The following is a 72089-nucleotide window of genomic DNA, read 5'->3' as shown; positions in this document are numbered from 1 at the left end:
GCCACAAGCAGGAGGACACAACTCCCCAGACGCTGATTCTACTTCTGGGCCACAAGCAGGAGGACACGGCTCCCCAGACTGCTGATTCTACTTCTGGGACACAAGCAGGAGGACACAACTCCCCAGACTGCTGATTCTACTTCTGGGACACAAGCAGGAGGACACAACTCCCCAGACGCTGATTCTACTTCTGGGCCACAAGCAGGAGGACACAACTCCCCAAACGCTGATTCTACTTCTGGGCCACAAGCAGGAGGACACAACTCCCCAAACGCTGATTCTACTTCTGGGCCACAAGCAGGAGGACGCAACTCCCCAGACGCTGATTCTACTTCTGGCCCACAAGCAGGAGGACAGGGCACCCCAGACTGCTGATTCTACTTCTGGGCCACAAGCAGGAGGACAGGGCACCCCAGACTGCTGATTCTACTTCTGGGCCACAAGCAGGAGGACACAACTCCCCAGACGCTGATTCTACTTCTGGGCCACAAGCAGGAGGACGCAAGTCCCCAGACGCTGATTCTACTTCTGGGCCACAAGCAGGAGGACGCAACTCCCCAGACGCTGATTCTACTTCTGGCCCACAAGCAGGAGGACGCGGCTCCCCAGACTGCTGATTCTACTTCTGGGACACAAGCAGGAGGACGGGGCTCCCCAGACCGCTGATTCTACTTCTGGCCCAGAAGCAGGAGGACAGGGCACCCCAGACTGCTGATTCTACTTCTGGGACACAAGCAGGAGGACGCAACTCCCCAGACGCTGATTCTACTTCTGGGCCACAAGCAGGAGGACGGGGCTCCCCAGACCGCTGATTCTACTTCTGGGACACAAGCAGGAGGACGGGGCTCCCCAGACCGCTGATTCTACTTCTGGCCCACAAGCAGGAGGACGGGGCTCCCCAAACTGCTGATTCTACTTCTGGCCCACAAGCAGGAGGACGGGGCTCCCCAGACCGCTGATTCTACTTCTGGGACACAAGCAGGAGGACACAACTCCCCAGACTGCTGATTCTACTTCTGGGCCACAAGCAGGAGGACGCGGCACCCCAGACTGCTGATTCTACTTCTGGGACACAAGCAGGAGGACACAACTCCCCAGACGCTGATTCTACTTCTGGGACACAAGCAGGAGGACGCAACTCCCCAGACTGCTGATTCTACTTCTGGGCCACAAGCAGGAGGACACAACTCCCCAGACGCTGATTCTACTTCTGGGCCACAAGCAGGAGGACGGGGCACCCCAGACTGCTGATTCTACTTCTGGGCCACAAGCAGGAGGACGCGGCACCCCAGACTGCTGATTCTACTTCTGGGCCACAAGCAGGAGGACACGGCTCTCCAGACTGCTGATTCTACTTCTGGCCCACAAGCAGGAGGACACAACTCCCCAGACGCTGATTCTACTTCTGGGCCACAAGCAGGAGGACGGGGCACCCCAGACTGCTGATTCTACTTCTGGGCCACAAGCAGGAGGACGGGGCACCCCAGACTGCTGATTCTACTTCTGGCCCACAAGCAGGAGGACGGGGCTCCCCAGACTGCTGATTCTACTTCTGGCCCACAAGCAGGAGGACGCGGCACCCCAGACTGCTGATTCTACTTCTGGGACACAAGCAGGAGGACAGGGCACCCCAGACTGCTGATTCTACTTCTGGGACAAAAGCAGGAGGACGCAACTCCCCAGATGCTGATTCTACTTCTGGGCCACAAGCAGGAGGACGGGGCTCCCCAGACTGCTGATTCTACTTCTGGGACACAAGCAGGAGGACGCGGCACCCCAGACTGCTGATTCTACTTCTGGGCCACAAGCAGGAGGACGAAACTCCCCAGACGCTGATTCTACTTCTGGGCCACAAGCAGGAGGACGCAACTCCCCAGACGCTGATTCTACTTCTGGGCCACAAGCAGGAGGACGCAACTCCCCAGACGCTGATTCTACTTCTGGGACACAAGCAGGAGGATGCGGCACCCCAGACTGCTGATTCTACTTCTGGGACACAAGCAGGAGGACGCGGCACCCCAGACTGCTGATTCTACTTCTGGGCCACAAGCAGGAGGACACAACTCCCCAGACGCTAATTCTACTTCTGGGACACAAGCAGGAGGACACAACTCCCCAGACGCTGATTCTACTTCTGGCCCACAAGCAGGAGGACGCAACTCCCCAGACGCTGATTCTACTTCTGGGACACAAGCAGGAGGACACAACTCCCCAGACGCTGATTCTACTTCTGGGACACAAGCAGGAGGACACAACTCCCCAGACGCTGATTCTACTTCTGGGCCACAAGCAGGAGGACGCAACTCCCCAGACGCTGATTCTACTTCTGGGCCACAAGCAGGAGGACGCGGCACCCCAGACTGCTGATTCTACTTCTGGGCCACAAGCAGGAGGACGCGGCACCCCAGACTGCTGATTCTACTTCTGGGCCACAAGCAGGAGGACACGGCTCTCCAGACTGCTGATTCTACTTCTGGCCCACAAGCAGGAGGACACAACTCCCCAGACGCTGATTCTACTTCTGGGCCACAAGCAGGAGGACGCAACTCCCCAGACGCTGATTCTACTTCTGGGCCACAAGCAGGAGGACGCAACTCCCCAGACGCTGATTCTACTTCTGGGACACAAGCAGGAGGACGCAACTCCCCAGACTGCTGATTCTACTTCTGGGACACAAGCAGGAGGACGGGGCACCCCAGACCGCTGATTCTACTTCTGGGCCACAAGCAGGAGGACGCGGCACCCCAGACTGCTGATTCTACTTCTGGGACACAAGCAGGAGGACACAACTCCCCAGACGCTGATTCTACTTCTGGGACACAAGCAGGAGGACGCAACTCCCCAGACTGCTGATTCTACTTCTGGGACACAAGCAGGAGGACGGGGCACCCCAGACAGCTGATTCTACTTCTGGGCCACAAGCAGGAGGACAGGGCACCCCAGACTGCTGATTCTACTTCTGGGCCACAAGCAGGAGGACAGGGCACCCCAGACTGCTGATTCTACTTCTGGGCCACAAGCAGGAGGACACAACTCCCCAGACGTTGATTCTACTTCTCGGCCACAAGCAGGAGGACGGGGCTCCCCAGACTGCTGATTCTACTTCTGGCCCACAAGCAGGAGGACAGGGCACCCCAGACTGCTGATTCTACTTCTGGGCCACAAGCAGGAGGACAGGGCACCCCAGACTGCTGATTCTACTTCTGGGCCACAAGCAGGAGGACACAACTCCCCAGACGTTGATTCTACTTCTGGCCCACAAGCAGGAGGACGCAACTCCCCAGACGCTGATTCTACTTCTGGGCCACAAGCAGGAGGACGGGGCTCCCCAGACTGCTGATTCTACTTCTGGCCCACAAGCAGGAGGACACAACTCCCCAGACTGCTGATTCTACTTCTGGGCCACAAGCAGGAGGACGGGGCTCCCCAGACTGCTGATTCGACTTCTGGCCCACAAGCAGGAGGACGCAACTCCCCAGACGCTGATTCTACTTCTGGCCCACAAGCAGGAGGACGCAACTCCCCAGACCGCTGATTCTACTTCTGGGCCACAAGCAGGAGGACGGGGCTCCCCAAACTGCTGATTCTACTTCTGGCCCACAAGCAGGAGGACGGGGCTCCCCAGACCGCTGATTTTACTTCTGGGCCACAAGCAGGAGGACGCGGCACCCCAGACTGCTGATTCTACTTCTGGGACACAAGCAGGAGGACACAACTCCCCAGACGCTGATTCTACTTCTGGGACACAAGCAGGAGGACGCAACTCCCCAGACTGCTGATTCTACTTCTGGGACACAAGCAGGAGGACGGGGCACCCCAGACTGCTGATTCTACTTCTGGGCCACAAGCAGGAGGACGGGGCTCCCCAGACTGCTGATTCTACTTCTGGGACACAAGCAGGAGGACGGGGCACCCCAGACTGCTGATTCTACTTCTGGGCCACAAGCAGGAGGACACAACTCCCCAGACGCTGATTCTACTTCTGGCCCACAAGCAGGAGGACACAACTCCCCAGACGCTGATTCTACTTCTGGCCCACAAGCAGGAGGACGCAACTCCCCAGACGCTGATTCTACTTCTGGGCCATAAGCAGGAGGACACAACTCCCCAGACGCTGATTCTACTTCTGGCCCACAAGCAGGAGGACGCAACTCCCCAGACGCTGATTCTACTTCTGGGCCACAAGCAGGAGGACACAACTCCCCAGACGCTGATTCTACTTCTGGGACACAAGCAGGAGGACGCGGCACCCCAGACTGCTGATTCTACTTCTGGGCCACAAGCAGGAGGACGCGGCACCCCAGACGCTGATTCTACATCTGGGCCACAAGCAGGAGGACGGGGCTCCCCAGACCGCTGATTCTACTTCTGGGCCACAAGCAGGAGGACGCAAGTCCCCAGACGCTGATTCTACTTCTGGGCCACAAGCAGGAGGACACGGCTCTCCAGATCGCTGATTCTACTTCTGGGCCACAAGCAGGAGGACGGGGCACCCCAGACTGCTGATTCTACTTCTGGGACACAAGCAGGAGGACGCGGCACCCCAGACTGCTGATTCTACTTCTGGGCCACAAGCAGGCAGACACGGCTCTCCAGATCGCTGATTCTACTTCTGGGCCACAAGCAGGAGGACACGGCACCCCAGACTGCTGATTCTACTTCTGGGACACAAGCAGGAGGACGGGGCACCCCAGACTGCTGATTCTACTTCTGGGCCACAAGCAGGAGGACAGGGCACCCCAGACTGCTGATTCTACTTCTGGGCCACAAGCAGGAGGACAGGGCACCCCAGACTGCTGATTCTACTTCTGGGCCACAAGCAGGAGGACACAACTCCCCAGACGCTGATTCTACTTCTGGCCCACAAGCAGGAGGACGCGGCACCCCAGACTGCTGATTCTACTTCTGGCCCACAAGCAGGAGGACGCAACTGCCCAGACGCTGATTCTACTTCTGGGACACAAGCAGGAGGACACAACTCCCCAGACGCTGATTCTACATCTGGGCCACAAGCAGGAGGACGGGGCTCCCCAGACCGCTGATTCTACTTCTGGGACACAAGCAGGAGGACGGGGCACCCCAGACTGCTGATTCTACTTCTGGGCCACAAGCAGGCAGACGCGGCTCCCCAGACTGCTGATTCTACTTCTGGGCCACAAGCAGGAGGATGCAAGTCCCCAGACGCTGATTCTACTTCTGGGCCACAAGCAGGAGGACGCAACTCCCCAGACTGCTGATTCTACTTCTGGGCCACAAGCAGGCAGACGCGGCTCCCCAGACTGCTGATTCTACTTCTGGGCCACAAGCAGGAGGACGCAAGTCCCCAGACGCTGATTCTACTTCTGGGCCACAAGCAGGAGGACACGGCTCTCCAGACTGCTGATTCTACTTCTGGGACACAAGCAGGAGGACACAACTCCCCAGACCGCTGATTCTACTTCTGGGCCACAAGCAGGAGGACGCGGCACCCCAGACTGCTGATTCTACTTCTGGGCCACAAGCAGGCAGACACGGCTCTCCAGATCGCTGATTCTACTTCTGGGCCACAAGCAGGAGGACGCGGCACCCCAGACTGCTGATTCTACTTCTGGGACACAAGCAGGAGGACACAACTCCCCAGACCGCTGATTCTACTTCTGGGCCACAAGCAGGAGGACGCAACTCCCCAGACGCTGATTCTACTTCTGGCCCACAAGCAGGAGGACGCGGCACCCCAGACTGCTGATTCTACTTCTGGGCCACAAGCAGGAGGACAGGGCACCCCAGACTGCTGATTCTACTTCTGGCCCACAAGCAGGAGGACAGGGCACCCCAGACTGCTGATTCTACTTCTGGGACACAAGCAGGAGGACGGGGCACCCCAGACTGCTGATTCTACTTCTGGGCCACAAGCACGCAGACACGGCTCCCCAGACTGCTGATTCTACTTCTGGCTCACAAGCAGGAGGACGGGGCTCCCCAAACTGCTGATTCTACTTCTGGCCCACAAGCAGGAGGACGGGGCACCCCAGACTGCTGATTCTACTTCTGGGCCACAAGCAGGAGGACGCAACTCCCCAGACGCTGATTCTACTTCTGGCCCACAAATAGAAGGACGCGGCACCCCAGACTGCTGATTCTACTTCTGGGACACAAGCAGGAGGACGGGGCACCCCAGACTGCTGATTCTACTTCTGGGCCACAAGCAGGAGGACGCAACTCCCCAGACGCTGATTCTACTTCTGGCCCACAAATAGAAGGACGCGGCACCCCAGACTGCTGATTCTACTTCTGGGCCACAAGCAGGAGGACGCGGCACCCCAGACTGCTGATTCTACTTCTGGGACACAAGCAGGAGGAAACAACTCCCCAGACGCTGATTCTACTTCTGGGACACAAGCAGGAGAACGGGGCACCCCAGACTGCTGATTCTACTTCTGGCCCACAAGCAGGAGGACGGGGCTCCCCAGACCGCTGATTCTACTTCTGGGCCACAAGCAGGAGGACGCAACTCCCCAGACGCTGATTCTACTTCTGGCCCACAAGCAGGAGGACGGGGCACCCCTGACTGCTGATTCTACTTCTGGGCCACAAGCAGGAGGACACGGCACCCCAGACTGCTGATTCTACTTCTGGGCCACAAGCAGGAGGACGCGGCACCCCAGACCGCTGATTTTACTTCTGGGCCACAAGCAGGAGGACGCGGCACCCCAGACTGCTGATTCTACTTCTGGGACACAAGCAGGAGGACACAACTCCCCAGACGCTGATTCTACTTCTGGGACACAAGCAGGAGGACGGGGCACCCCAGACTGCTGATTCTACTTCTGGGCCACAAGCAGGAGGACGGGGCTCCCCAGACTGCTGATTCTACTTCTGGGACACAAGCAGGAGGACGGGGCACCCCAGACTGCTGATTCTACTTCTGGGCCACAAGCAGGAGGACACAACTCCCCAGACGCTGATTCTACTTCTGGCCCACAAGCAGGAGGACGCAACTCCACAGACGCTGATTCTACTTCTGGGCCACAAGCAGGAGGTCACAACTCCCCAGACGCTGATTCTACTTCTGGCCCACAAGCAGGAGGACGCAACTCCCCAGACGCTGATTCTACTTCTGGGCCACAAGCAGGAGGACACAACTCCCCAGACGCTGATTCTACTTCTGGGACACAAGCAGGAGGACGCGGCACCCCAGACTGCTGATTCTACTTCTGGGCCACAAGCAGGAGGACGCGGCACCCCAGACGCTGATTCTACATCTGGGCCACAAGCAGGAGGACGGGGCTCCCCAGACCGCTGATTCTACTTCTGGGCCACAAGCAGGAGGACGCAAGTCCCCAGACGCTGATTCTACTTCTGGGCCACAAGCAGGAGGACACGGCTCTCCAGATCGCTGATTCTACTTCTGGGCCACAAGCAGGAGGACGGGGCACCCCAGACTGCTGATTCTACTTCTGGGACACAAGCAGGAGGACGCGGCACCCCAGACTGCTGATTCTACTTCTGGGCCACAAGCAGGCAGACACGGCTCTCCAGATCGCTGATTCTACTTCTGGGCCACAAGCAGGAGGACACGGCACCCCAGACTGCTGATTCTACTTCTGGGACACAAGCAGGAGGACGGGGCACCCCAGACTGCTGATTCTACTTCTGGGCCACAAGCAGGAGGACAGGGCACCCCAGACTGCTGATTCTACTTCTGGGCCACAAGCAGGAGGACAGGGCACCCCAGACTGCTGATTCTACTTCTGGGCCACAAGCAGGAGGACACAACTCCCCAGACGCTGATTCTACTTCTGGCCCACAAGCAGGAGGACGCGGCACCCCAGACTGCTGATTCTACTTCTGGCCCACAAGCAGGAGGACGCAACTGCCCAGACGCTGATTCTACTTCTGGGACACAAGCAGGAGGACACAACTCCCCAGACGCTGATTCTACATCTGGGCCACAAGCAGGAGGACGGGGCTCCCCAGACCGCTGATTCTACTTCTGGGACACAAGCAGGAGGACGGGGCACCCCAGACTGCTGATTCTACTTCTGGGCCACAAGCAGGCAGACGCGGCTCCCCAGACTGCTGATTCTACTTCTGGGCCACAAGCAGGAGGATGCAAGTCCCCAGACGCTGATTCTACTTCTGGGCCACAAGCAGGAGGACGCAACTCCCCAGACTGCTGATTCTACTTCTGGGCCACAAGCAGGCAGACGCGGCTCCCCAGACTGCTGATTCTACTTCTGGGCCACAAGCAGGAGGACGCAAGTCCCCAGACGCTGATTCTACTTCTGGGCCACAAGCAGGAGGACACGGCTCTCCAGACTGCTGATTCTACTTCTGGGACACAAGCAGGAGGACACAACTCCCCAGACCGCTGATTCTACTTCTGGGCCACAAGCAGGAGGACGCGGCACCCCAGACTGCTGATTCTACTTCTGGGCCACAAGCAGGCAGACACGGCTCTCCAGATCGCTGATTCTACTTCTGGGCCACAAGCAGGAGGACGCGGCACCCCAGACTGCTGATTCTACTTCTGGGACACAAGCAGGAGGACACAACTCCCCAGACCGCTGATTCTACTTCTGGGCCACAAGCAGGAGGACGCAACTCCCCAGACGCTGATTCTACTTCTGGCCCACAAGCAGGAGGACGCGGCACCCCAGACTGCTGATTCTACTTCTGGGCCACAAGCAGGAGGACAGGGCACCCCAGACTGCTGATTCTACTTCTGGCCCACAAGCAGGAGGACACAACTCCCCAGACTGCTGATTCTACTTCTGGGACACAAGCAGGAGGACGGGGCACCCCAGACTGCTGATTCTACTTCTGGGCCACAAGCACGCAGACACGGCTCCCCAGACTGCTGATTCTACTTCTGGCTCACAAGCAGGAGGACGGGGCTCCCCAAACTGCTGATTCTACTTCTGGCCCACAAGCAGGAGGACGGGGCACCCCAGACTGCTGATTCTACTTCTGGGCCACAAGCAGGAGGACGCAACTCCCCAGACGCTGATTCTACTTCTGGCCCACAAGCAGAAGGACGCGGCACCCCAGACTGCTGATTCTACTTCTGGGACACAAGCAGGAGGAAACAACTCCCCAGACGCTGATTCTACTTCTGGGACACAAGCAGGAGAACGGGGCTCCCCAGACCGCTGATTCTACTTCTGGGCCACAAGCAGGAGGACGGGGCTCCCCAGACCGCTGATTCTACTTCTGGGCCACAAGCAGGAGGACGCAACTCCCCAGACGCTAATTCTACTTCTGGCCCACAAGCAGGAGGACGGGGCACCCCTGACTGCTGATTCTACTTCTGGGCCACAAGCAGGAGGACACGGCACCCCAGACTGCTGATTCTACTTCTGGGCCACAAGCAGGAGGACGCGGCACCCCAGACGCTGATTCTACTTCTGGGCCACAAGCAGGAGGACGCGGCTCCCCAGACTGCTGATTCTACTTCTGGGCCACAAGCAGGAGGACACGGCTCCCCAGACTACTGATTCTACTTCTGGGACACAAGCAGGAGGACACAACTCCCCAAACTGCTGATTCTACTTCTGGGCCACAAGCAGGAGGACACAACTCCCCAGACGCTGATTCTACTTCTGGGCCACAAGCAGGAGGACGCGGCACCCCAGACTGCTGATTCTACTTCTGGGCCACAAGCAGGAGGACGGGGCTCCCCAGACCGCTGATTCTACTTCTGGCCCACAAGCAGGAGGACGGGGCTCCCCAAACTGCTGATTCTACTTCTGGCCCACAAGCAGGAGGACGGGGCTCCCCAGACCGCTGATTCTACTTCTGGGACACAAGCAGGAGGACGGGGCTCCCCAGACCGCTGATTCTACTTCTGGCCCACAAGCAGGAGGACGGGGCTCCCCAGACCGCTGATTCTACTTCTGGGACACAAGCAGGAGGACACAACTCCCCAGACTGCTGATTCTACTTCTGGGCCACAAGCAGGAGGACGCGGCACCCCAGACTGCTGATTCTACTTCTGGGACACAAGCAGGAGGACGGGGCTCCCCAGACGCTGATTCTACTTCTGGGACACAAGCAGGAGGACACAACTCCCCAGACGCTGATTCTACTTCTAGGACACAAGCAGGAGGACACAACTCCCCAGACGCTGATTCTACTTCTGGGACACAAGCAGGAGGACGCAAATCCCCAGACTGCTGATTCTACTTCTGGGCCACAAGCAGGAGGACACAACTCCCCAGACGCTGATTCTACTTCTGGGCCAGAAGCAGGAGGACGGGGCACCCCAGACTGCTGATTCTACTTCTGGGCCACAAGCAGGAGGACGGGGCTCCCCAGACGTTGATTCTACTTCTGGCCCACAAGCAGGAGGACGCAACTCCCCAGACGCTGATTCTACTTCTGGGCCACAAGCAGGAGGACGGGGCTCCCCAGACTGCTGATTCTACTTCTGGCCCACAAGCAGGAGGACACAACTCCCCAGACTGCTGATTCTACTTCTGGGCCACAAGCAGGAGGACGGGGCTCCCCAGACTGCTGATTCTACTTCTGGCCCACAAGCAGGAGGACGCAACTCCCCAGACGCTGATTCTACTTCTGGCCCACAAGCAGGAGGACGCAACTCCCCAGACTGCTGATTCTACTTCTGGGACACAAGCAGGAGGACGGGGCTCCCCAAACTGCTGATTCTACTTCTGGCCCACAAGCAGGAGGACGGGGCTCCCCAGACCGCTGATTTTACTTCTGGGCCACAAGCAGGAGGACGCGGCACCCCAGACTGCTGATTCTACTTCTGGGACACAAGCAGGAGGACACAACTCCCCAGACGCTGATTCTACTTCTGGGACACAAGCAGGAGGACGCGGCACCCCAGACTGCTGATTCTACTTCTGGGACACAAGCAGGAGGACACAACTCCCCAGACTGCTGATTCTACTTCTGGGCCACAAGCAGGAGGACGCGGCACCCCAGACTGCTGATTCTACTTCTGGGACACAAGCAGGAGGACACAACTCCCCAGACTGCTGATTCTACTTCTGGGCCACAAGCAGGAGGACGCGGCACCCCAGACTGCTGATTCTACTTCTGGGACACAAGCAGGAGGACGGGGCTCCCCAGACGCTGATTCTACTTCTGGGACACAAGCAGGAGGACACAACTCCCCAGACGCTGATTCTACTTCTGGGCCACAAGCAGGAGGACACAACTCCCCAGACTGCTGATTCTACTTCTGGGACACAAGCAGGAGGACGCAACTCCCCAGACTGCTGATTCTACTTCTGGGCCACAAGCAGGAGGACACAACTCCCCAGACGCTGATTCTACTTCTGGGCCAGAAGCAGGAGGACGGGGCACCCCAGACTGCTGATTCTACTTCTGGGCCACAAGCAGGAGGACGGGGCTCCCCAGACGTTGATTCTACTTCTGGCCCACAAGCAGGAGGACGCAACTCCCCAGACGCTGATTCTACTTCTGGGCCACAAGCAGGAGGACGGGGCTCCCCAGACTGCTAATTCTACTTCTGGGACACAAGCAGGAGGACACAACTCCCCAGACTGCTGATTCTACTTCTGGGCCACAAGCAGGAGGACGCGGCACCCCAGACTGCTGATTCTACTTCTGGGACACAAGCAGGAGGACGGGGCTCCCCAGACGCTGATTCTACTTCTGGGACACAAGCAGGAGGACACAACTCCCCAGACGCTGATTCTACTTCTGGGACACAAGCAGGAGGACACAACTCCCCAGACGCTGATTCTACTTCTGGGACACAAGCAGGAGGACGCAACTCCCCAGACTGCTGATTCTACTTCTGGGCCACAAGCAGGAGGACACAACTCCCCAGACGCTGATTCTACTTCTGGGCCAGAAGCAGGAGGACGGGGCACCCCAGACTGCTGATTCTACTTCTGGGCCACAAGCAGGAGGACGGGGCTCCCCAGACATTGATTCTACTTCTGGCCCACAAGCAGGAGGACGCAACTCCCCAGACGCTGATTCTACTTCTGGGCCACAAGCAGGAGGACGGGGCTCCCCAGACTGCTGATTCTACTTCTGGCCCACAAGCAGGAGGACACAACTCCCCAGACTGCTGATTCTACTTCTGGGCCACAAGCAGGAGGACGGGGCTCCCCAGACTGCTGATTCTACTTCTGGCCCACAAGCAGGAGGACGCAACTCCCCAGACGCTGATTCTACTTCTGGGACACAAGCAGGAGGACGCAACTCCCCAGACGCTGATTCTACTTCTGGCCCACAAGCAGGAGGACGCAACTCCCCAGACCGCTGATTCTACTTCTGGGACACAAGCAGGAGGACGGGGCTCCCCAAACTGCTGATTCTACTTCTGGCCCACAAGCAGGAGGACGGGGCTCCCCAGACCGCTGATTTTACTTCTGGGCCACAAGCAGGAGGACGCGGCACCCCAGACTGCTGATTCTACTTCTGGGACACAAGCAGGAGGACACAACTTCCCAGACGCTGATTCTACTTCTGGGACACAAGCAGGAGGACGCAACTCCCCAGACTGCTGATTCTACTTCTGGGACACAAGCAGGAGGACGGGGCACCCCAGACTGCTGATTCTACTTCTGGGCCACAAGCAGGAGGACGGGGCTCCCCAGACTGCTGATTCTACTTCTGGGCCACAAGCAGGAGGACAGGGCACCCCAGACTGCTGATTCTACTTCTGGGACACAAGCAGGAGGACGGGGCACCCCAGACTGCTGATTCTACTTCTGGGCCACAAGCAGGAGGACACAACTCCCCAGACGCTGATTCTACTTCTGGCCCACAAGCAGGAGGACAGGGCACCCCAGACTGCTGATTCTACTTCTGGGCCACAAGCAGGAGGACAGGGCACCCCAGACTGCTGATTCTACTTCTGGGCCACAAGCAGGAGGACACAACTCCCCAGACGCTGATTCTACTTCTGGCCCACAAGCAGGAGGACGCAACTCCCCAGACGCTGATTCTACTTCTGGGCCACAAGCAGGAGGACACAACTCCCCAGACGCTGATTCTACTTCTGGGCCAGAAGCAGGAGGACGGGGCACCCCAGACTGCTGATTCTACTTCTGGGCCACAAGCAGGAGGACGGGGCTCCCCAGACGTTGATTCTACTTCTGGCCCACAAGCAGGAGGACGCAACTCCCCAGACGCTGATTCTACTTCTGGGCCACAAGCAGGAGGACGGGGCTCCCCAGACTGCTGATTCTACTTCTGGCCCACAAGCAGGAGGACACAACTCCCCAGACTGCTGATTCTACTTCTGGGCCACAAGCAGGAGGACGGGGCTCCCCAGACTGCTGATTCTACTTCTGGCCCACAAGCAGGAGGACGCAACTCCCCAGACGCTGATTCTACTTCTGGGACACAAGCAGGAGGACGCAACTCCCCAGACGCTGATTCTACTTCTGGCCCACAAGCAGGAGGACGCAACTCCCCAGACCGCTGATTCTACTTCTGGGACACAAGCAGGAGGACGGGGCTCCCCAAACTGCTGATTCTACTTCTGGCCCACAAGCAGGAGGACGGGGCTCCCCAGACCGCTGATTTTACTTCTGGGCCACAAGCAGGAGGACGCGGCACCCCAGACTGCTGATTCTACTTCTGGGACACAAGCAGGAGGACACAACTTCCCAGACGCTGATTCTACTTCTGGGACACAAGCAGGAGGACGCAACTCCCCAGACTGCTGATTCTACTTCTGGGACACAAGCAGGAGGACGGGGCACCCCAGACTGCTGATTCTACTTCTGGGCCACAAGCAGGAGGACGGGGCTCCCCAGACTGCTGATTCTACTTCTGGGCCACAAGCAGGAGGACAGGGCACCCCAGACTGCTGATTCTACTTCTGGGACACAAGCAGGAGGACGGGGCACCCCAGACTGCTGATTCTACTTCTGGGCCACAAGCAGGAGGACACAACTCCCCAGACGCTGATTCTACTTCTGGCCCACAAGCAGGAGGACAGGGCACCCCAGACTGCTGATTCTACTTCTGGGCCACAAGCAGGAGGACAGGGCACCCCAGACTGCTGATTCTACTTCTGGGCCACAAGCAGGAGGACACAACTCCCCAGACGCTGATTCTACTTCTGGCCCACAAGCAGGAGGACGCAACTCCCCAGACGCTGATTCTACTTCTGGGCCACAAGCAGGAGGACACAACTCCCCAGACGCTGATTCTACTTCTGGGACACAAGCAGGAGGACGGGGCTCCCCAGACTGCTGATTCTACTTCTGGGCCACAAGCAGGAGGACGGGGCACCCCAGACTGCTGATTCTACTTCTGGGCCACAAGCAGGAGGACACAACTCCCCAGACGCTGATTCTACATCTGGGCCACAAGCAGGAGGACGGGGCTCCCCAGACCGCTGATTCTACTTCTGGGCCACAAGCAGGAGGACGCAAGTCCCCAGACGCTGATTCTACTTCTGGGCCACAAGCAGGAGGACACGGCTCTCCAGATCGCTGATTCTACTTCTGGGCCACAAGCAGGAGGACGGGGCACCCCAGACTGCTGATTCTACTTCTGGGCCACAAGCAGGCAGACACGGCTCTCCAGATCGCTGATTCTACTTCTGGGCCACAAGCAGGAGGACACGGCACCCCAGACTGCTGATTCTACTTCTGGGACACAAGCAGGAGGACGGGGCACCCCAGACTGCTGATTCTACTTCTGGGCCACAAGCAGGAGGACAGGGCACCCCAGACTGCTGATTCTACTTCTGGGCCACAAGCAGGAGGACAGGGCACCCCAGACTGCTGATTCTACTTCTGGGCCACAAGCAGGAGGACACAACTCCCCAGACGCTGATTCTACTTCTGGCCCACAAGCAGGAGGACGCGGCACCCCAGACTGCTGATTCTACTTCTGGCCCACAAGCAGGAGGACGCAACTCCCCAGACGCTGATTCTACTTCTGGGACACAAGCAGGAGGACACAACTCCCCAGACGCTGATTCTACATCTGGGCCACAAGCAGGAGGACGGGGCTCCCCAGACCGCTGATTCTACTTCTGGGACACAAGCAGGAGGACGGGGCACCCCAGACTGCTGATTCTACTTCTGGGCCACAAGCAGGAGGATGCAAGTCCCCAGACGCTGATTCTACTTCTGGGCCACAAGCAGGAGGACGCAACTCCCCAGACTGCTGATTCTACTTCTGGGCCACAAGCAGGCAGACGCGGCTCCCCAGACTGCTGATTCTACTTCTGGGCCACAAGCAGGAGGACACAACTCCCCAGACGCTGATTCTACTTCTGGGCCACAAGCAGGAGGACGGGGCACCCCAGACTGCTGATTCTACTTCTGGGCCACAAGCAGGAGGACGCGGCACCCCAGACTGCTGATTCTACTTCTGGGCCACAAGCAGGAGGACACGGCTCTCCAGACTGCTGATTCTACTTCTGGCCCACAAGCAGGAGGACACAACTCCCCAGACGCTGATTCTACTTCTGGGCCACAAGCAGGAGGACGGGGCACCCCAGACTGCTGATTCTACTTCTGGGCCACAAGCAGGAGGACGGGGCACCCCAGACTGCTGATTCTACTTCTGGCCCACAAGCAGGAGGACGGGGCTCCCCAGACTGCTGATTCTACTTCTGGCCCACAAGCAGGAGGACGCGGCACCCCAGACTGCTGATTCTACTTCTGGGACAAAAGCAGGAGGACGCAACTCCCCAGATGCTGATTCTACTTCTGGGCCACAAGCAGGAGGACGGGGCTCCCCAGACTGCTGATTCTACTTCTGGGACACAAGCAGGAGGACGCGGCACCCCAGACTGCTGATTCTACTTCTGGGCCACAAGCAGGAGGACGAAACTCCCCAGACGCTGATTCTACTTCTGGGCCACAAGCAGGAGGACGCAACTCCCCAGACGCTGATTCTACTTCTGGGCCACAAGCAGGAGGACGCAACTCCCCAGACGCTGATTCTACTTCTGGGACACAAGCAGGAGGATGCGGCACCCCAGACTGCTGATTCTACTTCTGGGACACAAGCAGGAGGACGCGGCACCCCAGACTGCTGATTCTACTTCTGGGCCACAAGCAGGAGGACACAACTCCCCAGACGCTAATTCTACTTCTGGGACACAAGCAGGAGGACACAACTCCCCAGACGCTGATTCTACTTCTGGCCCACAAGCAGGAGGACGCAACTCCCCAGACGCTGATTCTACTTCTGGGACACAAGCAGGAGGACACAACTCCCCAGACGCTGATTCTACTTCTGGGACACAAGCAGGAGGACACAACTCCCCAGACGCTGATTCTACTTCTGGGCCACAAGCAGGAGGACGCAACTCCCCAGACGCTGATTCTACTTCTGGGCCACAAGCAGGAGGACGCGGCACCCCAGACTGCTGATTCTACTTCTGGGCCACAAGCAGGAGGACGCGGCACCCCAGACTGCTGATTCTACTTCTGGGCCACAAGCAGGAGGACACGGCTCTCCAGACTGCTGATTCTACTTCTGGCCCACAAGCAGGAGGACACAACTCCCCAGACGCTGATTCTACTTCTGGGCCACAAGCAGGAGGACGCAACTCCCCAGACGCTGATTCTACTTCTGGGCCACAAGCAGGAGGACGCAACTCCCCAGACGCTGATTCTACTTCTGGGACACAAGCAGGAGGATGCGGCACCCCAGACTGCTGATTCTACTTCTGGGACACAAGCAGGAGGACGCGGCACCCCAGACTGCTGATTCTACTTCTGGGCCACAAGCAGGAGGACACAACTCCCCAGACGCTGATTCTACTTCTGGCCCACAAGCAGGAGGACGCAACTCCCCAGACGCTGATTCTACTTCTGGGACACAAGCAGGAGGACACAACTCCCCAGACGCTGATTCTACTTCTGGGACACAAGCAGGAGGACGCAACTCCCCAGACGCTGATTCTACTTCTGGGCCACAAGCAGGAGGACGCGGCACCCCAGACTGCTGATTCTACTTCTGGGCCACAAGCAGGAGGACGCGGCACCCCAGACTGCTGATTCTACTTCTGGGCCACAAGCAGGAGGACACGGCTCTCCAGACTGCTGATTCTACTTCTGGCCCACAAGCAGGAGGACACAACTCCCCAGACGCTGATTCTACTTCTGGGCCACAAGCACGCAGACACGGCTCCCCAGACTGCTGATTCTACTTCTGGGACACAAGCAGGAGGACGGGGCTCCCCAGACTGCTGATTCTACTTCTGGCCCACAAGCAGGAGGACGGGGCTCCCCAAACTGCTGATTCTACTTCTGGCCCACAAGCAGGAGGACGGGGCACCCCAGACCGCTGATTCTACTTCTGGGCCACAAGCAGGAGGACGCGGCACCCCAGACTGCTGATTCTACTTCTGGCCCACAAGCAGGAGGACGCAACTGCCCAGACGCTGATTCTACTTCTGGGACACAAGCAGGAGGACACAACTCCCCAGACGCTGATTCTACATCTGGGCCACAAGCAGGAGGACGGGGCTCCCCAGACCGCTGATTCTACTTCTGGGACACAAGCAGGAGGACGGGGCACCCCAGACTGCTGATTCTACTTCTGGGCCACAAGCAGGCAGACGCGGCTCCCCAGACTGCTGATTCTACTTCTGGGCCACAAGCAGGAGGATGCAAGTCCCCAGACGCTGATTCTACTTCTGGGCCACAAGCAGGAGGACGCAACTCCCCAGACTGCTGATTCTACTTCTGGGCCACAAGCAGGCAGACGCGGCTCCCCAGACTGCTGATTCTACTTCTGGGCCACAAGCAGGAGGACGCAAGTCCCCAGACGCTGATTCTACTTCTGGGCCACAAGCAGGAGGACACGGCTCTCCAGACTGCTGATTCTACTTCTGGGACACAAGCAGGAGGACACAACTCCCCAGACCGCTGATTCTACTTCTGGGCCACAAGCAGGAGGACGCGGCACCCCAGACTGCTGATTCTACTTCTGGGCCACAAGCAGGCAGACACGGCTCTCCAGATCGCTGATTCTACTTCTGGGCCACAAGCAGGAGGACGCGGCACCCCAGACTGCTGATTCTACTTCTGGGACACAAGCAGGAGGACACAACTCCCCAGACCGCTGATTCTACTTCTGGGCCACAAGCAGGAGGACGCAACTCCCCAGACGCTGATTCTACTTCTGGCCCACAAGCAGGAGGACGCGGCACCCCAGACTGCTGATTCTACTTCTGGGCCACAAGCAGGAGGACAGGGCACCCCAGACTGCTGATTCTACTTCTGGCCCACAAGCAGGAGGACAGGGCACCCCAGACTGCTGATTCTACTTCTGGGACACAAGCAGGAGGACGGGGCACCCCAGACTGCTGATTCTACTTCTGGGCCACAAGCACGCAGACACGGCTCCCCAGACTGCTGATTCTACTTCTGGCTCACAAGCAGGAGGACGGGGCTCCCCAAACTGCTGATTCTACTTCTGGCCCACAAGCAGGAGGACGGGGCACCCCAGACTGCTGATTCTACTTCTGGGCCACAAGCAGGAGGACGCAACTCCCCAGACGCTGATTCTACTTCTGGCCCACAAATAGAAGGACGCGGCACCCCAGACTGCTGATTCTACTTCTGGGACACAAGCAGGAGGACGGGGCACCCCAGACTGCTGATTCTACTTCTGGGCCACAAGCAGGAGGACGCAACTCCCCAGACGCTGATTCTACTTCTGGCCCACAAATAGAAGGACGCGGCACCCCAGACTGCTGATTCTACTTCTGGGCCACAAGCAGGAGGACGCGGCACCCCAGACTGCTGATTCTACTTCTGGGACACAAGCAGGAGGAAACAACTCCCCAGACGCTGATTCTACTTCTGGGACACAAGCAGGAGAACGGGGCACCCCAGACTGCTGATTCTACTTCTGGCCCACAAGCAGGAGGACGGGGCTCCCCAGACCGCTGATTCTACTTCTGGGCCACAAGCAGGAGGACGCAACTCCCCAGACGCTGATTCTACTTCTGGCCCACAAGCAGGAGGACGGGGCACCCCTGACTGCTGATTCTACTTCTGGGCCACAAGCAGGAGGACACGGCACCCCAGACTGCTGATTCTACTTCTGGGCCACAAGCAGGAGGACGCGGCACCCCAGACCGCTGATTTTACTTCTGGGCCACAAGCAGGAGGACGCGGCACCCCAGACTGCTGATTCTACTTCTGGGACACAAGCAGGAGGACACAACTCCCCAGACGCTGATTCTACTTCTGGGACACAAGCAGGAGGACGGGGCACCCCAGACTGCTGATTCTACTTCTGGGCCACAAGCAGGAGGACGGGGCTCCCCAGACTGCTGATTCTACTTCTGGGACACAAGCAGGAGGACGGGGCACCCCAGACTGCTGATTCTACTTCTGGGCCACAAGCAGGAGGACACAACTCCCCAGACGCTGATTCTACTTCTGGCCCACAAGCAGGAGGACGCAACTCCACAGACGCTGATTCTACTTCTGGGCCACAAGCAGGAGGTCACAACTCCCCAGACGCTGATTCTACTTCTGGCCCACAAGCAGGAGGACGCAACTCCCCAGACGCTGATTCTACTTCTGGGCCACAAGCAGGAGGACACAACTCCCCAGACGCTGATTCTACTTCTGGGACACAAGCAGGAGGACGCGGCACCCCAGACTGCTGATTCTACTTCTGGGCCACAAGCAGGAGGACGCGGCACCCCAGACGCTGATTCTACATCTGGGCCACAAGCAGGAGGACGGGGCTCCCCAGACCGCTGATTCTACTTCTGGGCCACAAGCAGGAGGACGCAAGTCCCCAGACGCTGATTCTACTTCTGGGCCACAAGCAGGAGGACACGGCTCTCCAGATCGCTGATTCTACTTCTGGGCCACAAGCAGGAGGACGGGGCACCCCAGACTGCTGATTCTACTTCTGGGACACAAGCAGGAGGACGCGGCACCCCAGACTGCTGATTCTACTTCTGGGCCACAAGCAGGCAGACACGGCTCTCCAGATCGCTGATTCTACTTCTGGGCCACAAGCAGGAGGACACGGCACCCCAGACTGCTGATTCTACTTCTGGGACACAAGCAGGAGGACGGGGCACCCCAGACTGCTGATTCTACTTCTGGGCCACAAGCAGGAGGACAGGGCACCCCAGACTGCTGATTCTACTTCTGGGCCACAAGCAGGAGGACAGGGCACCCCAGACTGCTGATTCTACTTCTGGGCCACAAGCAGGAGGACACAACTCCCCAGACGCTGATTCTACTTCTGGCCCACAAGCAGGAGGACGCGGCACCCCAGACTGCTGATTCTACTTCTGGCCCACAAGCAGGAGGACGCAACTGCCCAGACGCTGATTCTACTTCTGGGACACAAGCAGGAGGACACAACTCCCCAGACGCTGATTCTACATCTGGGCCACAAGCAGGAGGACGGGGCTCCCCAGACCGCTGATTCTACTTCTGGGACACAAGCAGGAGGACGGGGCACCCCAGACTGCTGATTCTACTTCTGGGCCACAAGCAGGCAGACGCGGCTCCCCAGACTGCTGATTCTACTTCTGGGCCACAAGCAGGAGGATGCAAGTCCCCAGACGCTGATTCTACTTCTGGGCCACAAGCAGGAGGACGCAACTCCCCAGACTGCTGATTCTACTTCTGGGCCACAAGCAGGCAGACGCGGCTCCCCAGACTGCTGATTCTACTTCTGGGCCACAAGCAGGAGGACGCAAGTCCCCAGACGCTGATTCTACTTCTGGGCCACAAGCAGGAGGACACGGCTCTCCAGACTGCTGATTCTACTTCTGGGACACAAGCAGGAGGACACAACTCCCCAGACCGCTGATTCTACTTCTGGGCCACAAGCAGGAGGACGCGGCACCCCAGACTGCTGATTCTACTTCTGGGCCACAAGCAGGCAGACACGGCTCTCCAGATCGCTGATTCTACTTCTGGGCCACAAGCAGGAGGACGCGGCACCCCAGACTGCTGATTCTACTTCTGGGACACAAGCAGGAGGACACAACTCCCCAGACCGCTGATTCTACTTCTGGGCCACAAGCAGGAGGACGCAACTCCCCAGACGCTGATTCTACTTCTGGCCCACAAGCAGGAGGACGCGGCACCCCAGACTGCTGATTCTACTTCTGGGCCACAAGCAGGAGGACAGGGCACCCCAGACTGCTGATTCTACTTCTGGCCCACAAGCAGGAGGACACAACTCCCCAGACTGCTGATTCTACTTCTGGGACACAAGCAGGAGGACGGGGCACCCCAGACTGCTGATTCTACTTCTGGGCCACAAGCACGCAGACACGGCTCCCCAGACTGCTGATTCTACTTCTGGCTCACAAGCAGGAGGACGGGGCTCCCCAAACTGCTGATTCTACTTCTGGCCCACAAGCAGGAGGACGGGGCACCCCAGACTGCTGATTCTACTTCTGGGCCACAAGCAGGAGGACGCAACTCCCCAGACGCTGATTCTACTTCTGGCCCACAAGCAGAAGGACGCGGCACCCCAGACTGCTGATTCTACTTCTGGGACACAAGCAGGAGGAAACAACTCCCCAGACGCTGATTCTACTTCTGGGACACAAGCAGGAGAACGGGGCTCCCCAGACCGCTGATTCTACTTCTGGGCCACAAGCAGGAGGACGGGGCTCCCCAGACCGCTGATTCTACTTCTGGGCCACAAGCAGGAGGACGCAACTCCCCAGACGCTAATTCTACTTCTGGCCCACAAGCAGGAGGACGGGGCACCCCTGACTGCTGATTCTACTTCTGGGCCACAAGCAGGAGGACACGGCACCCCAGACTGCTGATTCTACTTCTGGGCCACAAGCAGGAGGACGCGGCACCCCAGACGCTGATTCTACTTCTGGGCCACAAGCAGGAGGACGCGGCTCCCCAGACTGCTGATTCTACTTCTGGGCCACAAGCAGGAGGACACGGCTCCCCAGACTACTGATTCTACTTCTGGGACACAAGCAGGAGGACACAACTCCCCAAACTGCTGATTCTACTTCTGGGCCACAAGCAGGAGGACACAACTCCCCAGACGCTGATTCTACTTCTGGGCCACAAGCAGGAGGACGCGGCACCCCAGACTGCTGATTCTACTTCTGGGCCACAAGCAGGAGGACGGGGCTCCCCAGACCGCTGATTCTACTTCTGGCCCACAAGCAGGAGGACGGGGCTCCCCAAACTGCTGATTCTACTTCTGGCCCACAAGCAGGAGGACGGGGCTCCCCAGACCGCTGATTCTACTTCTGGGACACAAGCAGGAGGACGGGGCTCCCCAGACCGCTGATTCTACTTCTGGCCCACAAGCAGGAGGACGGGGCTCCCCAGACCGCTGATTCTACTTCTGGGACACAAGCAGGAGGACACAACTCCCCAGACTGCTGATTCTACTTCTGGGCCACAAGCAGGAGGACGCGGCACCCCAGACTGCTGATTCTACTTCTGGGACACAAGCAGGAGGACGGGGCTCCCCAGACGCTGATTCTACTTCTGGGACACAAGCAGGAGGACACAACTCCCCAGACGCTGATTCTACTTCTAGGACACAAGCAGGAGGACACAACTCCCCAGACGCTGATTCTACTTCTGGGACACAAGCAGGAGGACGCAAATCCCCAGACTGCTGATTCTACTTCTGGGCCACAAGCAGGAGGACACAACTCCCCAGACGCTGATTCTACTTCTGGGCCAGAAGCAGGAGGACGGGGCACCCCAGACTGCTGATTCTACTTCTGGGCCACAAGCAGGAGGACGGGGCTCCCCAGACGTTGATTCTACTTCTGGCCCACAAGCAGGAGGACGCAACTCCCCAGACGCTGATTCTACTTCTGGGCCACAAGCAGGAGGACGGGGCTCCCCAGACTGCTGATTCTACTTCTGGCCCACAAGCAGGAGGACACAACTCCCCAGACTGCTGATTCTACTTCTGGGCCACAAGCAGGAGGACGGGGCTCCCCAGACTGCTGATTCTACTTCTGGCCCACAAGCAGGAGGACGCAACTCCCCAGACGCTGATTCTACTTCTGGCCCACAAGCAGGAGGACGCAACTCCCCAGACCGCTGATTCTACTTCTGGGACACAAGCAGGAGGACGGGGCTCCCCAAACTGCTGATTCTACTTCTGGCCCACAAGCAGGAGGACGGGGCTCCCCAGACCGCTGATTTTACTTCTGGGCCACAAGCAGGAGGACGCGGCACCCCAGACTGCTGATTCTACTTCTGGGACACAAGCAGGAGGACACAACTCCCCAGACGCTGATTCTACTTCTGGGACACAAGCAGGAGGACGCGGCACCCCAGACTGCTGATTCTACTTCTGGGACACAAGCAGGAGGACACAACTCCCCAGACTGCTGATTCTACTTCTGGGCCACAAGCAGGAGGACGCGGCACCCCAGACTGCTGATTCTACTTCTGGGACACAAGCAGGAGGACACAACTCCCCAGACTGCTGATTCTACTTCTGGGCCACAAGCAGGAGGACGCGGCACCCCAGACTGCTGATTCTACTTCTGGGACACAAGCAGGAGGACGGGGCTCCCCAGACGCTGATTCTACTTCTGGGACACAAGCAGGAGGACACAACTCCCCAGACGCTGATTCTACTTCTGGGCCACAAGCAGGAGGACACAACTCCCCAGACTGCTGATTCTACTTCTGGGACACAAGCAGGAGGACGCAACTCCCCAGACTGCTGATTCTACTTCTGGGCCACAAGCAGGAGGACACAACTCCCCAGACGCTGATTCTACTTCTGGGCCAGAAGCAGGAGGACGGGGCACCCCAGACTGCTGATTCTACTTCTGGGCCACAAGCAGGAGGACGGGGCTCCCCAGACGTTGATTCTACTTCTGGCCCACAAGCAGGAGGACGCAACTCCCCAGACGCTGATTCTACTTCTGGGCCACAAGCAGGAGGACGGGGCTCCCCAGACTGCTAATTCTACTTCTGGGACACAAGCAGGAGGACACAACTCCCCAGACTGCTGATTCTACTTCTGGGCCACAAGCAGGAGGACGCGGCACCCCAGACTGCTGATTCTACTTCTGGGACACAAGCAGGAGGACGGGGCTCCCCAGACGCTGATTCTACTTCTGGGACACAAGCAGGAGGACACAACTCCCCAGACGCTGATTCTACTTCTGGGACACAAGCAGGAGGACACAACTCCCCAGACGCTGATTCTACTTCTGGGACACAAGCAGGAGGACGCAACTCCCCAGACTGCTGATTCTACTTCTGGGCCACAAGCAGGAGGACACAACTCCCCAGACGCTGATTCTACTTCTGGGCCAGAAGCAGGAGGACGGGGCACCCCAGACTGCTGATTCTACTTCTGGGCCACAAGCAGGAGGACGGGGCTCCCCAGACGTTGATTCTACTTCTGGCCCACAAGCAGGAGGACGCAACTCCCCAGACGCTGATTCTACTTCTGGGCCACAAGCAGGAGGACGGGGCTCCCCAGACTGCTGATTCTACTTCTGGCCCACAAGCAGGAGGACACAACTCCCCAGACTGCTGATTCTACTTCTGGGCCACAAGCAGGAGGACGGGGCTCCCCAGACTGCTGATTCTACTTCTGGCCCACAAGCAGGAGGACGCAACTCCCCAGACGCTGATTCTACTTCTGGGACACAAGCAGGAGGACGCAACTCCCCAGACGCTGATTCTACTTCTGGCCCACAAGCAGGAGGACGCAACTCCCCAGACCGCTGATTCTACTTCTGGGACACAAGCAGGAGGACGGGGCTCCCCAAACTGCTGATTCTACTTCTGGCCCACAAGCAGGAGGACGGGGCTCCCCAGACCGCTGATTTTACTTCTGGGCCACAAGCAGGAGGACGCGGCACCCCAGACTGCTGATTCTACTTCTGGGACACAAGCAGGAGGACACAACTTCCCAGACGCTGATTCTACTTCTGGGACACAAGCAGGAGGACGCAACTCCCCAGACTGCTGATTCTACTTCTGGGACACAAGCAGGAGGACGCAACTCCCCAGACGCTGATTCTACTTCTGGGACACAAGCAGGAGGACGGGGCACCCCAGACTGCTGATTCTACTTCTGGGCCACAAGCAGGAGGACGGGGCTCCCCAGACTGCTGATTCTACTTCTGGGCCACAAGCAGGAGGACAGGGCACCCCAGACTGCTGATTCTACTTCTGGGACACAAGCAGGAGGACGGGGCACCCCAGACTGCTGATTCTACTTCTGGGCCACAAGCAGGAGGACACAACTCCCCAGACGCTGATTCTACTTCTGGCCCACAAGCAGGAGGACAGGGCACCCCAGACTGCTGATTCTACTTCTGGGCCACAAGCAGGAGGACAGGGCACCCCAGACTGCTGATTCTACTTCTGGGCCACAAGCAGGAGGACACAACTCCCCAGACGCTGATTCTACTTCTGGCCCACAAGCAGGAGGACGCAACTCCCCAGACGCTGATTCTACTTCTGGGCCACAAGCAGGAGGACACAACTCCCCAGACGCTGATTCTACTTCTGGGACACAAGCAGGAGGACGGGGCTCCCCAGACTGCTGATTCTACTTCTGGGCCACAAGCAGGAGGACGGGGCACCCCAGACTGCTGATTCTACTTCTGGGCCACAAGCAGGAGGACACAACTCCCCAGACGCTGATTCTACATCTGGGCCACAAGCAGGAGGACGGGGCTCCCCAGACCGCTGATTCTACTTCTGGGCCACAAGCAGGAGGACGCAAGTCCCCAGACGCTGATTCTACTTCTGGGCCACAAGCAGGAGGACACGGCTCTCCAGATCGCTGATTCTACTTCTGGGCCACAAGCAGGAGGACGGGGCACCCCAGACTGCTGATTCTACTTCTGGGCCACAAGCAGGCAGACACGGCTCTCCAGATCGCTGATTCTACTTCTGGGCCACAAGCAGGAGGACACGGCACCCCAGACTGCTGATTCTACTTCTGGGACACAAGCAGGAGGACGGGGCACCCCAGACTGCTGATTCTACTTCTGGGCCACAAGCAGGAGGACACAACTCCCCAGACGCTGATTCTACTTCTGGCCCACAAGCAGGAGGACGCGGCACCCCAGACTGCTGATTCTACTTCTGGCCCACAAGCAGGAGGACGCAACTCCCCAGACGCTGATTCTACTTCTGGGACACAAGCAGGAGGACACAACTCCCCAGACGCTGATTCTACATCTGGGCCACAAGCAGGAGGACGGGGCTCCCCAGACCGCTGATTCTACTTCTGGGACACAAGCAGGAGGACGGGGCACCCCAGACTGCTGATTCTACTTCTGGGCCACAAGCAGGAGGATGCAAGTCCCCAGACGCTGATTCTACTTCTGGGCCACAAGCAGGAGGACGCAACTCCCCAGACTGCTGATTCTACTTCTGGGCCACAAGCAGGCAGACGCGGCTCCCCAGACTGCTGATTCTACTTCTGGGCCACAAGCAGGAGGACACAACTCCCCAGACGCTGATTCTACTTCTGGGCCACAAGCAGGAGGACGGGGCACCCCAGACTGCTGATTCTACTTCTGGGCCACAAGCAGGAGGACGCGGCACCCCAGACTGCTGATTCTACTTCTGGGCCACAAGCAGGAGGACACGGCTCTCCAGACTGCTGATTCTACTTCTGGCCCACAAGCAGGAGGACACAACTCCCCAGACGCTGATTCTACTTCTGGGCCACAAGCAGGAGGACGGGGCACCCCAGACTGCTGATTCTACTTCTGGGCCACAAGCAGGAGGACGGGGCACCCCAGACTGCTGATTCTACTTCTGGCCCACAAGCAGGAGGACGGGGCTCCCCAGACTGCTGATTCTACTTCTGGCCCACAAGCAGGAGGACGCGGCACCCCAGACTGCTGATTCTACTTCTGGGACAAAAGCAGGAGGACGCAACTCCCCAGATGCTGATTCTACTTCTGGGCCACAAGCAGGAGGACGGGGCTCCCCAGACTGCTGATTCTACTTCTGGGACACAAGCAGGAGGACGCGGCACCCCAGACTGCTGATTCTACTTCTGGGCCACAAGCAGGAGGACGAAACTCCCCAGACGCTGATTCTACTTCTGGGCCACAAGCAGGAGGACGCAACTCCCCAGACGCTGATTCTACTTCTGGGCCACAAGCAGGAGGACGCAACTCCCCAGACGCTGATTCTACTTCTGGGACACAAGCAGGAGGATGCGGCACCCCAGACTGCTGATTCTACTTCTGGGACACAAGCAGGAGGACGCGGCACCCCAGACTGCTGATTCTACTTCTGGGCCACAAGCAGGAGGACACAACTCCCCAGACGCTAATTCTACTTCTGGGACACAAGCAGGAGGACACAACTCCCCAGACGCTGATTCTACTTCTGGCCCACAAGCAGGAGGACGCAACTCCCCAGACGCTGATTCTACTTCTGGGACACAAGCAGGAGGACACAACTCCCCAGACGCTGATTCTACTTCTGGGACACAAGCAGGAGGACACAACTCCCCAGACGCTGATTCTACTTCTGGGCCACAAGCAGGAGGACGCAACTCCCCAGACGCTGATTCTACTTCTGGGCCACAAGCAGGAGGACGCGGCACCCCAGACTGCTGATTCTACTTCTGGGCCACAAGCAGGAGGACGCGGCACCCCAGACTGCTGATTCTACTTCTGGGCCACAAGCAGGAGGACACGGCTCTCCAGACTGCTGATTCTACTTCTGGCCCACAAGCAGGAGGACACAACTCCCCAGACGCTGATTCTACTTCTGGGCCACAAGCAGGAGGACGCAACTCCCCAGACGCTGATTCTACTTCTGGGCCACAAGCAGGAGGACGCAACTCCCCAGACGCTGATTCTACTTCTGGGACACAAGCAGGAGGATGCGGCACCCCAGACTGCTGATTCTACTTCTGGGACACAAGCAGGAGGACGCGGCACCCCAGACTGCTGATTCTACTTCTGGGCCACAAGCAGGAGGACACAACTCCCCAGACGCTGATTCTACTTCTGGCCCACAAGCAGGAGGACGCAACTCCCCAGACGCTGATTCTACTTCTGGGACACAAGCAGGAGGACACAACTCCCCAGACGCTGATTCTACTTCTGGGACACAAGCAGGAGGACGCAACTCCCCAGACGCTGATTCTACTTCTGGGCCACAAGCAGGAGGACGCGGCACCCCAGACTGCTGATTCTACTTCTGGGCCACAAGCAGGAGGACGCGGCACCCCAGACTGCTGATTCTACTTCTGGGCCACAAGCAGGAGGACACGGCTCTCCAGACTGCTGATTCTACTTCTGGCCCACAAGCAGGAGGACACAACTCCCCAGACGCTGATTCTACTTCTGGGCCACAAGCACGCAGACACGGCTCCCCAGACTGCTGATTCTACTTCTGGGACACAAGCAGGAGGACGGGGCTCCCCAGACTGCTGATTCTACTTCTGGCCCACAAGCAGGAGGACGGGGCTCCCCAAACTGCTGATTCTACTTCTGGCCCACAAGCAGGAGGACGGGGCACCCCAGACCGCTGATTCTACTTCTGGGCCACAAGCAGGAGGACGCGGCACCCCAGACTGCTGATTCTACTTCTGGGACACAAGCAGGAGGACACAACTCCCCAGACGCTGATTCTACTTCTGGGACACAAGCAGGAGGACGCAACTCCCCAGACTGCTGATTCTACTTCTGGGACACAAGCAGGAGGACGGGGCACCCCAGACAGCTGATTCTACTTCTGGGCCACAAGCAGGAGGACAGGGCACCCCAGACTGCTGATTCTACTTCTGGGCCACAAGCAGGAGGACAGGGCACCCCAGACTGCTGATTCTACTTCTGGGCCACAAGCAGGAGGACACAACTCCCCAGACGTTGATTCTACTTCTCGGCCACAAGCAGGAGGACGGGGCTCCCCAGACTGCTGATTCTACTTCTGGCCCACAAGCAGGAGGACAGGGCACCCCAGACTGCTGATTCTACTTCTGGGCCACAAGCAGGAGGACAGGGCACCCCAGACTGCTGATTCTACTTCTGGGCCACAAGCAGGAGGACACAACTCCCCAGACGTTGATTCTACTTCTGGCCCACAAGCAGGAGGACGCAACTCCCCAGACGCTGATTCTACTTCTGGGCCACAAGCAGGAGGACGGGGCTCCCCAGACTGCTGATTCTACTTCTGGCCCACAAGCAGGAGGACACAACTCCCCAGACTGCTGATTCTACTTCTGGGCCACAAGCAGGAGGACGGGGCTCCCCAGACTGCTGATTCGACTTCTGGCCCACAAGCAGGAGGACGCAACTCCCCAGACGCTGATTCTACTTCTGGCCCACAAGCAGGAGGACGCAACTCCCCAGACCGCTGATTCTACTTCTGGGCCACAAGCAGGAGGACGGGGCTCCCCAAACTGCTGATTCTACTTCTGGCCCACAAGCAGGAGGACGGGGCTCCCCAGACCGCTGATTTTACTTCTGGGCCACAAGCAGGAGGACGCGGCACCCCAGACTGCTGATTCTACTTCTGGGACACAAGCAGGAGGACACAACTCCCCAGACGCTGATTCTACTTCTGGGACACAAGCAGGAGGACGCAACTCCCCAGACTGCTGATTCTACTTCTGGGACACAAGCAGGAGGACGGGGCACCCCAGACTGCTGATTCTACTTCTGGGCCACAAGCAGGAGGACGGGGCTCCCCAGACTGCTGATTCTACTTCTGGGACACAAGCAGGAGGACGGGGCACCCCAGACTGCTGATTCTACTTCTGGGCCACAAGCAGGAGGACACAACTCCCCAGACGCTGATTCTACTTCTGGCCCACAAGCAGGAGGACACAACTCCCCAGACGCTGATTCTACTTCTGGCCCACAAGCAGGAGGACGCAACTCCCCAGACGCTGATTCTACTTCTGGGCCACAAGCAGGAGGACACAACTCCCCAGACGCTGATTCTACTTCTGGCCCACAAGCAGGAGGACGCAACTCCCCAGACGCTGATTCTACTTCTGGGCCACAAGCAGGAGGACACAACTCCCCAGACGCTGATTCTACTTCTGGGACACAAGCAGGAGGACGCGGCACCCCAGACTGCTGATTCTACTTCTGGGCCACAAGCAGGAGGACGCGGCACCCCAGACGCTGATTCTACATCTGGGCCACAAGCAGGAGGACGGGGCTCCCCAGACCGCTGATTCTACTTCTGGGCCACAAGCAGGAGGACGCAAGTCCCCAGACGCTGATTCTACTTCTGGGCCACAAGCAGGAGGACACGGCTCTCCAGATCGCTGATTCTACTTCTGGGCCACAAGCAGGAGGACGGGGCACCCCAGACTGCTGATTCTACTTCTGGGACACAAGCAGGAGGACGCGGCACCCCAGACTGCTGATTCTACTTCTGGGCCACAAGCAGGCAGACACGGCTCTCCAGATCGCTGATTCTACTTCTGGGCCAAAAGCAGGAGGACACGGCACCCCAGACTGCTGATTCTACTTCTGGGACACAAGCAGGAGGACGGGGCACCCCAGACTGCTGATTCTACTTCTGGGCCACAAGCAGGAGGACAGGGCACCCCAGACTGCTGATTCTACTTCTGGGCCACAAGCAGGAGGACAGGGCACCCCAGACTGCTGATTCTACTTCTGGGCCACAAGCAGGAGGACACAACTCCCCAGACGCTGATTCTACTTCTGGCCCACAAGCAGGAGGACGCGGCACCCCAGACTGCTGATTCTACTTCTGGCCCACAAGCAGGAGGACGCAACTGCCCAGACGCTGATTCTACTTCTGGGACACAAGCAGGAGGACACAACTCCCCAGACGCTGATTCTACATCTGGGCCACAAGCAGGAGGACGGGGCTCCCCAGACCGCTGATTCTACTTCTGGGACACAAGCAGGAGGACGGGGCACCCCAGACAGCTGATTCTACTTCTGGGCCACAAGCAGGCAGACGCGGCTCCCCAGACTGCTGATTCTACTTCTGGGCCACAAGCAGGAGGATGCAAGTCCCCAGACGCTGATTCTACTTCTGGGCCACAAGCAGGAGGACGCAACTCCCCAGACTGCTGATTCTACTTCTGGGCCACAAGCAGGCAGACGCGGCTCCCCAGACTGCTGATTCTACTTCTGGGCCACAAGCAGGAGGACGCAAGTCCCCAGACGCTGATTCTACTTCTGGGCCACAAGCAGGAGGACACGGCTCTCCAGACTGCTGATTCTACTTCTGGGACACAAGCAGGAGGACACAACTCCCCAGACCGCTGATTCTACTTCTGGGCCACAAGCAGGAGGACGCGGCACCCCAGACTGCTGATTCTACTTCTGGGCCACAAGCAGGCAGACACGGCTCTCCAGATCGCTGATTCTACTTCTGGGCCACAAGCAGGAGGACGCGGCACCCCAGACTGCTGATTCTACTTCTGGGACACAAGCAGGAGGACACAACTCCCCAGACCGCTGATTCTACTTCTGGGCCACAAGCAGGAGGACGCAACTCCCCAGACGCTGATTCTACTTCTGGCCCACAAGCAGGAGGACGCGGCACCCCAGACTGCTGATTCTACTTCTGGGCCACAAGCAGGAGGACAGGGCACCCCAGACTGCTGATTCTACTTCTGGCCCACAAGCAGGAGGACAGGGCACCCCAGACTGCTGATTCTACTTCTGGGACACAAGCAGGAGGACGGGGCACCCCAGACTGCTGATTCTACTTCTGGGCCACAAGCACGCAGACACGGCTCCCCAGACTGCTGATTCTACTTCTGGCTCACAAGCAGGAGGACGGGGCTCCCCAAACTGCTGATTCTACTTCTGGCCCACAAGCAGGAGGACGGGGCACCCCAGACTGCTGATTCTACTTCTGGGCCACAAGCAGGAGGACGCAACTCCCCAGACGCTGATTCTACTTCTGGCCCACAAATAGAAGGACGCGGCACCCCAGACTGCTGATTCTACTTCTGGGACACAAGCAGGAGGAAACAACTCCCCAGACGCTGATTCTACTTCTGGGACACAAGCAGGAGAACGGGGCACCCCAGACTGCTGATTCTACTTCTGGCCCACAAGCAGGAGGACGGGGCTCCCCAGACCGCTGATTCTACTTCTGGGCCACAAGCAGGAGGACGCGGCACCCCAGACTGCTGATTCTACTTCTGGGCCACAAGCAGGAGGACGCGGCACCCCAGACCGCTGATTTTACTTCTGGGCCACAAGCAGGAGGACGCGGCACCCCAGACTGCTGATTCTACTTCTGGGACACAAGCAGGAGGACACAACTCCCCAGACGCTGATTCTACTTCTGGGACACAAGCAGGAGGACGGGGCACCCCAGACTGCTGATTCTACTTCTGGGCCACAAGCAGGAGGACGGGGCTCCCCAGACTGCTGATTCTACTTCTGGGACACAAGCAGGAGGACGGGGCACCCCAGACTGCTGATTCTACTTCTGGGCCACAAGCAGGAGGACACAACTCCCCAGACGCTGATTCTACTTCTGGCCCACAAGCAGGAGGACACAACTCCCCAGACGCTGATTCTACTTCTGGCCCACAAGCAGGAGGACGCAACTCCACAGACGCTGATTCTACTTCTGGGCCACAAGCAGGAGGACACAACTCCCCAGACGCTGATTCTACTTCTGGCCCACAAGCAGGAGGACGCAACTCCCCAGACGCTGATTCTACTTCTGGGCCACAAGCAGGAGGACACAACTCCCCAGACGCTGATTCTACTTCTGGCCCACAAGCAGGAGGACGCAACTCCCCAGACGCTGATTCTACTTCTGGCCCACAAGCAGGAGGACGCAACTCCCCAGACGCTGATTCTACTTCTGGGCCACAAGCAGGAGGACACAACTCCCCAGACGCTGATTCTACTTCTGGGACACAAGCAGGAGGACGCGGCACCCCAGACTGCTGATTCTACTTCTGGGCCACAAGCAGGAGGACGCGGCACCCCAGACGCTGATTCTACATCTGGGCCACAAGCAGGAGGACGGGGCTCCCCAGACCGCTGATTCTACTTCTGGGCCACAAGCAGGAGGACGCAAGTCCCCAGACGCTGATTCTACTTCTGGGCCACAAGCAGGAGGACACGGCTCTCCAGATCGCTGATTCTACTTCTGGGCCACAAGCAGGAGGACGGGGCACCCCAGACTGCTGATTCTACTTCTGGGACACAAGCAGGAGGACGCGGCACCCCAGACTGCTGATTCTACTTCTGGGCCACAAGCAGGCAGACACGGCTCTCCAGATCGCTGATTCTACTTCTGGGCCACAAGCAGGAGGACACGGCACCCCAGACTGCTGATTCTACTTCTGGGACACAAGCAGGAGGACGGGGCACCCCAGACTGCTGATTCTACTTCTGGGCCACAAGCAGGAGGACAGGGCACCCCAGACTGCTGATTCTACTTCTGGGCCACAAGCAGGAGGACAGGGCACCCCAGACTGCTGATTCTACTTCTGGGCCACAAGCAGGAGGACACAACTCCCCAGACGCTGATTCTACTTCTGGCCCACAAGCAGGAGGACGCGGCACCCCAGACTGCTGATTCTACTTCTGGCCCACAAGCAGGAGGACGCAACTGCCCAGACGCTGATTCTACTTCTGGGACACAAGCAGGAGGACACAACTCCCCAGACGCTGATTCTACATCTGGGCCACAAGCAGGAGGACGGGGCTCCCCAGACCGCTGATTCTACTTCTGGGACACAAGCAGGAGGACGGGGCACCCCAGACTGCTGATTCTACTTCTGGGCCACAAGCAGGCAGACGCGGCTCCCCAGACTGCTGATTCTACTTCTGGGCCACAAGCAGGAGGATGCAAGTCCCCAGACGCTGATTCTACTTCTGGGCCACAAGCAGGAGGACGCAACTCCCCAGACTGCTGATTCTACTTCTGGGCCACAAGCAGGCAGACGCGGCTCCCCAGACTGCTGATTCTACTTCTGGGCCACAAGCAGGAGGACGCAAGTCCCCAGACGCTGATTCTACTTCTGGGCCACAAGCAGGAGGACACGGCTCTCCAGACTGCTGATTCTACTTCTGGGACACAAGCAGGAGGACACAACTCCCCAGACCGCTGATTCTACTTCTGGGCCACAAGCAGGAGGACGCGGCACCCCAGACTGCTGATTCTACTTCTGGGCCACAAGCAGGCAGACACGGCTCTCCAGATCGCTGATTCTACTTCTGGGCCACAAGCAGGAGGACGCGGCACCCCAGACTGCTGATTCTACTTCTGGGACACAAGCAGGAGGACACAACTCCCCAGACCGCTGATTCTACTTCTGGGCCACAAGCAGGAGGACGCAACTCCCCAGACGCTGATTCTACTTCTGGCCCACAAGCAGGAGGACGCGGCACCCCAGACTGCTGATTCTACTTCTGGGCCACAAGCAGGAGGACAGGGCACCCCAGACTGCTGATTCTACTTCTGGCCCACAAGCAGGAGGACACAACTCCCCAGACTGCTGATTCTACTTCTGGGACACAAGCAGGAGGACGGGGCACCCCAGACTGCTGATTCTACTTCTGGGCCACAAGCACGCAGACACGGCTCCCCAGACTGCTGATTCTACTTCTGGCTCACAAGCAGGAGGACGGGGCTCCCCAAACTGCTGATTCTACTTCTGGCCCACAAGCAGGAGGACGGGGCACCCCAGACTGCTGATTCTACTTCTGGGCCACAAGCAGGAGGACGCAACTCCCCAGACGCTGATTCTACTTCTGGCCCACAAGCAGAAGGACGCGGCACCCCAGACTGCTGATTCTACTTCTGGGACACAAGCAGGAGGAAACAACTCCCCAGACGCTGATTCTACTTCTGGGACACAAGCAGGAGAACGGGGCACCCCAGACTGCTGATTCTACTTCTGGCCCACAAGCAGGAGGACGGGGCTCCCCAGACCGCTGATTCTACTTCTGGGCCACAAGCAGGAGGACGCAACTCCCAAGACGCTAATTCTACTTCTGGCCCACAAGCAGGAGGACGGGGCACCCCTGACTGCTGATTCTACTTCTGGGCCACAAGCAGGAGGACACGGCACCCCAGACTGCTGATTCTACTTCTGGGCCACAAGCAGGAGGACGCGGCACCCCAGACGCTGATTCTACTTCTGGGACACAAGCAGGAGGACGCGGCTCCCCAGACTGCTGATTCTACTTCTGGGCCACAAGCAGGAGGACACGGCTCCCCAGACTACTGATTCTACTTCTGGGACACAAGCAGGAGGACACAACTCCCCAAACTGCTGATTCTACTTCTGGGCCACAAGCAGGAGGACACAACTCCCCAGACTGCTGATTCTACTTCTGGGACACAAGCAGGAGGACACAACTCCCCAGACGCTGATTCTACTTCTGGGCCACAAGCAGGAGGACACGGCTCTCCAGACTGCTGATTCTACTTCTGGGACACAAGCAGGAGGACGCGGCTCCCCAGACCGCTGATTCTACTTCTGGGACACTAGCAGGAGGACGCGGCACCCCAGACTGCTGATTCTACTTCTGGGACACAAGCAGGAGGACGCGGCTCCCCAGACTGCTGATTCTACTTCTGGGACACAAGCAGGCAGACACGGCTCTCCAGATCGCTGATTCTACTTCTGGGCCACAAGCAGGAGGACACAACTCCCCAGACGCTGATTCTACATCTGGGCCACAAGCAGGAGGATGCAACTCCCCAGACCGCTGATTCTACTTCTGGGACACAAGCAGGAGGACAGGGCACCCCAGACTGCTGATTCTACTTCTGGGCCACAAGCACGCAGACACGGCTCTCCAGATCGCTGATTCTACTTCTGGGCCACAAGCAGGAGGACACAACTCCCCAGACGCTGATTTTACATCTGGGCCACAAGCAGGAGGACGGGGCTCCCCAGACCGCTGATTCTACTTCTGGGACACAAGCAGGAGGACGGGGCACCCCAGACCGCTGATTCTACTTCTGGGCCACAAGCAGGAGGACGGGGCTCCCCAGACCGCTGATTCTACTTCTGGGCCACAAGCAGGAGGACGCGGCACCCCAGACTGCTGATTCTACTTCTGGGACACAAGCAGGAGGACACAACTCCCCAGACGCTGATTCTACATCTGGGCCACAAGCAGGAGGATGGGGCTCCCCAGACTGCTGATTCTACTTCTGGGCCACAAGCAGGAGGACACAACTCCCCAGACTGCTGATTCTACTTCTGGGCCACAAGCAGGAGGACACAACTCCCCAGACTGCTGATTCTACTTCTGGGCCACAAGCAGGAGGACACAACTCCCCAGACGCTGATTCTACTTCTGGGACACAAGCAGGAGGACGGGTCTCCCCAGACCGCTGATTCTACTTCTGGCCCACAAGCAGGGGGACGCGGCACCCCAGACTGCTGATTCTACTTCTGGGCCACAAGCAGGAGGACGCAACTCCCCAGACGCTGATTCTACTTCTGGCCCACAAGCAGGAGGACGCGGCACCCCAGACTGCTGATTCTACTTCTGGGACACAAGCAGGAGGACACAACTCCCCAGACGCTGATTCTACTTCTGGGACACAAGCAGGAGGACGCGGCACCCCAGACTGCTGATTCTACTTCTGGGACACAAGCAGGAGGACACAACTCCCCAGACGCTGATTCTACTTCTGGGACACAAGCAGGAGGACACAACTCCCCAGACGCTGATTCTACATCTGGGCCACAAGCAGGAGGACGGGGCTCCCCAGACCGCTGATTCTACTTCTGGGACACAAGCAGGAGGACGGGGCACCCCAGACTGCTGATTCTACTTCTGGGCCACAAGCAGGAGGACACAACTCCCCAGACGCTGATTCTACTTCTGGCCCACAAGCAGGAGGACGCAACTCCTCAGACGCTGATTCTACTTCTGGGACACAAGCAGGAGGACACAACTCCCCAGACGCTGATTCTACATCTGGGCCACAAGCAGGAGGACGGGGCTCCCCAGACCGCTGATTCTACTTCTGGGACACAAGCAGGAGGACGGGGCACCCCAGATTGCTGATTCTACTTCTGGGCCACAAGCAGGAGGACAGGGCACCCCAGACTGCTGATTCTACTTCTGGGCCACAAGCAGGAGGACACAACTCCCCAGACCGCTGATTCTACTTCTGGGCCACAAGCAGGAGGACGCAACTCCCCAGACGCTGATTCTACTTCTGGGCCACAAGCAGGCGGACACGGCTCCCCAGACTGCTGATTCTACTTCTGGGACACAAGCAGGAGGACGCAACTCCCCAGACGCTGATTCTACTTCTGGCCCACAAGCAGGAGGACGCGGCACCCCAGACTGCTGATTCTACTTCTGGGACACAAGCAGGAGGACACAACTTCCCAGACGCTGATTCTACTTCTGGGACACAAGCAGGAGGACACAACTCCCCAGACGCTGATTCTACTTCTGGCCCACAAGCAGGAGGACGGGGCTCCCCAGACCGCTGATTCTACTTCTGGCCCACAAGCAGGAGGACGCAACTCCCCAGACCGCTGATTCTACTTCTGGGCCACAAGCAGGAGGACGGGGCTCCCCAGACCGCTGATTCTACTTCTGGCCCACAAGCAGGAGGACGCAACTCCCCAGACCGCTGATTCTACTTCTGGGCCACAAGCAGGAGGACGGGGCTCCCCAGACCGCTGATTCTACTTCTGGGCCACAAGCAGGAGGACGGGGCTCCCCAGACCGCTGATTCTACTTCTGGGACACAAGCAGGAGGACGGGGCACCCCAGACTGCTGATTCTACTTCTGGCCCACAAGCAGGAGGACTCAACTCCCCAGACCGCTGATTCTACTTCTGGGCCACAAGCAGGAGGACGGGGCTCCCCAGACCGCTGATTCTACTTCTGGCCCACAAGCAGGAGGACGCAACTCCCCAGACCGCTGATTCTACTTCTGGGCCACAAGCAGGAGGACGGGGCTCCCCAGACCGCTGATTCTACTTCTGGGCCACAAGCAGGAGGACGGGGCTCCCCAGACCGCTGATTCTACTTCTGGGACACAAGCAGGAGGACGGGGCACCCCAGACTGCTGATTCTACTTCTGGGCCACAAGCACGCAGACACGGCTCCCCAGACTGCTGATTCTACTTCTGGGCCACAAGCAGGAGGACGGGGCTCCCCAGACCGCTGATTCTACTTCTGGGCCACAAGCAGGAGGACGGGGCTCCCCAGACCGCTGATTCTACTTCTGGGCCACAAGCAGGAGGACGGGGCTCCCCAAACTGCTGATTCTACTTCTGGCCCACAAGCAGGAGGACGGGGCTCCCCAGACCGCTGATTCTACTTCTGGGCCACAAGCAGGAGGACGCAACTCCCCAGACGCTGATTCTACTTCTGGCCCACAAGCAGGAGGACGCGGCACCCCAGACTGCTGATTCTACTTCTGGGACACAAGCAGGAGGACGGGGCTCCCCAGACGCTGATTCTACTTCTGGGACACAAGCAGGAGGACGGGGCACCCCAGACTGCTGATTCTACTTCTGGGACACAAGCAGGAGGACGGGGCTCCCCAGACCGCTGATTCTACTTCTGGGCCACAAGCAGGAGGACACAACTCCCCAGACTGCTGATTCTACTTCTGGCCCACAAGCAGGAGGACACAACTCCCCAGACGCTGATTCTACTTCTGGCCCACAAGCAGGAGGACGGGGCTCCCCAGACCGCTGATTCTACTTCTGGGACACAAGCAGGAGGACGCAACTCCCCAGACGCTGATTCTACTTCTGGGACACAAGCAGGAGGACGGGGCTCCCCAGACCGCTGATTCTACTTCTGGCCCACAAGCAGGAGGACGGGGCACCCCAGACTGCTGATTCTACTTCTGGGACACAAGCAGGAGGACGGGGCTCCCCAGACCGCTGATTCTACTTCTGGGACACAAGCAGGAGGACGGGGCACCCCAGACTGCTGATTCTACTTCTGGGCCACAAGCACGCAGACACGGCTCCCCAGACTGCTGATTCTACTTCTGGCCCACAAGCAGGAGGACGGGGCTCCCCAGACCGCTGATTCTACTTCTGGGCCACAAGCAGGAGGACGCAACTCCCCAGACGCTGATTCTACTTCTGGCCCACAAGCAGGAGGACGGGGCACCCCAGACTGCTGATTCTACTTCTGGGCCACAAGCAGGAGGACACGGCTCTCCAGATCGCTGATTCTACTTCTGGGACACAAGCAGGAGGACACAACTCCCCAGACGCTGATTCTACATCTGGGCCACAAGCAGGAGGATGGGGCTCCCCAGACTGCTGATTCTACTTCTGGGCCACAAGCAGGAGGGCACAACTCCCCAGACTGCTGATTCTACTTCTGGGACACAAGCAGGAGGACAGGGCACCCCAGACTGCTGATTCTACTTCTGGGACACAAGCAGGAGGACGCGGCACCCCAGACTGCTGATTCTACTTCTGGCCCACAAGCAGGAGGACAGGGCACCCCAGACTGCTGATTCTACTTCTGGGACACTAGCAGGAGGACGGGGCACCCCAGACTGCTGATTCTACTTCTGGGCCACAAGCAGGCAGACACGGCTCTCCAGATCGCTGATTCTACTTCTGGGCCACAAGCAGGAGGACACAACTCCCCAGACGCTGATTCTACATCTGGGCCACAAGCAGGAGGACGCGGCACCCCAGACTGCTGATTCTACTTCTGGGACACAAGCAGGAGGACAGGGCACCCCAGACTGCTGATTTTACTTCTGGGCCACAAGCAGGAGGACGCAACTCCCCAGACCGCTGATTCTACTTCTGGGACACAAGCAGGAGGACGGGGCTCCCCAGACCGCTGATTCTACTTCTGGGACACAAGCAGGACGGGGCACCCCAGACTGCTGATTCTACTTCTGGGCCACAAGCACGCAGACACGGCTCTCCAGATCGCTGATTCTACTTCTGGGCCACAAGCAGGAGGACACAACTCCCCAGACGCTGATTCTACATCTGGGCCACAAGCAGGAGGACAGGGCTCCCCAGACCGCTGATTCTACTTCTGGGACACAAGCAGGAGGACGGGGCACCCCAGACTGCTGATTCTACTTCTGGGCCACAAGCAGGAGGACGGGGCTCCCCAGACCGCTGATTCTACTTCTGGGACACAAGCAGGAGGACGGGGCACCCCAGACGCTGATTCTACTTCTGGGACACAAGCAGGAGGACAGGGCACCCCAGACTGCTGATTCTACTTCTGGGCCACAAGCAGGAGGACGCAACTCCCCAGACCGCTGATTCTACTTCTGGGACACAAGCAGGAGGACGGGGCTCCCCAGACCGCTGATTCTACTTCTGGGACACAAGCAGGACGGGGCACCCCAGACTGCTGATTCTACTTCTGGGCCACAAGCACGCAGACACGGCTCTCCAGATCGCTGATTCTACTTCTGGGCCACAAGCAGGAGGACACAACTCCCCAGACGCTGATTCTACATCTGGGCCACAAGCAGGAGGACGGGGCTCCCCAGACCGCTGATTCTACTTCTGGGACACAAGCAGGAGGACGGGGCACCCCAGACTGCTGATTCTACTTCTGGGCCACAAGCAGGAGGACGGGGCTCCCCAGACCGCTGATTCTACTTCTGGGACACAAGCAGGAGGACGGGGCACCCCAGACTGCTGATTCTACTTCTGGGACACAAGCAGGAGGACGGGGCACCCCAGACTGCTGATTCTACTTCTGGCCCACAAGCAGGAGGACGCAACTCCCCAGACGCTGATTCTACTTCTGGGACACAAGCAGGAGGACACAACTCCCCAGACTGCTGATTCTACTTCTGGGCCACAAGCAGGAGGACGCGGCACCCCAGACTGCTGATTCTACTTCTGGGACACAAGCAGGAGGACACAACTCCCCAGACGCTGATTCTACATCTGGGCCACAAGCAGGAGGATGGGGCTCCCCAGACTGCTGATTCTACTTCTGGGCCACAAGCAGGAGGACGCGGCACCCCAGACTGCTGATTCTACTTCTGGGACACAAGCAGGAGGATGCAACTCCCCAGACCGCTGATTCTACTTCTGGGCCACAAGCAGGCAGACACGGCTCTCCACACCGCTGATTCTACTTCTGGGCCATAAGCAGGCGGACGCAGCTCCCCAGACTGCTGATTCTACTTCTGGGCCACAAGCAGGAGGACAGGGCACCCCAGACTGCTGATTCTACTTCTGGGCCACAAGCAGGAGGACACAACTCCCCAGACGCTGATTCTACTTCTGGGACACTAGCAGGAGGACGGGGCACCCCAGACTGCTGATTCTACTTCTGGGCCACAAGCAGGCAGACACGGCTCTCCAGATCGCTGATTCTACTTCTGGGCCACAAGCAGGAGGACACAACTCCCCAGACTCTGATTCTACATCTGGGCCACAAGCAGGAGGACGGGGCTCCCCAGACCGCTGATTCTACTTCTGGGCCACAAGCAGGAGGACGGGGCTCCCCAGACCGCTGATTCTACTTCTGGGCCACAAGCAGGAGGACGCGGCACCCCAGACTGCTGATTCTACTTCTGGGACACAAGCAGGAGGATGCAACTCCCCAGACCGCTGATTCTACTTCTGGGCCACAAGCAGGAGGACACAACTCCCCAGACGCTGATTCTACTTCTGGCCCACAAGCAGGAGGACGCGGCACCCCAGACTGCTGATTCTACTTCTGGCCCACAAGCAGGAGGACGCAACTCCCCAGACGCTGATTCTACTTCTGGGACACAAGCAGGAGGACACAACTCCCCAGACGCTGATTCTACATCTGGGCCACAAGCAGGAGGACGGGGCTCCCCAGACCGCTGATTCTACTTCTGGGACACAAGCAGGAGGACGGGGCACCCCAGACTGCTGATTCTACTTCTGGGCCACAAGGAGGCAGACGCGGCTCCCCAGACTGCTGATTCTACTTCTGGGCCACAAGCAGGAGGATGCAAGTCCCCAGACGCTGATTCTACTTCTGGGCCACAAGCAGGAGGACGCAACTCCCCAGACTGCTGATTCTACTTCTGGGCCACAAGCAGGCAGACGCGGCTCCCCAGACTGCTGATTCTACTTCTGGGCCACAAGCAGGAGGACGCAAGTCCCCAGACGCTGATTCTACTTCTGGGCCACAAGCAGGAGGACACGGCTCTCCAGACTGCTGATTCTACTTCTGGGACACAAGCAGGAGGACACAACTCCCCAGACCGCTGATTCTACTTCTGGGCCACAAGCAGGAGGACACGGCTCTCCAGACTGCTGATTCTACTTCTGGGACACAAGCAGGAGGACACAACTCCCCAGACGCTGATTCTACTTCTGGGACACAAGCAGGAGGACGCGGCACCCCAGACTGCTGATTCTACTTCTGGGCCACAAGCAGGAGGACGGGGCACCCCAGACTGCTGATTCTACTTCTGGGCCACAAGCAGGAGGACACAACTCCCCAGACGCTGATTCTACATCTGGGCCACAAGCAGGAGGACGGGGCTCCCCAGACCGCTGATTCTACTTCTGGGCCACAAGCTGGAGGACGCAAGTCCCCAGACGCTGATTCTACTTCTGGGCCACAAGCAGGAGGACACGGCTCTCCAGATCGCTGATTCTACTTCTGGGCCACAAGCAGGAGGACGGGGCACCCCAGACTGCTGATTCTACTTCTGGGACACAAGCAGGAGGACGCGGCACCCCAGACTGCTGATTCTACTTCTGGGCCACAAGCAGGCAGACACGGCTCTCCAGATCGCTGATTCTACTTCTGGGCCACAAGCAGGAGGACACGGCACCCCAGACTGCTGATTCTACTTCTGGGACACAAGCAGGAGGACGGGGCACCCCAGACTGCTGATTCTACTTCTGGGCCACAAGCAGGAGGACAGGGCACCCCAGACTGCTGATTCTACTTCTGGGCCACAAGCAGGAGGACAGGGCACCCCAGACTGCTGATTCTACTTCTGGGCCACAAGCAGGAGGACACAACTCCCCAGACGCTGATTTTACTTCTGGCCCACAAGCAGGAGGACGCAACTCCCCAGACGCTGATTCTACTTCTGGGACACAAGCAGGAGGACACAACTCCCCAGACGCTGATTCTACATCTGGGCCACAAGCAGGAGGATGGGGTTCCCCAGACCGCTGATTCTACTTCTGGGACACAAGCAGGAGGACGGGGCACCCCAGACTGCTGATTCTACTTCTGGGCCACAAGCAGGCAGACGCGGCTCCCCAGACTGCTGATTCTACTTCTGGGCCACAAGCAGGAGGATGCAAGTCCCCAGACGCTGATTCTACTTCTGGGCCACAAGCAGGAGGACACGGCTCTCCAGACTGCTGATTCTACTTCTGGGACACAAGCAGGAGGACACAACTCCCCAGACCGCTGATTCTACTTCTGGGCCACAAGCAGGAGGACGCGGCACCCCAGACTGCTGATTCTACTTCTGGGACACAAGCAGGAGGACACAACTCCCCAGACCGCTGATTCTACTTCTGGGCCACAAGCAGGAGGACGCAACTCCCCAGACGCTGATTCTACTTCTGGCCCACAAGCAGGAGGACGCGGCACCCCAGACTGCTGATTCTACTTCTGGGCCACAAGCAGGAGGACAGGGCACCCCAGACTGCTGATTCTACTTCTGGCCCACAAGCAGGAGGACACAACTCCCCAGACGCTGATTCTACTTCTGGGCCACAAGCAGGAGGACACGGCTCCCCAGACTACTGATTCTACTTCTGGGACACAAGCAGGAAGACACAACTCCCCAAACTGCTGATTCTACTTCTGGGCCACAAGCAGGAGGACACAACTCCCCAGACGCTGATTCTACTTCTGGGCCACAAGCAGGAGGACACGGCTCCCCAGACTGCTGATTCTACTTCTGGGACACAAGCAGGAGGACACAACTCCCCAGACTGCTGATTCTACTTCTGGGACACAAGCAGGAGGACACAACTCCCCAGACGCTGATTCTACTTCTGGGCCACAAGCAGGAGGACACAACTCCCCAAACGCTGATTCTACTTCTGGGCCACAAGCAGGAGGACACAACTCCCCAAACGCTGATTCTACTTCTGGGCCACAAGCAGGAGGACGCAACTCCCCAGACGCTGATTCTACTTCTGGCCCACAAGCAGGAGGACAGGGCACCCCAGACTGCTGATTCTACTTCTGGGACACAAGCAGGAGGACGGGGCTCCCCAGACTGCTGATTCTACTTCTGGGACACAAGCAGGAGGACACAACTCCCCAGACGCTGATTCTGCATCTGGGCCACAAGCAGGAGGACACAACTCCCCAGACGCTGATTCTACTTCTGGGCCACAAGCAGGAGGACGCAAGTCCCCAGACGCTGATTCTACTTCTGGGCCACAAGCAGGAGGACGCAACTCCCCAGACGCTGATTCTACTTCTGGCCCACAAGCAGGAGGACGCGGCTCCCCAGACTGCTGATTCTACTTCTGGGACACAAGCAGGAGGACGGGGCTCCCCAGACCGCTGATTCTACTTCTGGCCCACAAGCAGGAGGACAGGGCACCCCAGACTGCTGATTCTACTTCTGGGACACAAGCAGGAGGACGCAACTCCCCAGACCGCTGATTCTACTTCTGGGACCCAAGCAGGAGGACGGGGCTCCCCAGACTGCTGATTCTACTTCTGGGACACAAGCAGGAGGACGGGGCTCCCCAGACCGCTGATTCTACTTCTGGCCCACAAGCAGGAGGACAGGGCACCCCAGACTGCTGATTCTACTTCTGGGACACAAGCAGAAGGACGCAACTCCCCAGACGCTGATTCTACTTCTGGGCCACAAGCAGGAGGACGGGGCTCCCCAGACCGCTGATTCTACTTCTGGGACACAAGCAGGAGGACGGGGCTCCCCAGACCGCTGATTCTACTTCTGGCCCACAAGCAGGAGGACGGGGCTCCCCAAACTGCTGATTCTACTTCTGGCCCACAAGCAGGAGGACGAGGCTCCCCAGACCGCTGATTCTACTTCTGGGACACAAGCAGGAGGACGCGGCACCCCAGACTGCTGATTCTACTTCTGGGACACAAGCAGGAGGACACAACTCCCCAGACGCTGATTCTACTTCTGGGACACAAGCAGGAGGACGCAACTCCCCAGACTGCTGATTCTACTTCTGGGCCACAAGCAGGAGGACACAACTCCCCAGACGCTGATTCTACTTCTGGGCCACAAGCAGGAGGACGGGGCACCCCAGACTGCTGATTCTACTTCTGGGCCACAAGCAGGAGGACGCGGCACCCCAGACTGCTGATTCTACTTCTGGGCCACAAGCAGGAGGACACGGCTCTCCAGACTGCTGATTCTACTTCTGGCCCACAAGCAGGAGGACACAACTCCCCAGACGCTGATTCTACTTCTGGGCCACAAGCAGGAGGACGGGGCACCCCAGACTGCTGATTCTACTTCTGGGCCACAAGCAGGAGGACGGGGCACCCCAGACTGCTGATTCTACTTCTGGCCCAAAAGCAGGAGGACGCGGCACCCCAGACTGCTGATTCTACTTCTGGGACACAAGCAGGAGGACAGGGCACCCCAGACTGCTGATTCTACTTCTGGGACAAAAGCAGGAGGACGCAACTCCCCAGATGCTGATTCTACTTCTGGGCCACAAGCAGGAGGACGGGGCTCCCCAGACTGCTGATTCTACTTCTGGGACACAAGCAGGAGGACGCGGCACCCCAGACTGCTGATTCTACTTCTGGGCCACAAGCAGGAGGACACAACTCCCCAGACGCTGATTCTACTTCTGGGACACAAGCAGGAGGACACAACTCCCCAGACGCTGATTCTACTTCTGGGCCACAAGCAGGAGGACGCAACTCCCCAGACGCTGATTCTACTTCTGGGCCACAAGCAGGAGGACGCGGCACCCCAGACTGCTGATTCTACTTCTGGGCCACAAGCAGGAGGACGCGGCACCCCAGACTGCTGATTCTACTTCTGGGCCACAAGCAGGAGGACACGGCTCTCCAGACTGCTGATTCTACTTCTGGCCCACAAGCAGGAGGACACAACTCCCCAGACGCTGATTCTACTTCTGGGCCACAAGCACGCAGACACGGCTCCCCAGACTGCTGATTCTACTTCTGGGACACAAGCAGGAGGACGGGGCTCCCCAGACTGCTGATTCTACTTCTGGCCCACAAGCAGGAGGACGGGGCTCCCCAAACTGCTGATTCTACTTCTGGCCCACAAGCAGGAGGACGGGGCACCCCAGACCGCTGATTCTACTTCTGGGCCACAAGCAGGAGGACGCGGCACCCCAGACTGCTGATTCTACTTCTGGGACACAAGCAGGAGGACACAACTCCCCAGACGCTGATTCTACTTCTGGGACACAAGCAGGAGGACGCAACTCCCCAGACTGCTGATTCTACTTCTGGGACACAAGCAGGAGGACGGGGCACCCCAGACAGCTGATTCTACTTCTGGGCCACAAGCAGGAGGACAGGGCACCCCAGACTGCTGATTCTACTTCTGGGCCACAAGCAGGAGGACAGGGCACCCCAGACTGCTGATTCTACTTCTGGGCCACAAGCAGGAGGACACAACTCCCCAGACGTTGATTCTACTTCTCGGCCACAAGCAGGAGGACGGGGCTCCCCAGACTGCTGATTCTACTTCTGGCCCACAAGCAGGAGGACAGGGCACCCCAGACTGCTGATTCTACTTCTGGGCCACAAGCAGGAGGACAGGGCACCCCAGACTGCTGATTCTACTTCTGGGCCACAAGCAGGAGGACACAACTCCCCAGACGTTGATTCTACTTCTGGCCCACAAGCAGGAGGACGCAACTCCCCAGACGCTGATTCTACTTCTGGGCCACAAGCAGGAGGACGGGGCTCCCCAGACTGCTGATTCTACTTCTGGCCCACAAGCAGGAGGACACAACTCCCCAGACTGCTGATTCTACTTCTGGGCCACAAGCAGGAGGACGGGGCTCCCCAGACTGCTGATTCGACTTCTGGCCCACAAGCAGGAGGACGCAACTCCCCAGACGCTGATTCTACTTCTGGCCCACAAGCAGGAGGACGCAACTCCCCAGACCGCTGATTCTACTTCTGGGCCACAAGCAGGAGGACGGGGCTCCCCAAACTGCTGATTCTACTTCTGGCCCACAAGCAGGAGGACGGGGCTCCCCAGACCGCTGATTTTACTTCTGGGCCACAAGCAGGAGGACGCGGCACCCCAGACTGCTGATTCTACTTCTGGGACACAAGCAGGAGGACACAACTCCCCAGACGCTGATTCTACTTCTGGGACACAAGCAGGAGGACGCAACTCCCCAGACTGCTGATTCTACTTCTGGGACACAAGCAGGAGGACGGGGCACCCCAGACTGCTGATTCTACTTCTGGGCCACAAGCAGGAGGACGGGGCTCCCCAGACTGCTGATTCTACTTCTGGGACACAAGCAGGAGGACGGGGCACCCCAGACTGCTGATTCTACTTCTGGGCCACAAGCAGGAGGACACAACTCCCCAGACGCTGATTCTACTTCTGGCCCACAAGCAGGAGGACACAACTCCCCAGACGCTGATTCTACTTCTGGCCCACAAGCAGGAGGACGCAACTCCCCAGACGCTGATTCTACTTCTGGGCCACAAGCAGGAGGACACAACTCCCCAGACGCTGATTCTACTTCTGGGACACAAGCAGGAGGACGCGGCACCCCAGACTGCTGATTCTACTTCTGGGCCACAAGCAGGAGGACGCGGCACCCCAGACGCTGATTCTACATCTGGGCCACAAGCAGGAGGACGGGGCTCCCCAGACCGCTGATTCTACTTCTGGGCCACAAGCAGGAGGACGCAAGTCCCCAGACGCTGATTCTACTTCTGGGCCACAAGCAGGAGGACGCGGCTCCCCAGACTGCTGATTCTACTTCTGGGCCACAAGCAGGAGGACGGGGCTCCCCAGACGTTGATTCTACTTCTGGCCCACAAGCAGGAGGACGCAACTCCCCAGACGCTGATTCTACTTCTGGCCCACAAGCAGGAGGACACAACTCCCCAGACTGCTGATTCTACTTCTGGGCCACAAGCAGGAGGACGGGGCTCCCCAGACTGCTGATTCTACTTCTGGCCCACAAGCAGGAGGACGCAACTCCCCAGACGCTGATTCTACTTCTGGGACACAAGCAGGAGGACGCAACTCCCCAGACGCTGATTCTACTTCTGGCCCACAAGCAGGAGGACGGGGCTCCCCAAACTGCTGATTCTACTTCTGGCCCACAAGCAGGAGGACGGGGCTCCCCAGACCGCTGATTTTACTTCTGGGCCACAAGCAGGAGGACGGGGCTCCCCAGACTGCTGATTCTACTTCTGGGACACAAGCAGGAGGACACAACTCCCCAGACGCTGATTCTACTTCTGGGACACAAGCAGGAGGACGCAACTCCCCAGACTGCTGATTCTACTTCTGGGACACAAGCAGGAGGACGGGGCACCCCAGACTGCTGATTCTACTTCTGGGCCACAAGCAGGAGGACGGGGCTCCCCAGACTGCTGATTCTACTTCTGGGCCACAAGCAGGAGGACAGGGCACCCCAGACTGCTGATTCTACTTCTGGGACACAAGCAGGAGGACGGGGCACCCCAGACTGCTGATTCTACTTCTGGGCCACAAGCAGGAGGACACAACTCCCCAGACGCTGATTCTACTTCTGGCCCACAAGCAGGAGGACAGGGCACCCCAGACTGCTGATTCTACTTCTGGGCCACAAGCAGGAGGACAGGGCACCCCAGACTGCTGATTCTACTTCTGGGCCACAAGCAGGAGGACACAACTCCCCAGACGCTGATTCTACTTCTGGCCCACAAGCAGGAGGACGCAACTCCCCAGACGCTGATTCTACTTCTGGGCCACAAGCAGGAGGACACAACTCCCCAGACGCTGATTCTACTTCTGGGACACAAGCAGGAGGACGCGGCACCCCAGACTGCTGATTCTACTTCTGGGCCACAAGCAGGAGGACGGGGCACACCAGACTGCTGATTCTACTTCTGGGCCACAAGCAGGAGGACACAACTCCCCAGACGCTGATTCTACATCTGGGCCACAAGCAGGAGGATGGGGCTCCCCAGACCGCTGATTCTACTTCTGGGCCACAAGCAGGAGGACGCAAGTCCCCAGACGCTGATTCTACTTCTGGGCCACAAGCAGGAGGACACGGCTCTCCAGATCGCTGATTCTACTTCTGGGCCACAAGCAGGAGGACGGGGCACCCCAGACTGCTGATTCTACTTCTGGGCCACAAGCAGGCAGACACGGCTCTCCAGATCGCTGATTCTACTTCTGGGCCACAAGCAGGAGGACACGGCACCCCAGACTGCTGATTCTACTTCTGGGACACAAGCAGGAGGACGGGGCACCCCAGACTGCTGATTCTACTTCTGGGCCACAAGCAGGAGGACAGGGCACCCCAGACTGCTGATTCTACTTCTGGGCCACAAGCAGGAGGACAGGGCACCCCAGACTGCTGATTCTACTTCTGGGCCACAAGCAGGAGGACACAACTCCCCAGACGCTGATTCTACTTCTGGCCCACAAGCAGGAGGACGCGGCACCCCAGACTGCTGATTCTACTTCTGGCCCACAAGCAGGAGGACGCAACTCCCCAGACGCTGATTCTACTTCTGGGACACAAGCAGGAGGACACAACTCCCCAGACGCTGATTCTACATCTGGGCCACAAGCAGGAGGACGGGGCTCCCCAGACCGCTGATTCTACTTCTGGGACACAAGCAGGAGGACGGGGCACCCCAGACTGCTGATTCTACTTCTGGGCCACAAGCAGGAGGATGCAAGTCCCCAGACGCTGATTCTACTTCTGGGCCACAAGCAGGAGGACGCAACTCCCCAGACTGCTGATTCTACTTCTGGGCCACAAGCAGGCAGACGCGGCTCCCCAGACTGCTGATTCTACTTCTGGGCCACAAGCAGGAGGATGCAAGTCCCCAGACGCTGATTCTACTTCTGGGCCACAAGCAGGAGGACGCAACTCCCCAGACTGCTGATTCTACTTCTGGGCCACAAGCAGGCAGACGCGGCTCCCCAGACTGCTGATTCTACTTCTGGGCCACAAGCAGGAGGACGCAAGTCCCCAGACGCTGATTCTACTTCTGGGCCACAAGCAGGAGGACACGGCTCTCCAGACGCTGATTCTACTTCTGGGACACAAGCAGGAGGACACAACTCCCCAGACCGCTGATTCTACTTCTGGGCCACAAGCAGGCAGACACGGCTCTCCAGATCGCTGATTCTACTTCTGGGCCACAAGCAGGAGGACGCGGCACCCCAGACTGCTGATTCTACTTCTGGGCCACAAGCAGGAGGACGGGGCTCCCCAGACCGCTGATTCTACTTCTGGCCCACAAGCAGGAGGACGGGGCTCCCCAAACTGCTGATTCTACTTCTGGCCCACAAGCAGGAGGACGGGGCACCCCAGACCGCTGATTCTACTTCTGGGACACAAGCAGGAGGACGGGGCTCCCCAGACCGCTGATTCTACTTCTGGCCCACAAGCAGGAGGACGGGGCTCCCCAGACCGCTGATTCTACTTCTGGGACACAAGCAGGAGGACACAACTCCCCAGACTGCTGATTCTACTTCTGGGCCACAAGCAGGAGGACGCGGCACCCCAGACTGCTGATTCTACTTCTGGGACACAAGCAGGAGGACGGGGCTCCCCAGACGCTGATTCTACTTCTGGGACACAAGCAGGAGGACACAACTCCCCAGACGCTGATTCTACTTCTGGGACACAAGCAGGAGGACACAACTCCCCAGACGCTGATTCTACTTCTGGGACACAAGCAGGAGGACGCAAATCCCCAGACTGCTGATTCTACTTCTGGGCCACAAGCAGGAGGACACAACTCCCCAGACGCTGATTCTACTTCTGGGCCAGAAGCAGGAGGACGGGGCACCCCAGACTGCTGATTCTACTTCTGGGCCACAAGCAGGAGGACGGGGCTCCCCAGACGTTGATTCTACTTCTGGCCCACAAGCAGGAGGACGCAACTCCCCAGACGCTGATTCTACTTCTGGGCCACAAGCAGGAGGACGGGGCTCCCCAGACTGCTGATTCTACTTCTGGCCCACAAGCAGGAGGACACAACTCCCCAGACTGCTGATTCTACTTCTGGGCCACAAGCAGGAGGACGGGGCTCCCCAGACTGCTGATTCTACTTCTGGCCCACAAGCAGGAGGACGCAACTCCCCAGACGCTGATTCTACTTCTGGCCCACAAGCAGGAGGACGCAACTCCCCAGACCGCTGATTCTACTTCTGGGACACAAGCAGGAGGACGGGGCTCCCCAAACTGCTGATTCTACTTCTGGCCCACAAGCAGGAGGACGGGGCTCCCCAGACCGCTGATTTTACTTCTGGGCCACAAGCAGGAGGACGCGGCACCCCAGACTGCTGATTCTACTTCTGGGACACAAGCAGGAGGACACAACTCCCCAGACGCTGATTCTACTTCTGGGACACAAGCAGGAGGACGCGGCACCCCAGACTGCTGATTCTACTTCTGGGACACAAGCAGGAGGACACAACTCCCCAGACTGCTGATTCTACTTCTGGGCCACAAGCAGGAGGACGCGGCACCCCAGACTGCTGATTCTACTTCTGGGACACAAGCAGGAGGACACAACTCCCCAGACTGCTGATTCTACTTCTGGGCCACAAGCAGGAGTACGCGGCACCCCAGACTGCTGATTCTACTTCTGGGACACAAGCAGGAGGACGGGGCTCCCCAGACGCTGATTCTACTTCTGGGACACAAGCAGGAGGACACAACTCCCCAGACGCTGATTCTACTTCTGGGACACAAGCAGGAGGACACAACTCCCCAGACGCTGATTCTACTTCTGGGCCACAAGCAGGAGGACACAACTCCCCAGACTGCTGATTCTACTTCTGGGACACAAGCAGGAGGACGCAACTCCCCAGACTGCTGATTCTACTTCTGGGCCACAAGCAGGAGGACACAACTCCCCAGACGCTGATTCTACTTCTGGGCCAGAAGCAGGAGGACGGGGCACCCCAGACTGCTGATTCTACTTCTGGGCCACAAGCAGGAGGACGGGGCTCCCCAGACGTTGATTCTACTTCTGGCCGACAAGCAGGAGGACGCAACTCCCCAGACGCTGATTCTACTTCTGGGCCACAAGCAGGAGGACGGGGCTCCCCAGACTGCTAATTCTACTTCTGGGACACAAGCAGGAGGACACAACTCCCCAGACTGCTGATTCTACTTCTGGGACACAAGCAGGAGGACGGGGCTCCCCAGACGCTGATTCTACTTCTGGGACACAAGCAGGAGGACACAACTCCCCAGACGCTGATTCTACTTCTGGGACACAAGCAGGAGGACGCAACTCCCCAGACTGCTGATTCTACTTCTGGGCCACAAGCAGGAGGACACAACTCCCCAGACGCTGATTCTACTTCTGGGCCAGAAGCAGGAGGACGGGGCACCCCAGACTGCTGATTCTACTTCTGGGCCACAAGCAGGAGGACGGGGCTCCCCAGACGTTGATTCTACTTCTGGCCCACAAGCAGGAGGACGCAACTCCCCAGACGCTGATTCTACTTCTGGGCCACAAGCAGGAGGACGGGGCTCCCCAGACTGCTGATTCTACTTCTGGCCCACAAGCAGGAGGACACAACTCCCCAGACTGCTGATTCTACTTCTGGGCCACAAGCAGGAGGACGGGGCTCCCCAGACTGCTGATTCTACTTCTGGCCCACAAGCAGGAGGACGCAACTCCCCAGACGCTGATTCTACTTCTGGGACACAAGCAGGAGGACGCAACTCCCCAGACGCTGATTCTACTTCTGGCCCACAAGCAGGAGGACGCAACTCCCCAGACCGCTGATTCTACTTCTGGGACACAAGCAGGAGGACGGGGCTCCCCAAACTGCTGATTCTACTTCTGGCCCACAAGCAGGAGGACGGGGCTCCCCAGACCGCTGATTTTACTTCTGGGCCACAAGCAGGAGGACGCGGCACCCCAGACTGCTGATTCTACTTCTGGGACACAAGCAGGAGGACACAACTTCCCAGACGCTGATTCTACTTCTGGGACACAAGCAGGAGGACGCAACTCCCCAGACTGCTGATTCTACTTCTGGGACACAAGCAGGAGGACGGGGCACCCCAGACTGCTGATTCTACTTCTGGGCCACAAGCAGGAGGACGGGGCTCCCCAGACTGCTGATTCTACTTCTGGGCCACAAGCAGGAGGACAGGGCACCCCAGACTGCTGATTCTACTTCTGGGACACAAGCAGGAGGACGGGGCACCCCAGACTGCTGATTCTACTTCTGGGCCACAAGCAGGAGGACACAACTCCCCAGACGCTGATTCTACTTCTGGCCCACAAGCAGGAGGACAGGGCACCCCAGACTGCTGATTCTACTTCTGGGCCACAAGCAGGAGGACAGGGCACCCCAGACTGCTGATTCTACTTCTGGGCCACAAGCAGGAGGACACAACTCCCCAGACGCTGATTCTACTTCTGGCCCACAAGCAGGAGGACGCAACTCCCCAGACGCTGATTCTACTTCTGGGCCACAAGCAGGAGGACACAACTCCCCAGACGCTGATTCTACTTCTGGGACACAAGCAGGAGGACGCGGCACCCCAGACTGCTGATTCTACTTCTGGGCCACAAGCAGGAGGACGGGGCACCCCAGACTGCTGATTCTACTTCTGGGCCACAAGCAGGAGGACACAACTCCCCAGACGCTGATTCTACATCTGGGCCACAAGCAGGAGGACGGGGCTCCCCAGACCGCTGATTCTACTTCTGGGCCACAAGCAGGAGGACGCAAGTCCCCAGACGCTGATTCTACTTCTGGGCCACAAGCAGGAGGACACGGCTCTCCAGATCGCTGATTCTACTTCTGGGCCACAAGCAGGAGGACGGGGCACCCCAGACTGCTGATTCTACTTCTGGGCCACAAGCAGGCAGACACGGCTCTCCAGATCGCTGATTCTACTTCTGGGCCACAAGCAGGAGGACACGGCACCCCAGACTGCTGATTCTACTTCTGGGACACAAGCAGGAGGACGGGGCACCCCAGACTGCTGATTCTACTTCTGGGCCACAAGCAGGAGGACAGGGCACCCCAGACTGCTGATTCTACTTCTGGGCCACAAGCAGGAGGACAGGGCACCCCAGACTGCTGATTCTACTTCTGGGCCACAAGCAGGAGGACACAACTCCCCAGACGCTGATTCTACTTCTGGCCCACAAGCAGGAGGACGCGGCACCCCAGACTGCTGATTCTACTTCTGGCCCACAAGCAGGAGGACGCAACTCCCCAGACGCTGATTCTACTTCTGGGACACAAGCAGGAGGACACAACTCCCCAGACGCTGATTCTACATCTGGGCCACAAGCAGGAGGACGGGGCTCCCCAGACCGCTGATTCTACTTCTGGGACACAAGCAGGAGGACGGGGCACCCCAGACTGCTGATTCTACTTCTGGGCCACAAGCAGGAGGATGCAAGTCCCCAGACGCTGATTCTACTTCTGGGCCACAAGCAGGAGGACGCAACTCCCCAGACTGCTGATTCTACTTCTGGGCCACAAGCAGGCAGACGCGGCTCCCCAGACTGCTGATTCTACTTCTGGGCCACAAGCAGGAGGATGCAAGTCCCCAGACGCTGATTCTACTTCTGGGCCACAAGCAGGAGGACGCAACTCCCCAGACTGCTGATTCTACTTCTGGGCCACAAGCAGGCAGACGCGGCTCCCCAGACTGCTGATTCTACTTCTGGGCCACAAGCAGGAGGACGCAAGTCCCCAGACGCTGATTCTACTTCTGGGCCACAAGCAGGAGGACACGGCTCTCCAGACTGCTGATTCTACTTCTGGGACACAAGCAGGAGGACACAACTCCCCAGACCGCTGATTCTACTTCTGGGCCACAAGCAGGAGGACGCGGCACCCCAGACTGCTGATTCTACTTCTGGGCCACTAGCAGGCAGACACGGCTCTCCAGATCGCTGATTCTACTTCTGGGCCACAAGCAGGAGGACGCGGCACCCCAGACTGCTGATTCTACTTCTGGGCCACAAGCAGGAGGACGGGGCTCCCCAGACCGCTGATTCTACTTCTGGCCCACAAGCAGGAGGACGGGGCTCCCCAAACTGCTGATTCTACTTCTGGCCCACAAGCAGGAGGACGGGGCTCCCCAGACCGCTGATTCTACTTCTGGGACACAAGCAGGAGGACGGGGCTCCCCAGACCGCTGATTCTACTTCTGGCCCACAAGCAGGAGGACGGGGCTCCCCAGACCGCTGATTCTACTTCTGGGACACAAGCAGGAGGACACAACTCCCCAGACTGCTGATTCTACTTCTGGGCCACAAGCAGGAGGACGCGGCACCCCAGACTGCTGATTCTACTTCTGGGACACAAGCAGGAGGACGGGGCTCCCCAGACGCTGATTCTACTTCTGGGACACAAGCAGGAGGACACGGCACCCCAGACCGCTGATTCTACTTCTGGCCCACAAGCAGGAGGACACAACTCCCCAGACGCTGATTCTACTTCTGGCCCACAAGCAGGAGGACACAACTCCCCAGACGCTGATTCTACTTCTGTGACACAAGCAGGAGGACACAACTCCCCAGACGCTGATTCTACTTCTGGGACACAAGCAGGAGGACGCAAATCCCCAGACTGCTGATTCTACTTCTGGGCCACAAGCAGGAGGACACAACTCCCCAGACGCTGATTCTACTTCTGGGCCAGAAGCAGGAGGACGGGGCACCCCAGACTGCTGATTCTACTTCTGGGCCACAAGCAGGAGGACGGGGCTCCCCAGACGTTGATTCTACTTCTGGCCCACAAGCAGGAGGACGCAACTCCCCAGACGCTGATTCTACTTCTGGGCCACAAGCAGGAGGACGGGGCTCCCCAGACCGCTGATTCTACTTCTGGGACACAAGCAGGAGGACACAACTCCCCAGACTGCTGATTCTACTTCTGGGCCACAAGCAGGAGGACGGGGCTCCCCAGACTGCTGATTCTACTTCTGGCCCACAAGCAGGAGGACACAACTCCCCAGACTGCTGATTCTACTTCTGGGCCACAAGCAGGAGGACGGGGCTCCCCAGACTGCTGATTCTACTTCTGGCCCACAAGCAGGAGGACGCAACTCCCCAGACGCTGATTCTACTTCTGGCCCACAAGCAGGAGGACGCAACTCCCCAGACCGCTGATTCTACTTCTGGGACACAAGCAGGAGGACGGGGCTCCCCAAACTGCTGATTCTACTTCTGGCCCACAAGCAGGAGGACGGGGCTCCCCAGACCGCTGATTTTACTTCTGGGCCACAAGCAGGAGGACGCGGCACCCCAGACTGCTGATTCTACTTCTGGGACACAAGCAGGAGGACACAACTCCCCAGACGCTGATTCTACTTCTGGGACACAAGCAGGAGGACGCAACTCCCCAGACTGCTGATTCTACTTCTGGGACACAAGCAGGAGGACGGGGCACCCCAGACTGCTGATTCTACTTCTGGGCCACAAGCAGGAGGACGGGGCTCCCCAGACTGCTGATTCTACTTCTGGGCCACAAGCAGGAGGACAGGGCACCCCAGACTGCTGATTCTACTTCTGGGACACAAGCAGGAGGACGGGGCACCCCAGACTGCTGATTCTACTTCTGGGCCACAAGCAGGACACAACTCCCCAGACGCTGATTCTACTTCTGGCCCACAAGCAGGAGGACAGGGCACCCCAGACTGCTGATTCTACTTCTGGGCCACAAGCAGGAGGACAGGGCACCCCAGACTGCTGATTCTACTTCTGGGCCACAAGCAGGAGGACACAACTCCCCAGACGCTGATTCTACTTCTGGCCCACAAGCAGGAGGACGCAACTCCCCAGACGCTGATTCTACTTCTGGGCCACAAGCAGGAGGACACAACTCCCCAGACGCTGATTCTACTTCTGGGACACAAGCAGGAGGACGCGGCACCCCAGACTGCTGATTCTACTTCTGGGCCACAAGCAGGAGGACGGGGCACCCCAGACTGCTGATTCTACTTCTGGGCCACAAGCAGGAGGACACAACTCCCCAGACGCTGATTCTACATCTGGGCCACAAGCAGGAGGACGGGGCTCCCCAGACCGCTGATTCTACTTCTGGGCCACAAGCAGGAGGACGCAAGTCCCCAGACGCTGATTCTACTTCTGGGCCACAAGCAGGAGGACACGGCTCTCCAGATCGCTGATTCTACTTCTGGGCCACAAGCAGGAGGACGGGGCACCCCAGACTGCTGATTCTACTTCTGGGACACAAGCAGGAGGACGGGGCACCCCAGACTGCTGATTCTACTTCTGGGCCACAAGCAGGAGGACAGGGCACCCCAGACTGCTGATTCTACTTCTGGGCCACAAGCAGGAGGACAGGGCACCCCAGACTGCTGATTCTACTTCTGGGCCACAAGCAGGAGGACACAACTCCCCAGACGCTGATTCTACTTCTGGCCCACAAGCAGGAGGACGCGGCACCCCAGACTGCTGATTCTACTTCTGGCCCACAAGCAGGAGGACGGGGCTCCCCAGACCGCTGATTCTACTTCTGGGACACAAGCAGGAGGACAGGGCACCCCAGACTGCTGATTCTACTTCTGGGCCACAAGCAGGAGGACAGGGCACCCCAGACTGCTGATTCTACTTCTGGGCCACAAGCAGGAGGACGCAACTCCCCAGACGCTGATTCTACTTCTGGGACACAAGCAGGAGGACACAACTCCCCAGACGCTGATTCTACATCTGGGCCACAAGCAGGAGGACGGGGCTCCCCAGACCGCTGATTCTACTTCTGGGACACAAGCAGGAGGACGGGGCACCCCAGACTGCTGATTCTACTTCTGGGCCACAAGCAGGAGGACACGGCACCCCAGACTGCTGATTCTACTTCTGGGCCACAAGCAGGAGGACGCAACTCCCCAGACTGCTGATTCTACTTCTGGGCCACAAGCAGGCAGACGCGGCTCCCCAGACTGCTGATTCTACTTCTGGGCCACAAGCAGGCAGACGCGGCTCCCCAGACTGCTGATTCTACTTCTGGGCCACAAGCAGGAGGACGCAACTCCCCAGACTGCTGATTCTACTTCTGGGCCACAAGCAGGCAGACGCGGCTCCCCAGACTGCTGATTCTACTTCTTGGCCACAAGCAGGAGGACGCAAGTCCCCAGACGCTGATTCTACTTCTGGGCCACAAGCAGGAGGACACGGCTCTCCAGACTGCTGATTCTACTTCTGGGACACAAGCAGGAGGACACAACTCCCCAGACCGCTGATTCTACTTCTGGGCCACAAGCAGGAGGACGCGGCACCCCAGACTGCTGATTCTACTTCTGGGCCACAAGCAGGCAGACACGGCTCTCCAGATCGCTGATTCTACTTCTGGGCCACAAGCAGGAGGACGCGGCACCCCAGACTGCTGATTCTACTTCTGGGACACAAGCAGGAGGACACAACTCCCCAGACGCTGATTCTACATCTGGGCCACAAGCAGGAGGACGGGGCTCCCCAGACCGCTGATTCTACTTCTGGGACACAAGCAGGAGGACGGGGCACCCCAGACTGCTGATTCTACTTCTGGGCCACAAGCAGGAGGACGCAACTCCCCAGACTGCTGATTCTACTTCTGGGCCACAAGCAGGCAGACGCGGCTCCCCAGACTGCTGATTCTACTTCTGGGCCACAAGCAGGCAGACGCGGCTCCCCAGACTGCTGATTCTACTTCTGGGCCACAAGCAGGAGGACGCAACTCCCCAGACTGCTGATTCTACTTCTGGGCCACAAGCAGGCAGACGCGGCTCCCCAGACTGCTGATTCTACTTCTGGGCCACAAGCAGGAGGACGCAAGTCCCCAGACGCTGATTCTACTTCTGGGCCACAAGCAGGAGGACACGGCTCTCCAGACTGCTGATTCTACTTCTGGGCCACAAGCAGGCAGACGCGGCTCCCCAGACTGCTGATTCTACTTCTGGGCCACAAGCAGGCAGACGCGGCTCCCCAGACTGCTGATTCTACTTCTGGGCCACAAGCAGGAGGACGCAACTCCCCAGACTGCTGATTCTACTTCTGGGCCACAAGCAGGCAGACGCGGCTCCCCAGACTGCTGATTCTACTTCTGGGCCACAAGCAGGAGGACGCAAGTCCCCAGACGCTGATTCTACTTCTGGGCCACAAGCAGGAGGACACGGCTCTCCAGACTGCTGATTCTACTTCTGGGACACAAGCAGGAGGACACAACTCCCCAGACCGCTGATTCTACTTCTGGGCCACAAGCAGGAGGACGCGGCACCCCAGACTGCTGATTCTACTTCTGGGCCACAAGCAGGCAGACACGGCTCTCCAGATCGCTGATTCTACTTCTGGGCCACAAGCAGGAGGACGCGGCACCCCAGACTGCTGATTCTACTTCTGGGACACAAGCAGGAGGACACAACTCCCCAGACCGCTGATTCTACTTCTGGGCCACAAGCAGGAGGACGCAACTCCCCAGACGCTGATTCTACTTCTGGCCCACAAGCAGGAGGACGCGGCACCCCAGACTGCTGATTCTACTTCTGGGCCACAAGCAGGAGGACAGGGCACCCCAGACTGCTGATTCTACTTCTGGCCCACAAGCAGGAGGACACAACTCCCCAGACCGCTGATTCTACTTCTGGGCCACAAGCAGGAGGACACAACTCCCCAGACTGCTGATTCTACTTCTGGGACACAAGCAGGAGGACGGGGCTCCCCAGACTGCTGATTCTACTTCTGGCTCACAAGCAGGAGGACATGGCACCCCAGACTGCTGATTCTACTTCTGGGCCACAAGCAGGAGGACGCAACTCCCCAGACGCTGATTCTACTTCTGGCCCACAAGCAGGAGGACGGGGCACCCCAGACTGCTGATTCTACTTCTGGGCCACAAGCAGGAGGACGCAACTCCCCAGACGCTGATTCTACTTCTGGCCCACAAGCAGAAGGACGCGGCACCCCAGACTGCTGATTCTACTTCTGGGACACAAGCAGGAGGAAACAACTCCCCAGACGCTGATTCTACTTCTGGGACACAAGCAGGAGAACGGGGCACCCCAGACCGCTGATTCTACTTCTGGGCCACAAGCAGGAGGACGGGGCACCCCAGACTGCTGATTCTACTTCTGGGCCACAAGCAGGAGGACGCAACTCCCCAGACGCTAATTCTACTTCTGGCCCACAAGCAGGAGGACGGGGCACCCCAGACTGCTGATTCTACTTCTGGGACACAAGCAGGAGGAAACAACTCCCCAGACGCTGATTCTACTTCTGGGACACAAGCAGGAGAACGGGGCACCCCAGACCGCTGATTCTACTTCTGGGCCACAAGCAGGAGGACGGGGCTCCCCAGACCGCTGATTCTACTTCTGGGCCACAAGCAGGAGGACGCAACTCCCCAGACGCTAATTCTACTTCTGGCCCACAAGCAGGAGGACGGGGCACCCCTGACTGCTGATTCTACTTCTGGGCCACAAGCAGGAGGACACGGCACCCCAGACTGCTGATTCTACTTCTGGGCCACAAGCAGGAGGACGCGGCACCCCAGACGCTGATTCTACTTCTGGGACACAAGCAGGAGGACACAACTCCCCAGACGCTGATTCTACATCTGGGCCACAAGCAGGAGGATGGGGCTCCCCAGACGCTGATTCTACTTCTGGGACACAAGCAGGAGGACGCGGCTCCCCAGACTGCTGATTCTACTTCTGGGCCACAAGCAGGAGGACGCAACTCCCCAGACGCTGATTCTACTTCTGGGCCACAAGCAGGAGGACACGGCTCTCCAGACTGCTGATTCTACTTCTGGGACACAAGCAGGAGGACGGGGCACCCCAGACTGCTGATTCTACTTCTGGGACACAAGCAGGCAGACACGGCTCTCCAGATCGCTGATTCTACTTCTGGGCCACAAGCAGGAGGACACAACTCCCCAGACGCTGATTCTACTTCTGGGACACTAGCAGGAGGACGGGGCTCCCCAGACCGCTGATTCTACTTCTGGGCCACAAGCAGGAGGACGGGGCACCCCAGACTGCTGATTCTACTTCTGGCCCACAAGCAGGAGGACAGGGCACCCCAGACGCTGATTCTACTTCTGGGACACAAGCAGGCAGACACGGCTCTCCAGATCGCTGATTCTACTTCTGGGCCACAAGCAGGAGGACACAACTCCCCAGACGCTGATTCTACATCTGGGCCACAAGCAGGAGGACGGGGCTCCCCAGACCGCTGATTCTACTTCTGGGCCACAAGCAGGAGGACGCAACTCCCCAGACCGCTGATTCTACTTCTGGGACACAAGCAGGAGGACGGGGCACCCCAGACTGCTGATTCTACTTCTGGCCCACAAGCAGGAGGATGCAACTCCCCAGACCGCTGATTCTACTTCTGGGACACAAGCAATCAGACACGGCTCTCCAGATCGCTGATTCTACTTCTGGGCCACAAGCACGCAGACACGGCTCTCCAGATCGCTGATTCTACTTCTGGGCCACAAGCAGGAGGACACAACTCCCCAGACGCTGATTTTACATCTGGGCCACAAGCAGGAGGACGGGGCTCCCCAGACCGCTGATTCTACTTCTGGGACACAAGCAGGAGGACGGGGCACCCCAGACCGCTGATTCTACTTCTGGGCCACAAGCAGGAGGACGGGGCTCCCCAGACCGCTGATTCTACTTCTGGGCCACAAGCAGGAGGACGCGGCACCCCAGACTGCTGATTCTACTTCTGGGACACAAGCAGGAGGACACAACTCCCCAGACGCTGATTCTACATCTGGGCCACAAGCAGGAGGATGGGGCTCCCCAGACTGCTGATTCTACATCTGGGCCACAAGCAGGAGGACACAACTCCCCAGACTGCTGATTCTACTTCTGGGCCACAAGCAGGAGGATGCAACTCCCCAGACTGCTGATTCTACTTCTGGGCCACAAGCAGGAGGACACAACTCCCCAGACGCTGATTCTACATCTGGGCCACAAGCAGGAGGATGGGGCTCCCCAGACTGCTGATTCTACTTCTGGGCCACAAGCAGGAGGACACAACTCCCCAGACTGCTGATTCTACTTCTGGGCCACAAGCAGGAGGACACAACTCCCCAGACTGCTGATTCTACTTCTGGGCCACAAGCAGGAGGACACAACTCCCCAGACGCTGATTCTACTTCTGGGACACAAGCAGGAGGACGGGTCTCCCCAGACCGCTGATTCTACTTCTGGCCCACAAGCAGGGGGACGCGGCACCCCAGACTGCTGATTCTACTTCTGGCCCACAAGCAGGAGGACGGGGCTCCCCAGACCGCTGATTCTACTTCTGGGCCACAAGCAGGAGGACGCAACTCCCCAGACGCTGATTCTACTTCTGGCCCACAAGCAGGAGGACGCGGCACCCCAGACTGCTGATTCTACTTCTGGGACACAAGCAGGAGGACGCAACTCCCCAGACGCTGATTCTACTTCTGGGACACAAGCAGGAGGACACGGCTCCCCAGACTGCTGATTCTACTTCTGGGCCACAAGCAGGAGGACACAACTCCCCAGACCGCTGATTCTACTTCTGGGCCACAAGCAGGAGGACGCGGCACCCCAGACTGCTGATTCTACTTCTGGGACACAAGCAGGAGGACGGGGCTCCCCAGACCGCTGATTCTACTTCTGGGCCACAAGCAGGAGGACGCGGCTCCCCAGACTGCTGATTCTACTTCTGGGCCACAAGCAGGAGGACGCAACTCCCCAGACTGCTGATTCTACTTCTGGGCCACAAGCAGGAGAACAGGGCACCCCAGACTGCTGATTCTACTTCTGGGCCACAAGCAGGAGGACACAACTCCCCAGACGCTGATTCTACTTCTGGGCCACAAGCAGGAGGACGCAACTCCCCAGACGCTGATTCTACTTCTGGGACACAAGCAGGAGGACGGGGCACCCCAGACTGCTGATTCTACTTCTGGGCCACAAGCAGGAGGACACAACTCCCCAGACTGCTGATTCTACTTCTGGCCCACAAGCAGGAGGACGCAACTCCCCAGACGCTGATTCTACTTCTGGGACACAAGCAGGAGGACACAACTCCCCAGACGCTGATTCTACATCTGGGCCACAAGCAGGAGGACGGGGCTCCCCAGACCGCTGATTCTACTTCTGGGCCACAAGCAGGAGGACACAACTCCCCAGACTGCTGATTCTACTTCTGGCCCACAAGCAGGAGGACGCAACTCCCCAGACGCTGATTCTACTTCTGGGACACAAGTAGGAGGACGGGGCACCCCAGACTGCTGATTCTACTTCTGGGCCACAAGCAGGAGGACACAACTCCCCAGACGCTGATTCTACTTCTGGGACACAAGCAGGAGGACACGGCTCCCCAGACTGCTGATTCTACATCTGGGCCACAAGCAGGAGGACGGGGCTCCCCAGACCGCTGATTCTACTTCTGGGACACAAGCAGGAGGACGGGGCACCCCAGACTGCTGATTCTACTTCTGGGCCACAAGCAGGAGGACACAACTCCCCAGACTGCTGATTCTACTTCTGGGACACAAGCAGGCAGACACGGCTCTCCAGATCGCTGATTCTACTTCTGGGCCACAAGCAGGAGGACGCGGCACCCCAGACTGCTGATTCTACTTCTGGGACACAAGCAGGAGGACACAACTCCCCAGACCGCTGATTCTACTTCTGGGCCACAAGCAGGAGGACGCAACTCCCCAGACGCTGATTCTACTTCTGGGCCACAAGCAGGCGGACACGGCTCCCCAGACTGCTGATTCTACTTCTGGGACACAAGCAGGAGGACGCAACTCCCCAGACGCTGATTCTACTTCTGGCCCACAAGCAGGAGGACGCGGCACCCCAGACTGCTGATTCTACTTCTGGGACACAAGCAGGAGGACGGGGCTCCCCAGACGCTGATTCTACTTCTGGGACACAAGCAGGAGGACACAACTCCCCAGACGCTGATTCTACTTCTGGGACACAAGCAGGAGGACACAACTCCCCAGACGCTGATTCTACTTCTGGCCCACAAGCAGGAGGACGGGGCTCCCCAGACCGCTGATTCTACTTCTGGCCCACAAGCAGGAGGACGCAACTCCCCAGACCGCTGATTCTACTTCTGGCCCACAAGCAGGAGGACGCAACTCCCCAGACCGCTGATTCTACTTCTGGGCCACAAGCAGGAGGACGGGGCTCCCCAGACCGCTGATTCTACTTCTGGGCCACAAGCAGGAGGACGGGGCTCCCCAGACCGCTGATTCTACTTCTGGGACACAAGCAGGAGGACGGGGCACCCCAGACTGCTGATTCTACTTCTGGCCCACAAGCAGGAGGACTCAACTCCCCAGACCGCTGATTCTACTTCTGGGCCACAAGCAGGAGGACGGGGCTCCCCAGACCGCTGATTCTACTTCTGGCCCACAAGCAGGAGGACGCAACTCCCCAGACCGCTGATTCTACTTCTGGGCCACAAGCAGGAGGACGGGGCTCCCCAGACCGCTGATTCTACTTCTGGGCCACAAGCAGGAGGACGGGGCTCCCCAGACCGCTGATTCTACTTCTGGGACACAAGCAGGAGGACGGGGCACCCCAGACTGCTGATTCTACTTCTGGGCCACAAGCACGCAGACACGGCTCCCCAGACTGCTGATTCTACTTCTGGCCCACAAGCAGGAGGACGGGGCTCCCCAAACTGCTGATTCTACTTCTGGCCCACAAGCAGGAGGACGGGGCTCCCCAGACCGCTGATTCTACTTCTGGGCCACAAGCAGGAGGACGCAACTCCCCAGACGCTGATTCTACTTCTGGCCCACAAGCAGGAGGACGCGGCACCCCAGACTGCTGATTCTACTTCTGGGACACAAGCAGGAGGACGGGGCTCCCCAGACGCTGATTCTACTTCTGGGACACAAGCAGGAGGACGGGGCACCCCAGACTGCTGATTCTACTTCTGGGACACAAGCAGGAGGATGCGGCACCCCAGACTGCTGATTCTACTTCTGGGACACAAGCAGGAGGACGGGGCTCCCCAGACCGCTGATTCTACTTCTGGGCCACAAGCAGGAGGACACAACTCCCCAGACTGCTGATTCTACTTCTGGCCCACAAGCAGGAGGACACAACTCCCCAGACGCTGATTCTACTTCTGGCCCACAAGCAGGAGGACGGGGCTCCCCAGACCGCTGATTCTACTTCTGGGACACAAGCAGGAGGACGCAACTCCCCAGACGCTGATTCTACTTCTGGGACACAAGCAGGAGGACGGGGCTCCCCAGACCGCTGATTCTACTTCTGGCCCACAAGCAGGAGGACGGGGCACCCCAGACTGCTGATTCTACTTCTGGGACACAAGCAGGAGGACGGGGCTCCCCAGACCGCTGATTCTACTTCTGGGACACAAGCAGGAGGACGGGGCACCCCAGACTGCTGATTCTACTTCTGGGCCACAAGCACGCAGACACGGCTCCCCAGACTGCTGATTCTACTTCTGGCCCACAAGCAGGAGGACGGGGCTCCCCAGACCGCTGATTCTACTTCTGGGCCACAAGCAGGAGGACGCAACTCCCCAGACGCTGATTCTACTTCTGGCCCACAAGCAGGAGGACGGAGCACCCCAGACTGCTGATTCTACTTCTGGGCCACAAGCAGGAGGACACGGCTCTCCAGATCGCTGATTCTACTTCTGGGACACAAGCAGGAGGACACAACTCCCCAGACGCTGATTCTACATCTGGGCCACAAGCAGGAGGATGGGGCTCCCCAGACTGCTGATTCTACTTCTGGGCCACAAGCAGGAGGGCACAACTCCCCAGACTGCTGATTCTACTTCTGGGACACAAGCAGGAGGACGCGGCACCCCAGACTGCTGATTCTACTTCTGGCCCACAAGCAGGAGGACAGGGCACCCCAGACTGCTGATTCTACTTCTGGGACACTAGCAGGAGGACGGGGCACCCCAGACTGCTGATTCTACTTCTGGGCCACAAGCAGGCAGACACGGCTCTCCAGATCGCTGATTCTACTTCTGGGCCACAAGCAGGAGGACACAACTCCCCAGACGCTGATTCTACATCTGGGCCACAAGCAGGAGGACGCGGCACCCCAGACCGCTGATTCTACTTCTGGGACACAAGCAGGAGGACAGGGCACCCCAGACTGCTGATTTTACTTCTGGGCCACAAGCAGGAGGACGCAACTCCCCAGACCGCTGATTCTACTTCTGGGACACAAGCAGGAGGACGGGGCTCCCCAGACCGCTGATTCTACTTCTGGGACACAAGCAGGACGGGGCACCCCAGACTGCTGATTCTACTTCTGGGCCACAAGCACGCAGACACGGCTCTCCAGATCGCTGATTCTACTTCTGGGCCACAAGCAGGAGGACACAACTCCCCAGACGCTGATTCTACATCTGGGCCACAAGCAGGAGGACGGGGCTCCCCAGACCGCTGATTCTACTTCTGGGACACAAGCAGGAGGACGGGGCACCCCAGACTGCTGATTCTACTTCTGGGCCACAAGCAGGAGGACGGGGCTCCCCAGACCGCTGATTCTACTTCTGGGACACAAGCAGGAGGACGGGGCACCCCAGACGCTGATTCTACTTCTGGGACACAAGCAGGAGGACAGGGCACCCCAGACTGCTGATTCTACTTCTGGGACACAAGCAGGAGGACGGGGCTCCCCAGACGCTGATTCTACTTCTGGGCCACAAGCAGGAGGACACAACTCCCCAGACGCTGATTCTACATCTGGGCCACAAGCAGGAGGACGGGGCTCCCCAGACCGCTGATTCTACTTCTGGGACACAAGCAGGAGGACGGGGCACCCCAGACTGCTGATTCTACTTCTGGGCCACAAGCAGGAGGACGGGGCTCCCCAGACCGCTGATTCTACTTCTGGGACACAAGCAGGAGGACGGGGCACCCCAGACTGCTGATTCTACTTCTGGCCCACAAGCAGGAGGACGCAACTCCCCAGACGCTGATTCTACTTCTGGGACACAAGCAGGAGGACACAACTCCCCAGACTGCTGATTCTACTTCTGGGCCACAAGCAGGAGGACGCGGCACCCCAGACTGCTGATTCTACTTCTGGGACACAAGCAGGAGGACACAACTCCCCAGACGCTGATTCTACATCTGGGCCACAAGCAGGAGGATGGGGCTCCCCAGACTGCTGATTCTACTTCTGGGCCACAAGCAGGAGGACGCGGCACCCCAGACTGCTGATTCTACTTCTGGGACACAAGCAGGAGGATGCAACTCCCCAGACCGCTGATTCTACTTCTGGGCCACAAGCAGGCAGACACGGCTCTCCACACCGCTGATTCTACTTCTGGGCCATAAGCAGGCGGACGCAGCTCCCCAGACTGCTGATTCTACTTCTGGGCCACAAGCAGGAGGACAGGGCACCCCAGACTGCTGATTCTACTTCTGGGCCACAAGCAGGAGGACACAACTCCCCAGACGCTGATTCTACTTCTGGGACACTAGCAGGAGGACGGGGCACCCCAGACTGCTGATTCTACTTCTGGGCCACAAGCAGGCAGACACGGCTCTCCAGATCGCTGATTCTACTTCTGGGCCACAAGCAGGAGGACACAACTCCCCAGACTCTGATTCTACATCTGGGCCACAAGCAGGAGGACGGGGCTCCCCAGACCGCTGATTCTACTTCTGGGCCACAAGCAGGAGGACGGGGCTCCCCAGACCGCTGATTCTACTTCTGGGCCACAAGCAGGAGGACGCGGCACCCCAGACTGCTGATTCTACTTCTGGGACACAAGCAGGAGGATGCAACTCCCCAGACCGCTGATTCTACTTCTGGGCCACAAGCAGGAGGACACAACTCCCCAGACGCTGATTCTACTTCTGGCCCACAAGCAGGAGGACGCGGCACCCCAGACTGCTGATTCTACTTCTGGCCCACAAGCAGGAGGACGCAACTCCCCAGACGCTGATTCTACTTCTGGGACACAAGCAGGAGGACACAACTCCCCAGACGCTGATTCTACATCTGGGCCACAAGCAGGAGGACGGGGCTCCCCAGACCGCTGATTCTACTTCTGGGACACAAGCAGGAGGACGGGGCACCCCAGACTGCTGATTCTACTTCTGGGCCACAAGCAGGAGGATGCAAGTCCCCAGACGCTGATTCTACTTCTGGGCCACAAGCAGGAGGACGCAACTCCCCAGACTGCTGATTCTACTTCTGGGCCACAAGCAGGAGGACGCAAGTCCCCAGACGCTGATTCTACTTCTGGGCCACAAGCAGGAGGACACGGCTCTCCAGACTGCTGATTCTACTTCTGGGACACAAGCAGGAGGACACAACTCCCCAGACCGCTGATTCTACTTCTGGGCCACAAGCAGGAGGACACGGCTCTCCAGACTGCTGATTCTACTTCTGGGACACAAGCAGGAGGACACAACTCCCCAGACGCTGATTCTACTTCTGGGACACAAGCAGGAGGACGCGGCACCCCAGACTGCTGATTCTACTTCTGGGCCACAAGCAGGAGGACGGGGCACCCCAGACTGCTGATTCTACTTCTGGGCCACAAGCAGGAGGACACAACTCCCCAGACGCTGATTCTACATCTGGGCCACAAGCAGGAGGACGGGGCTCCCCAGACCGCTGATTCTACTTCTGGGCCACAAGCTGGAGGACGCAAGTCCCCAGACGCTGATTCTACTTCTGGGCCACAAGCAGGAGGACACGGCTCTCCAGATCGCTGATTCTACTTCTGGGCCACAAGCAGGAGGACGGGGCACCCCAGACTGCTGATTCTACTTCTGGGCCACAAGCAGGAGGACGGGGCACCCCAGACTGCTGATTCTACTTCTGGGACACAAGCAGGAGGACGCGGCACCCCAGACTGCTGATTCTACTTCTGGGCCACAAGCAGGCAGACACGGCTCTCCAGATCGCTGATTCTACTTCTGGGCCACAAGCAGGAGGACACGGCACCCCAGACTGCTGATTCTACTTCTGGGACACAAGCAGGAGGACGGGGCACCCCAGACTGCTGATTCTACTTCTGGGCCACAAGCAGGAGGACAGGGCACCCCAGACTGCTGATTCTACTTCTGGGCCACAAGCAGGAGGACAGGGCACCCCAGACTGCTGATTCTACTTCTGGGCCACAAGCAGGAGGACACAACTCCCCAGACGCTGATTTTACTTCTGGCCCACAAGCAGGAGGACGCGGCACCCCAGACTGCTGATTCTACTTCTGGCCCACAAGCAGGAGGACGCAACTCCCCAGACGCTGATTCTACTTCTGGGACACAAGCAGGAGGACACAACTCCCCAGACGCTGATTCTACATCTGGGCCACAAGCAGGAGGATGGGGTTCCCCAGACCGCTGATTCTACTTCTGGGACACAAGCAGGAGGACGGGGCACCCCAGACTGCTGATTCTACTTCTGGGCCACAAGCAGGCAGACGCGGCTCCCCAGACTGCTGATTCTACTTCTGGGCCACAAGCAGGAGGATGCAAGTCCCCAGACGCTGATTCTACTTCTGGGCCACAAGCAGGAGGACACGGCTCTCCAGACTGCTGATTCTACTTCTGGGACACAAGCAGGAGGACACAACTCCCCAGACCGCTGATTCTACTTCTGGGCCACAAGCAGGAGGACGCGGCACCCCAGACTGCTGATTCTACTTCTGGGACACAAGCAGGAGGACACAACTCCCCAGACCGCTGATTCTACTTCTGGGCCACAAGCAGGAGGACGCAACTCCCCAGACGCTGATTCTACTTCTGGCCCACAAGCAGGAGGACGCGGCACCCCAGACTGCTGATTCTACTTCTGGGCCACAAGCAGGAGGACAGGGCACCCCAGACTGCTGATTCTACTTCTGGCCCACAAGCAGGAGGACACAACTCCCCAGACGCTGATTCTACTTCTGGGCCACAAGCAGGAGGACACGGCTCCCCAGACTACTGATTCTACTTCTGGGACACAAGCAGGAGGACACAACTCCCCAAACTGCTGATTCTACTTCTGGGCCACAAGCAGGAGGACACAACTCCCCAGACGCTGATTCTACTTCTGGGCCACAAGCAGGAGGACACGGCTCCCCAGACTGCTGATTCTACTTCTGGGACACAAGCAGGAGGACACAACTCCCCAGACTGCTGATTCTACTTCTGGGACACAAGCAGGAGGACACAACTCCCCAGACGCTGATTCTACTTCTGGGCCACAAGCAGGAGGACACAACTCCCCAAACGCTGATTCTACTTCTGGGCCACAAGCAGGAGGACACAACTCCCCAAACGCTGATTCTACTTCTGGGCCACAAGCAGGAGGACGCAACTCCCCAGACGCTGATTCTACTTCTGGCCCACAAGCAGGAGGACAGGGCACCCCAGACTGCTGATTCTACTTCTGGGCCACAAGCAGGAGGACAGGGCACCCCAGACTGCTGATTCTACTTCTGGGCCACAAGCAGGAGGACACAACTCCCCAGACGCTGATTCTACTTCTGGGCCACAAGCAGGAGGACGCAAGTCCCCAGACGCTGATTCTACTTCTGGGCCACAAGCAGGAGGACGCAACTCCCCAGACGCTGATTCTACTTCTGGCCCACAAGCAGGAGGACGCGGCTCCCCAGACTGCTGATTCTACTTCTGGGACACAAGCAGGAGGACGGGGCTCCCCAGACCGCTGATTCTACTTCTGGCCCACAAGCAGGAGGACAGGGCACCCCAGACTGCTGATTCTACTTCTGGGACACAAGCAGGAGGACGCAACTCCCCAGACGCTGATTCTACTTCTGGGCCACAAGCAGGAGGACGGGGCTCCCCAGACCGCTGATTCTACTTCTGGGACACAAGCAGGAGGACGGGGCTCCCCAGACCGCTGATTCTACTTCTGGCCCACAAGCAGGAGGACGGGGCTCCCCAAACTGCTGATTCTACTTCTGGGCCACAAGCAGGAGGATGCAACTCCCCAGACGCTGATTCTACTTCTGGGACACAAGCAGAAGGACGCAACTCCCCAGACCGCTGATTCTACTTCTGGGACCCAAGCAGGAGGACGGGGCTCCCCAGACTGCTGATTCTACTTCTGGGACACAAGCAGGAGGACGGGGCTCCCCAGACCGCTGATTCTACTTCTGGCCCACAAGCAGGAGGACAGGGCACCCCAGACTGCTGATTCTACTTCTGGGACACAAGCAGGAGGACGCAACTCCCCAGACGCTGATTCTACTTCTGGGCCACAAGCAGGAGGACGGGGCTCCCCAGACCGCTGATTCTACTTCTGGGACACAAGCAGGAGGACGGGGCTCCCCAGACCGCTGATTCTACTTCTGGCCCACAAGCAGGAGGACGGGGCTCCCCAAACTGCTGATTCTACTTCTGGCCCACAAGCAGGAGGACGGGGCTCCCCAGACCGCTGATTCTACTTCTGGGACACAAGCAGGAGGACACAACTCCCCAGACTGCTGATTCTACTTCTGGGCCACAAGCAGGAGGACGCGGCACCCCAGACTGCTGATTCTACTTCTGGGACACAAGCAGGAGGACACAACTCCCCAGACGCTGATTCTACTTCTGGGACACAAGCAGGAGGACGCAACTCCCCAGACTGCTGATTCTACTTCTGGGCCACAAGCAGGAGGACACAACTCCCCAGACGCTGATTCTACTTCTGGGCCACAAGCAGGAGGACGGGGCACCCCAGACTGCTGATTCTACTTCTGGGCCACAAGCAGGAGGACGCGGCACCCCAGACTGCTGATTCTACTTCTGGGCCACAAGCAGGAGGACACGGCTCTCCAGACTGCTGATTCTACTTCTGGCCCACAAGCAGGAGGACACAACTCCCCAGACGCTGATTCTACTTCTGGGCCACAAGCAGGAGGACGGGGCACCCCAGACTGCTGATTCTACTTCTGGGCCACAAGCAGGAGGACGGGGCACCCCAGACTGCTGATTCTACTTCTGGCCCACAAGCAGGAGGACGGGGCTCCCCAGACTGCTGATTCTACTTCTGGCCCACAAGCAGGAGGACGCGGCACCCCAGACTGCTGATTCTACTTCTGGGACACAAGCAGGAGGACAGGGCACCCCAGACTGCTGATTCTACTTCTGGGACAAAAG

Source organism: Leptodactylus fuscus, unplaced genomic scaffold (genome assembly GCF_031893055.1).
Source record: "Leptodactylus fuscus isolate aLepFus1 unplaced genomic scaffold, aLepFus1.hap2 HAP2_SCAFFOLD_92, whole genome shotgun sequence".
NCBI lineage: Eukaryota > Metazoa > Chordata > Amphibia > Anura > Leptodactylidae > Leptodactylus > Leptodactylus fuscus.
Note: the sequence above shows the minus strand (reverse complement) of the source record.